Source organism: Macaca fascicularis, chromosome 9 (genome assembly GCF_037993035.2).
Source record: "Macaca fascicularis isolate 582-1 chromosome 9, T2T-MFA8v1.1".
NCBI classification, from domain to species: Eukaryota; Metazoa; Chordata; class Mammalia; order Primates; family Cercopithecidae; genus Macaca; species Macaca fascicularis.
This window is the reverse complement of record NC_088383.1, coordinates 97,868,233-97,940,321: the sequence shown is the minus strand read 5'-3', so window position 1 is coordinate 97,940,321 and position 72,089 is coordinate 97,868,233. Positions and strand designations below refer to the sequence as shown.

The window sequence follows — 72,089 nt, the reverse complement described above, 5'->3', positions numbered from 1 at the left end:
TAAGATGAACAATACTATCATAAAAGCAGTCAACAGGGGGAGCATTTATCAAGAACTGTGAAGGATTTGGAATTTTATTTTCTTAGCAGGCTAACAAATTAATCTAACACAATTTCATAGAAGCTGGCAAAAGACACAAGACTATAGCATCAAAGACGAATAATTCTATTACTCATGACACAAACCTAAGTATCCTCTTTGCTTCAGTTCGTTTTTCCCAACCATTCCCACAAGAGCACTTTAGATAGATGTTTGACAAGCAGTAGATGTATTTCACAGCGGAGGGTCCCTGAGCTTAGGGAGCCTGCATCTTTCATACCATACGGTAAGGAAATCTGCCATTTCCTTCAGAGAGAAACATTACATCTATCTTCCAAAGCTATTTGCCATGTAAACATTCTTAAAAAGAAAGGACCAACAGGACAGCCGGTGCCTCACTCACAAGGCAGGCAGAAACACAAGACTCATGGAGAATTAGCTCTGCCTGGAAATTATGGAGGGTTTCATGGATGAATTGTTTAATTTTAAAAATAAGTAGGAATTCACCAGGTACAGAAGCAGAAAGAAAGACATTTTAGAGAGTGAACACTCAGTCAGCAAAGACCTAGAGATAGAATGACGAAAGGACAAGGACAATTTGAAATTACTTAGAGAGTAAAATAGTATTCTCAACTTCAAAGAGTTGACCACATTTTGATCATTATTTAAATTTGTTTTGGCTATAAACTGATACCATAGTAGTCACAGCACTGTTTGTGAGACAAATCATTGAGCTGAACACAGTGAGACTTGGGTGTAGATCAGGATGCAATCTGCTGGGCTCATTGTGTTCCTGGCGCTGCACAGACAAATGCCCTGCCACCCACTCCAACTTCTCACAACATTGTGAGAACATTGGTTTAGCTATCTGAAGACAATGTTCTTCCCATGGTCCCCAGACCCTTCAGATCTGCCAGCCACTACACATATGTCTTGATTTTTTTTTTCCTGAACATATACCAGAAGTCATTGAGAGCTAGAAACTATTTTTAGGTAGTCATGAGTCTATCTTTTAAACTGTTGAAAATCCGAAAGGCTAAGTCTGTTGATTGCTTCTGGTTCTGCTAGAATTAATGTTGCCAAAGCAACCAATCAAATAGTAAAGATATCATATTGGCCAGGCGCGGTGGCTCACGCCTATAATCCCAGCACTTTGGGAGGCCAAGGCGGGCAGATCACCTGAGGTCGGGAGTTTGAGACCAGCCTGACCAACATGGAGAAACCCCGTCTCTACTAAAAATGCAAAATTAGCCAGGTGTGGTGGCACATACCTGTAATCCCAGCTACTCAGGAGGCTGAGGCAGGAGAATTGCTTGAACCCGGGAATCAGAGGTTGCCATGAACCAAGATCGCACCATTGCACTCCAACCTGGGCAACAAGAACAAAACTCCATCTCAAAAAAAAAAAAAAAAAAAAATCATCCTACCAGCACAATTAGTATTATATGTGGCTTTGGGACTGACGTGGCCCTGCCAAGGAAAGTGCTGGCCAATGTGGAGAAAAGAATTATTGGTAGCCTGACAACCCTTCCTGAACTGGGGCCACCTGCATCAACATAATGGGCAGGGGAAAGAGTTGGGATTGTTAAATGCAGATTCCCGGGTGATACTCCTCACAAATTAGCCCTCCTACAAGTGGGATCTGGGAAATCTGAATTTTTAAACAAATTCCTTTGGTGGTTTTTTTATGTATTCAAATATTAGAACACTCCTGCTAAAGATGGTCCTTGAGGAATGAGTCTGTTTGTTCTGAAGGAGTTAATAGACCTCTCTTGGGAGCAAATGCACTTCTAGGCCTTGGTAGGGAAATTTCCACAAACTCCTGCCAGGGACCCTCCAACACAGCCTCCCAGGGAAGGATAATTCATTCTCGGTGTCTCACCATAGGGTTGGGCTAGCAGCAGAGGTTGTTTCCTGTTATCCTGAGGGTGACTCACACAAGTGACCCAGGAGTACAGCCTATATTTAATCAGCCTGAAAGTGATAAGCCTCAGAAGAAGTTCCAAGTGGGTTGGCAGGCTCTGGCCAAGATACACATGGGTCATAGAGGTGAATGACACCGTGTGGTTGGATGTTTAGAGAAGCACACTGACAATAAAGTCCTAAGAACACCAAGAAATATGCATCAGGGTAAATGTCATGAAGGCAATAAATGGGGTACAATGAGGGAAGGAATAAAAGATGAATTGAGTTTATTTTCTTTCAAAGGCAAAAAGAAAGGTGTCTTGGGAATCCTAACAAAGAAAACACACTAAGTCTATGGAAGACGTAAAGGCAGGCAAATGCCTGTAGTATGTCCTGAAATAAACATATTATATGATAGATTATTGTATTTAACACAGTATGTCTCTTAGTCTTCACAACATTCCTCTAAGTTATGTACAATTACACCTGCTTAATAAATGAAGAAATTGAGACTCAGATGGTTTAAATTATGTATTCATGTATCCCACAAACATTCAGGGAGCACCTACCAGGCATCATATCGAGGTCCCATAACCAGTCAGTGACTGAACCATGGTTCCAAGCCAGGCCTCTGACTTTAGAATGTGGTATTTCTGCTGTCAAACTGCTCACAATACGGTTACAAAATGTGAAAATATAAGTTTTAATGCACTAAGTAAACTAAAATATAAGATTTATCCTCCAAAAGTACATGATAAACTTCCAAATGAACTGTACAGATTAAAAATGTCAATGTCTGTGGTTTTGGAGGGCTTTAGAAGGCTTCATACAGAAGTATGGGCTTGAGATGGACCTTTAGGATTTAGAGATGGTCTCAGGAATAGAAAGCATTTGCTCTGAGTTAATACAGGAAGTTTAGAAAGAACTCATTGATCATGTAGATTAAAAATCCCAGTTCATTTAAGCAATATTTATTGATTCAATAAATACGATGTGCACAGTTTCTTAAATCAGTAAACTCTGAGACTCCAAAATCATAATAATACTCAGGCTCTTATTAAATAATTTATAACCCAGTTGAAGAGATAAGATAGGAAATTATAAAATGATTAGTGATGATACCTAATAGCATTATAAAGTTATGTAATAAACCATTTAACTGTCTAAATCAAGGAATATCGTAATAAATGATAAGGTGATGGTTGTTTAAACAGTAAGAGCCAAAGGAATTAGAAACAAAGTAAATTTGACCTCTTGATGATTTTGGAAGTTCCAGGAAGAAAAAAACACTGGAGCAAATTAGAGAAAGAGAGAGAGTGTGAGCGGGTGTGCGGGTGTGTCTGTGTATGTGTGTTTGCACCTCTATTGTTTTTCCAGGAAAGGTAGATCCAATATTGTGTTTTAGTGTTTCTGTATTTTTTTCAAGTAAATGACTTCCTAATACTCTAAGAGGAAACACATGCAATATTTTTCTTTTCTCTTAAGTATACAATTTTTAATAAGTTCCTATTTCTTAGAATTTTGTATTGTAATTGTCATTTTAATTTTTTTTTTTTTTTTTTTTTTTTAAATTTATTTATTATTATTATACTTTAAGTTGTAGGGTACATGTGCATAACGTGCAGGTTTGTTACATATGTATACTTGTGCCATGTTGCTGTACTGCACCCATCAACTCGTCATTTACATCAGGTATAACTCCCAACGCAATCCCTCCCCCCTCCCCCCTCCCCATGATAGGCCCCGGTGTGTTATGTTCCCCTTCCTGAGTCCGAGTGATCTCATTGTTCAGTTCCCACCTATGAGTGAGAACATGCGGTGTTTGGTTTTCTGTTCTTGCGATAGTTTGCTAAGAATGATGGATTCCAGCTGCATCCAAGTCCCTACAAAGGACTCAAACTCATCCTTTTTTATGGCTGCATAGTATTCCATGGTGTATATGTGCCACATTTTCTTAATCCAATCTGTCACTGATGGACATTTGGGTTGATTCCAAGTCTTTGCTATTGTGAATAGTGCTGCAATAAACATACGTGTGCATGTGTCTTTATAGCAGCATAATTTATAATCCTTTGGGTATATACCCAGTAATGGGATGGCTGGGTCATATGGTACATCTAGTTCTAGATCCTTGAGGAATCGCCATACTGTTTTCCATAATGGTTGAACTAGTTTACAATCCCACCAACAGTGTAAAAGTGTTCCTATTTCTCCACATCCTCTCCAGCACCTGTTGTTTCCTGACTTTTTAATGATTGCCATTCTAACTGGTGTGAGATGGTATCTCATTGTGGTTTTGATTTGCATTTCTCTGATGGCCAGTGATGATGAGCATTTTTTCATGTGTCTGTTGGCTGTATGAATGTCTTCTTTTGAGAAATGTCTGTTCATGTCCTTTGCCCACTTTTTGATGGGGTTGTTTGTTTTTTTCTTGTAAATTTGTTTGAGTTCTTTGTAGGTTCTGGATATTAGCCCTTTGTCAGATGAGTAGATTGCAAAAATTTTTTCCCATTCTGTAGGTTGCCTGTTCACTCTGATGGTAGTGTCTTTTGCTGTGCAGAAGCTCTTTAGTTTAATGAGATCCCATTTGTCAATTTTGGCTTTTGCTGCTGTTGCTTTTGGTGTTTTAGACATGAAATCTTTGCCCATGCCTATGTCCTGAATGGTACTACCTAGGTTTTCCTCTAGGATTTTTATGGTATTAGGTCTAACATTTAAGTCTCTAATCCATCTTGAATTAATTTTCGTATAAGGAGTAAGGAAAGGATCCAGTTTCAGCTTTCTACTTATGGCTAGCCAATTTTCCCAGCACCATTTATTAAATAGGGAATCCTTTCCCCATTTCTTGTTTCTCTCAGGTTTGTCAAAGATCAAATGGCTGTAGATGTGTGGTATTATTTCTGAGGACTCTGTTCTGTTCCATTGGTCTATATCTCTGTTTTGGTACCAGTACCATGCTGTTTTGATTACTGTAGCCTTGTAGTATAGTTTGAAGTCAGGTAGCGTGATGCCTCCAGCTTTGTTCTTTTGACTTAGGATTGTCTTGGAGATGCGGGCTCTTTTTTGGTTCCATATGAACTTTAAAGCAGTTTTTTCCAATTCTGTGAAGAAAGTCATTGGTACCTTGATGGGGATGGCATTGAATCTATAAATAACCTTGGGCAGTATGGCCATTTTCACGATATTGATTCTTCCTATCCATGAGCATGGTATGTTCTTCCATTTGTTTGTGTCCTCTTTTATTTCACTGAGCAGTGGTTTGTAGTTCTCCTTGAAGAGGTCCTTTACATCCCTTGTAAGTTGGATTCCTAGGTATTTGATTCTCTTTGAAGCAATTGTGAATGGAAGTTCATTCCTGATTTGGCTCTCTGTTTGTCTGTTACTGGTGTATAAGAATGCTTGTGATTTTTGCACATTAATTTTGTATCCTGAGACTTTGCTGAAGTTGCTTATCAGCTTAAGGAGATTTTGGGCTGAGACAATGGGGTTTTCTAAATATACAATCATGTCATCTGCAAACAGGGACAATTTGACTTCTTCTTTTCCTAACTGAATACCCTTGATTTCTTTCTCTTGCCTGATTGCCCTAGCCAGAACTTCCAACACTATGTTGAATAGGAGTGGTGAGAGAGGGCATCCCTGTCTTGTGCCAGTTTTCAAAGGGAATTTTTCCAGTTTTTGCCCATTCAGTATGATATTGGCTGTGGGTTTGTCATAAATAGCTCTTATTATTTTGAGGTACGTTCCATCAATACCGAATTTATTGAGCGTTTTTAGCATGAAAGGCTGTTGAATTTTGTCAAAAGCCTTTTCTGCATCAATTGAGATAATCATGTGGTTCTTGTCTTTGGTTCTGTTTATATGCTGGATTATGTTTATTGATTTGCGAATGTTGAACCAGCCTTGCATCCCAGGGATGAAGCCCACTTGATCATGGTGGATAAGCTTTTTGATGTGTTGCTGAATCCGGTTTGCCAGTATTTTATTGAGGATTTTTGCATCGATGTTCATCACGGATATTGGTCTAAAATTCTCTTTTTTTGTTGTGTCTCTGCCAGGCTTTGGTATCAGGATGATGTTGGCCTCATAAAATGAGTTAGGGAGGATTCCCTCTTTTTCTATTGATTGGAATAGTTTCAGAAGGAATGGTACCAACTCCTCCTTGTACCTCTGGTAGAATTCAGCTGTGAATCCATCTGGTCCTGGACTTTTTTTGGTTGGTAGGCTATTAATTGTTGCCTCAATTTCAGAGCCTGCTATTGGTCTATTCAGGGATTCAACTTCTTCCTGGTTTAGTCTTGGAAGAGTGTAAGTGTCCAGGAAATTATCCATTTCTTCTAGATTTTCCAGTTTATTTGCGTAGAGGTGTTTATAGTATTCTCTGATGGTAGTTTGTATTTCTGTGGGGTCGGTGGTGATATCCCCTTGATCATTTTTAATTGCGTCGATTTGATTCTTCTCTCTTTTCTTCTTTATTAGTCTGGCTAGTGGTCTGTCAATTTTGTTGATCTTTTCAAAAAACCAACTCCTGGATTCATTGATTTTTTGGAGGGTTTTTTGTGTCTCTATCTCCTTCAGTTCTGCTCTGATCTTAGTTATTTCTTGCCTTCTGCTAGCTTTCGAATGTGTTTGCTCTTGCTTCTCTAGTTCTTTTAATTGCGATGTTAGAGTGTCAATTTTACATCTTTCCTGCTTTCTCTTGTGGGCATTTAGTGCTATAAATTTCCCTCTACACACTGCTTTAAATGTGTCCCAGAGATTCTGGTATGTTGTATCTTTGTTCTCATTGGTTTCAAAGAACATCTTTATTTCTGCCTTCATTTCGTTATGTACCCAGTAGTCATTCAGGAGCAGGTTGTTCAGTTTCCATGTAGTTGAGCGGTTTTGAATGAGTTTCTTAGTCCTGAGTTCTAGTTTGATTGCACTGTGGTCTGAGAGACAGTTTGTTATAATTTCTGTTCTTGTACATTTGCTGAGGAGTGCTTTACTTCCAATTACGTGGTCAATTTTGGAGTAGGTATGATGTGGTGCTGAGAAGAATGTATATTCTGTTGATTTGGGGTGGAGAGTTCTATAGATGTCTATTAGGTCTGCTTGCTGCAGAGATGAGTTCAATTCCTGGATATCCTTGTTAACTTTCTGTCTCGTTGATCTGTCTAATGTTGACAGTGGAGTGTTGAAGTCTCCCATTATTATTGTATGGGAGTCTAAGTCTCTTTGTAAGTCTCTAAGGACTTGCTTGATGAATCTGGGTGCTCCTGTATTGGGTGCATATATATTTAGGATAGTTAGCTCTTCCTGTTGAATTGATCCCTTTACCATTATGTAATGGCCTTCTTTGTCTCTTTTGATCTTTGATGGTTTAAAGTCTGTTTTATCAGAGACTAGTATTGCAACCCCTGCTTTTTTTTGTTCTCCATTTGCTTGGTAAATCTTCCTCCATCCCTTTATTTTGAGCCTATGTATGTCTCTGCGTGTGAGATGGGTCTCCTGAATACAGCAGACTGATGGGTCTTGACTCTTTATCCAGTTTGCCAGTCTGTGTCTTTTAATTGGAGCATTTAGTCCATTTACATTTAAGGTTAAGATTGTTATGTGTGAACTTGATCCTGCCATTATGATATTAACTGGTTATTTTGCTCATTAGTTGATGCAGTTTCTTCCTAGCCTCAATGGTCTTTACATTTTGGCATGTTTTTGCAATGGCTGGTACCGGTTGTTCCTTTCCATGTTGAGTGCTTCCTTCAGGGTCTCTTGTAAGGCAGGCCTAGTGGTGACAAAATCTCTAAGCATTTGCTTATCTGTAAAGTATTTTATTTCTCCTTCACTTATGAAACTTAGTTTGGCTGGATATGAAATTCTGGGTTTAAAATTCTTTTCTTTAAGAATGTTGAATATTGGCCCCCACTCTCTTCTGGCTTGTAGAGTTTCTGCTGAGAGATCTGCTGTTAGTCTGATGGGCTTCCCTTTGTGGGTAACCCGACCTTTCTCTCTGGCTGCCCTTAAGATTTTTTCCTTCATTTCAACTTTGGTGAATCTGGCAATTATGTGTCTTGGAGTTGCTCTTCTCGAGGAGTATCTTTGTGGCGTTCTCTGTATTTCCTGGATTTGAATGTTGGCCTGCCCTACTAGGTTGGGGAAGTTCTCCTGGATGATATCCTGAAGAGTGTTTTCCAACTTGGTTCCATTTTCCCCCTCACTTTCAGGCACCCCAATCAGACGTAGATTTGGTCTTTTTACATAATCCCATACTTCTTGCAGGCTTTGTTCATTTCTTTTTCTTCTTTTTTCTTTTGGTTTCTCTTCTCGCTTCATTTCATTCATTTGGTCCTCAATCGCTGATACTCTTTCTTCCAGTTGATCGAGTCGGTTACTGAAGCTTGTGCATTTGTCACGTATTTCTCGTGTCATGGTTTTCATCTCTTTCATTTCGTTTAGAACCTTCTCTGCATTAATTACTCTAGCCATCAATTCTTCCACTTTTTTTTCAAGATTTTTAGTTTCTTTGCGCTGGGTACGTAATTCCTCCTTTAGCTCTGAGAAATTTGATGGACTGAAGCCTTCTTCTCTCATCTTGTCAAAGTCATTCTCCGTCCAGCTTTGATCCGTTGCTGGCGATGAGCTGCGCTCCTTTGCCGGGGGAGATGCGCTCTTATTTTTTGAATTTCCAGTTTTTCTGCCCTGCTTTTTCCCCATCTTTGTGGTTTTATCTGCCTCTGGTCTTTGATGATGGTGATGTACTGATGGGGTTTTGGTGTAGGTGTCCTTCCTGTTTGATAGTTTTCCTTCTAACAGTCAGGACCCTCAGCTGTAGGTCTGTTGGAAATTGCTTGAGGTCCACTCCAGACCCTGTTTGCCTGGGTATCAGCAGCAGAGGCTGCAGAAGATAGAATATTTCTGAACAGCGAGTGTAGCTGTCTGATTCTTGCTTTGGGAGCTTCCTCTCAGGGGTGTACTCCTCCCTGTGAGGTGTGGGGTGTCAGACTGCCCCTAGTGGGGGATGTCTCCCAGTTAGGCTACTCAGGGGTCAGGGACCCGCTTGAGCAGGGGGTCTGTCCCTTCTCAGATCTCAACCTCCGTGTTGGGAGATCCAGTGCTCTCTTCAAAGCTGTCAGACAGAGTCGTTTGCGTCTGTGCAGAGGTGTCTGTGTGTCTTAGTTTACTGTGCCCTGTCCCCAGAGGTGGAGTCTACAGAGACAGGCAGGTTTCCTTGAGCTGCTGTGAGCTCCACCCAGTTCGAGCTTCCCAGCAGCTTTGTTTACCTACTTAAGCCTCAGCAATGGCGGGCGCCCCTCCCCCAGCCTCGCTGCTGCCTTGCCGGTAGATCACAGACGGCTGCGCTAGCAACCAGGGAGGCTCCGTGGGTGTGGGAACCTCCCGGCCAGGTGTGGGATATGATCTCCTGGTGTGCCTGTTTCCTAAAGCGCAGTATTGGGGTGGGAGTTACCCGATTTTCCAGGTGTTGTGTGTCTCAGTTCCCCTGGCTAGGAAAAGGGACTCCCTTCCCCCTTGCGCTTCCCAGGTGAGGCAATGCCTCGCCCTGCTTCAGCTCTCGCTGGTCGGGCTGCAGCAGCTGATCAGCTCCGATCGTCCGGCACTCCCCAGTGAGATGAACCCAGTACCTCAGTTGAAAATGCAGAAATCACCGGTCTTCTGTGTCGCTCGCGCTGGGAGTTGGAGACTGGAGCTGCTCCTATTCGGCCATCTTGCTCCGCCCTCCGTCATTTTAATTTTTATGAGGCTGTAAATCTTAACTTCCTACTTGATTCAAGGCACAAGGATAAACTCTTAGAACGGAAGTTTTTGTGTGTTTTGTAAGTGTTTTTTGTAAGATGTGATCAATGATTCACATCACTTAGTATAATATCTTTATTTTAAAAAGTTTTGCAAATTACTTGGCAATTAAAATGGTTATTGTATATCTCTTCTTTGTCATTCATACAGACCAATACCTAAAAGTATAAAGAGCTAAGCCATTGTTGATGTAAAGCTACTTAATAGAATATTACCAGTAGGATGATTATGACTTTTACTCAAAAAAAGAGATTCCAACCAATTGATGGAATGAAGAATGTGGCTCCAGAAAACATATTTCTCAGTACTGAGAATAAAGCAGAAGAGGAAAACTAAGTAAGACACTACACAGCCAAGCACTGGCCCCCAAACTCTAGAATCTTCCTAGCAGGGTCTGGAAATTTTAGTTTTAAATTGATGGTAAAGATGAAGACCTGTAAGGAATATGTATGTTTGCATTTTTATTCCTGATATTTTAATTTTAATAAATCTCTTTGCCATTAAAAGTTTACGTTTGAACCATTTTTCTTCCTAAAAAGTATATATGTCTATCATATTTTTTGAGTCTTTGCAAAATCTCGCAGACTATTCTTTTGTTGTCACCATAAATAAAATAACTTTAATTCTAATTGTAGTGGTTTTTCACTTGAAATTTCTATACTTTTAAAATTAGAAATTGAGTTTCTGATCTCCAGTTTTTGTCTTCGGAGGAAAGCTTTCAAGTTTAAATAAACTATTTGAAGCTACCTGAGTTTTAAATTAATATTCATTTATTATAGTAGAAATTTTAAGACCTAGTTTTTTTCAAGGTTTTATGTCTTTTGTCAATCTTATAAACTTATGTATTGAGTCAATGTTTTGCAAATAAGAACTATTACTTCTGGGAGAGGCTTTGATAAGTGTTCAATCACCTCAAGTTTTAAAAATTAGTATTTACAAATTTAGTAAATTATTTAAATATTTTAAATGCATTCCTAATAATTTTCTTTTTGAACACTTTAAAATTTGGAGCCCTATCATGTTTTTCCTAAATACTTAATCATATACTTAATAAATTAACTTACAAATATAGTTAATCTCAAATACCTTAAGCACACAATACAGTTTATTTATTTTGGCAAATTATTTTATAACATTCAATTTAAATCCAAAACTCTAAAATTAATTACATAGTTTATTAGGAATTGCAAGCCTTATACGTCACAATCTCTTAAATGCTACAAACACTTTAAATTCAAATATTCGGAGACTATCCCACTGATTACAAAACTTATTCTTTTTTTTTTTTTTTTTTTGACAGAGTCTCACTCTGTTGCCAAGGCTGGACTGCAGTGGCACGATCTTGGCTCACTGCAACCTCTGCCTCCTGGGTTCAAGTGATTCTCCTGCCTCCTTCAAGCTACAGGTGTGCGCCACCATGCCTGATTAATTTTTGTAGTTTTAGTAGAGAGAGGGTTTAACTATATTGGCCAGGCTGGTCACTTGTTCTTAAACCTAGCACATACAAGTTTGGCTTACCTTTTATTATTAATTTCCCAGGAATGAAAAACTATTTCCATAAAGAAAACCAGAGTAATACTATTAACATGACATTACCTGATAAGATGAATTGACACTACTTTCAGGTGGAATTGAAGTTACTGTCTTTGTTCTGGCTGCTATAACAAAGTAACATAAGTTAGATGGCTTTCAAACAATAGAAATTTATATCTTACAGTTCTAGAGGCTGGGAAGTTCAAGATCAAGGGGCCAGCAGATTCAGTATTTGGTGAAGACCAGTTTCCTGGTACATAGATGGCCATCTTCTCCTTGCACCCTCACATGGTAGAAGGGGGTGAGAGAGCTCTCTGTAGTCTCTTTTATTAAGGGCACTAATCCTGTTCATGAGTGCATACTGTTATGACAAATACAGAGAATAGCACTTAGCATTTCTCTCTGCAATATTTATTACATTGTTTCAGAATTATTCTGTAATAGCAGGGGGTCAGGGGTTGGGGAATGGTCATAGAATGAGTTTAACCTGAGGCTTTCTGCAAAAGGCAGTGAGGGATTATTAGGGATTTGTTAGTAGAGGCATAAAGGAATCTGCCTTATATTTTAGAAAGACTGACCTGACAGCAGTTCGGAGAAAAGGGTCAAGTAGGGTGAGATGGGAGGCTAGCAGATCAGAAGGTCTGAGCATTTTGTCCAGAAAAGTGATGAGTCTGGACTATAACGAGACAAAGAACAGGGAAAGTATTAATAAGTTACATTGACCAGCATAGGTAATAAATAGGATGTGGAAGGTGAGAGAGAAAAAGGTGAGGATGCTTGAGTTTTCTAGCTTAAATAATTCCTCATTAAGATGAAACACACAGCTGGGATGTTTCTTTTCTATGTTACTATTTCCAGCTTTCCAGAGAGGCTAATCTACAAAAGAGGTTTCCAGGAACATTATGAATAAGAAATGAGCTTTCTGTTAGTTTATCAGTTTGTGTCATGGGCCTTAGCAATTTCTTGCCCAGAATCTGCATGAAAGCATCTTAGCCCAAGATGGGAAGTGATGGCAATATCATATAGACCTGAACTCTTCTGTAATGCATGTCTAAGTATTCCTGACCAGGCAGGATGTGCTCTGAAATGATACTGCCTACTGCTCCAAGGCAAGTGATGAAAATACATAAGTATTGCTCAGAAGGCATGTCTAATTGGATATTCTCCTTTTGGGTGGCAAGGAGAAACTATCCTGTAAGAAAATAGGATGTAGAGAGTATTTGTCTGCCAAGATTCTTCCCAACTGCTGTTTCCCAATGGTCAAATTTTTGTCCCACAAGGAGATAATGCCCCTGCACTTCTGGGTTGTGTCATCCAGTTTCTTCAGTGACATCTTGAGATACTAGGTCCCAAACTTTGCTGTGTAGTGTTTATTTAAAACCAGAACTGATGGTAAGAGCCGGAAACTCATGTGGTCAGCCAAGGCAAAAGATCCAACACACTCAGGGAAAGTTACTGAGTGTTCTCAGCAGCAGAACAATGAGGACTAAGGAGAAATTAGGGTCGTGACAGGTGGGGTAGTAGTTGTGAAAATAGGTGGAGTTGGAGGAAAATGAAGGGGTCAAAAGATTCTTGCCTCATACATAATTTATCCTTCTTTTTCACTGCCTGAGGTATCACACTAAGTGTTTGATACATATCACCTGACCTTCACATCAACCCTATACACATTTTACACATAAGGACATTAAGGTCCAGAGGCATAATATGTGTTGACAAAGGCCACATGGCTAGTAAGTGTTGAGGCTAGAATTCGAACCAAGTTTGCTTGGTTCTAACACCTGAGATTTTTCTATAGGTCACACTGATCTAGTAGATAACTAAAAGTTGTTTATGAGGCTTAAATTTCTATGCTTTTGTCCTCTTATAGGCTACATTATAACATACTTCCTATGTTAAAATTTAATGTCTCAGAAAACTAAACTAAAATCTCCTGCTCATTTTCATATATTTTCTACAAATGAAGTAGGTAGGAATCTACATAGTATGAATAAAAGAGTTACTTTACATATGCAATGATTCTTGGCTTCTGTAGTTATTAAAGAATTATGAAGCTAATGGTATCCCAAAAACTACACACAATGTTGAATCAGGAATAAATTGAAATCCCAAACAGAACAATAATGAGTCCTGAAATTGAATTGTTAATACAAAATCTACCAACCAAAAAAACCCTGAAACAAATCGAATTACAGCTGAATTCTACCAGACATACAAAGAAGGGCTAGTATCAATCTGACTGATGCTATTTCAAAATATCTAGAAGCGACTCCTCCCTAACCGATTCAATGAGGCCAGCATCATTCTGATAGCAAAACCTGACAGAGACACAACAACAACAGAATAATAATAAAACTTCAGGCCAATATCTCTGATGAACATAGACACAAAAATCCTAAAAAAAAAAAATACTAGCAGTCCAAATCCAGCAGCATATCAAAAAGCTAATTCACCATGATAAGTAGGCTTTGTTTCTGAAATGCAGTGTTAGTTCAACACGCATAAATCAATAAATGTGATTCATTACACAAACAGACCTAAAAACCAAAACCACATGATCATCTCAATAGACACCAAAAGGGCTTACAATAAAATTCAACATTCCTCTGTGTTAAAAATCCTCAACAAACTAAGCATCAAAGGAACATACCTCAAAATAATAAGAGCCATCTATGACAAACTCACAGCCAATATCATGTTCGTACTGAATGGACAAAAGTTGGTCACATTCCCCTTGAAAACCAGAGCAAGACAAGGATTTCCAATCTCATCACTCCTATTCAAAATAGTGCTGGAAGTCCTAGCCAAAGCAATCAGGTAAGAGAAAGAAATAAAAGACATGCAAATAGGAAGAGGAGAAGTCAAACTATCTCCCTTCACAGATGATATGATTTATATTTAGAAAACCCCATAGTCTCTGCCCAAAGGGTCCTAGAACTGATAAACAACTTCAGTAAACTTTCAGGATATAAAATCAATGTACAAAAATCAGTAGCATTTCTAAACACCAATAACATTCAAGTTAAAAGCTAAATTAAGAACAAAATTCCACTTACTATAGCCTTAAAAAGAACAAAATACCCAGGAATACAGCTAACCAAGGAGGTGAAAGACCTCAACAACAAGAATTAAAAAATACTACTGAAGTAAATAAGAGATCACACAAATTAAAAAACATTCCATATTCATCCATAGGAAGAACCAATATTGTTAAAATGGCCATGCTGCCCAAAGCAATGTACAGATTCAATGCTATTTCTATCAAATAATCAACATAATTTTTCACAGAATTAGAGAAAAAGACTCTAAAATTTATATGGAACAAAAAACAGTTCAAATAGCCAAAGCAATCCTAAGCAAAAAGAACAAAGCCAGAGGCATCATACTACCCAACTTCAAACTATGTAAGACTACAGTAACCAAAACAGCATGGTACTAGTACAAAAACAGACACATAGACCAAGGGGAAAGAATAGAAAATCCAGAAATAAAGTGATACACCTACAATCATCTGATCTTTGGCAAAGATGACAAAAACAAACAATGGGGAAAGAACTCCCTATTCAATAAATGATGCTGAGATAACTGGCTAGCCATATGCAGAAGATTAAAACTGGATCCCTTCCTTTCATCATATACAAAAATCATGCCAAGATGGATTAAAAAATTAAATGTAAAACCCAACTCTATAAAAATGCTAGAAGAATATCTAGGAAGTACTATTCTGTACATAGGCCTTGACAAAGATTTCATGAAAAAGACTCCAAAAGCAACTGCAACAAAACCAAAAATTCATAAGCAGGACCTCATTAAACTAAAGAGCTTCTGCACAACAAAAGAAACTGTCAACAGAGTAAACAGGCAACCTACAGAATAGGAGAAAATACTTGCAAACCATGTGACAGAATAGGAGAAAATACTTGCAAACCATGTATCCAACCTACAGAATAGGAGAAAATACTTGCAAACTATGTATCCAACAAAGGTCTAATATCCAGAATCTATAAGGAACTTAAATTTACAAGCAAGAAAAAAAAAAAAACTACAACAACAAATAACACCATTACTAATGGGCAAAGAAAATAAACAGACACTTCTCAAAAGAAGACTTACAAGAGGCCAACCAGCATGAAAAACGCTCACGATCACTAATCATCAGAGAAATGCAAATCAAAACCACAATAAGATACCATCTCACACCAGCCAGAATGGATATTATTAAAAAGTCAGGCCGGGCACGGTGGCTCATGCCTGTAATCCCAGCACTTTGGGAGGCTGAGGCGGGTGGATCATGAGCTCAGGAATTTGAGACCAGTCTGGCCAACATGGTGAAACCCTGTCTCTACTAAAAATACAAAAATTAGCTAGGCGAGGTGGTGGGCGCCTGTAATCGGGAGGCTGAGGCAGGTGAATCGCTTGAACCTGGGAGGTGGAGTTTGCATTGAGCCGGGATCGTGCCACTGTACTCTAGCATGGATGACAGAGTGAGACTCAAAAAAAAAAAAAAAAAAAAGGTCAAAAAATAGCAGATGTTGGTGAGGTTGTGAACACTTATAAATTGCTGGTAGGACTGTAAATTAATTCAGGCACTGTTGAAAGCAGATTGGAAATTTCTCTAAGAACTTAAAACAAAACTACCATTTGACCCAGCAATCCTGTTACTGAGTATATACCCAAAGGAACACAAATCATTCTACCAAAAAGATACATGCATTCATATCTTCATTGCAGCACTATTCACAATAGCAAATACACTGACTCAATCTAGACACCTATCAGTGGTGGGCTGGAAAAAGGAAAATGTGGTACATATACAGCATATAATACTACGCAGCCACAGATAAAGCAAAATCATGTTCTTACCAGCAACATGCATGCAGCTGGAGGCCATTACCCTAAGTGAATTAACACAGGAACAGAAAACCGAATACCACATGTTATCACTTATAAGTGGAAGCTAAACATTGAGTACACATGGGCACAAAGGTGAGAACAATAGACACTGAGGCCTACTTACAGGGAGAGGGTAGGTGGAGGGTGAGGTTCAAAAAACTACCTTTCGGGTACTATGCTCACTACCCAGGTGATGAAATCATTTGTACACCAAACTATGGTGATACAAAATTTACCCGTCTAACAAACCACACAAAGACCCCCTGCATCTAAAATACAAGTTGAAAAAAAATAAAATTTGCTTGTTTTTAAAAAGTTATGCAGAAAAGGCAGAGCAAGATGGTCAAATAAAAGTCTCCAGCAATTAGTTCCTTCACAGGAGCACCAAATTTAACAACTACCTACAAATAAGAGCACCTTTATAAGAAGCAAAAATCAGGTTAGCAATCATAATACCTGGTTTTGACGTCAAATTAAGGAAAGAGGCACTGAAGAGGAGTGCAAAGGTAGTCTTGAATTGCCTATACCACCCTTCCCTGATTCCCCTACAGTGGCTGCATGGCACAGAGCCAAGTTCAATCTGCGAACTTAGGGGAGGAAGAGTATATGATTGGAGGACTTTGCATTGGAGCCCAGTGTGGACCTGTCACAGTGGAAAGCAATACCAGGCAGAACTTAGCCATCATATGCAGAGGAAGAATTTAGACCAGCTCTAACCAGAGGCAAATCATCCATCCCTGCTTTTGGAACCTGAGTTCTGTCAAGCCCTGCTACTATGACCTAAAATTCCCCAGGGTCTTAATAAACTTAAAAAATAGTCTAGTCCACAAAGACTGCAATTCCTGGGCAAGTCCTGGTGTTGGGCTGGCTGAGAGACAGTGGACTTTGGGAGCACACGACCTAGTGAGATACCAGCTGAGGCGGCCAAGGGAGTGCTTGTGTTTCCCTTCCCCAACCCCAAAAAGTGTAGCTCACAGCTACGGGAGAGATTCCTGCCCTCTGCTTGAGAAGAGAAATCAGAGAAAAGAGGACTTCGTCTTATAACTTGGATACTAACTAAGCTACAGTAGGATAGGGCACCAGGCACAGTCCAGGCCCTAGCTCCTAAGACAACATTTACAGATGTGCTTTGTGCCAGAAGGGAAGCCACTGCCTTGAAAAGACTGAAGCAATCCCGGCAGAATTCATTACCTGCTGACTAAAGAGTCCTTGGGCCTTCCATAATCAGCAATGGTAGCCAGGTAGTACTCGCTGCAGGCTTTGGGTGAGACTCAGAGCTGTGCTGGCTTTAGGTGTGACCCAGCACATTTCCAGCTGTGGTGGCTACAGGGAGAGACTCCTTCTGCCTGAGGAAAGGAGAAGGTAAAGGGGACTTTGCCTTGCAGCTTGGGTACCAGTTCAGCCACAGTGGGGTAGAGCACCAAGTGGATTCCTGAGGTCCCCAACTTTTGGCTTTGGTTCTTATATGGCATTTCTGGAACTGCCCTGGGTTAGAGGGGAGCCCATTTCCCTAAAGAGAGTCCCAGGCCTGGCAGCATTCACCAAATAATGACCGAAGAGTTCTTGGGCCTTGAGTGAACATTGGCAGTGTCGGGCAATACTCGCCATGGTCCTGAGTGGTGGTGGCCATGGGGAATTCTGCTTGAGGAAAGGGTAGGGAAGAGTGGGGAGGGCATTGCCTTGCAGCTTAGGTGCCAGCTCAACCAGAGTAGAATAGAGTGCCAGGTAGGTTCCTAAGGTTCCTGTCTCCAGGCCTTGGCTCCAGAGAGTATCTCCAGATCCATTCAGGGCTGGGAGAAACTCACTGCCCTGAAGGGAAAGACACAAGCCCGGCTGGTCTTGCCACCTGCTGATTGTAGAGTCCTTGGGCCTAAAGTAAACATAGGCAATAGGCAGGCATTTGTCACTGCAGGTCTTGGATGCATCCCAGTGCTGTGCTAGCTTTGGGTCTGACCCAGTGTAGTCCCAGGGATGGAGGCCACAGAGGTGCTGTGTCACACACTCCCACAGGTCCAGGCAGCTCAGCACACACACAGAGAGAGAGAGAGACTGTTTATCAATAGGAAAGTAAGAGAAGAGAAGAAGAATAATTGTTGGCAAACCAGGCAATTATCCTGAATTTTACCCCAGACCACCAAGACAGTAAATTTATGAGTCTGCAAGAGCCACAGTGTTACAGATACAGCTGCAGTGGCCAAAACAGATACAGCTGCAGTGACCAAAGATTTCGATCACAACACCCAAGTCCCTTTAAATACTTGGAAAGCCTTTCCAAGAAGGATGGGTACAAACAAGCCCAGACTAAGACTACAATAAATAACTAAGTCCTCAATGCCCAGACACCAACAAACATCCACAAGCATCAAGACCACCCAGGAAAACATAATTTCACCAAATGCACTAAATAAGACCTCAAGAGCAATCCTGGAGAGACACACATCTATGACATCTCAGGGAGAGAATTTAAAATTTTGAAGAAGCTCAATGAACTCCGAGATAATACAGAGAAGGAATTCAGAATCCTGTCAGATAAATTTAACAAAGAGACTGAAATAATTACAAAGAATCTTCATCAACACCAGACCTTTCCTACAAGAAGTGCTAGCTAAAGAGAGTTCTTCAATCTGAAAGAAAAAGACCTTAATGGGCAATAAGAACTCATCTGAAGGTACAAAACTCACTGATAATAGTGAGTACACAAAAGACATAATATTGTAAACTGTAATTGTAGTGTGTAAGTTACTTGTATCTTAAGTAGAATACTAAAAGATGAATCTACCAAAAATAACTACTGAAACCTTTCAAGAAATAGACAATATAATAAGATATAGAAAGAAACAACAAAAAAGTTTAAAAGTAGGGGGATGAAGTTAATGTGTGGAGGTTTTTATTCATTTTCTCTGTGTTTGTTTATGCAATCAGTGTTAAGTTCTTACCAGTTTAAAGATAGTATAAATTATAAGTAATCAGTTTAAAGATAGTATAAATAATAAGATAGCATAAGTTATAAGGTATTATTTACAAGCCTCGTGGTAACCTAAAATCAAAAAGCATACAACAGGTACATAGAAAATAAAAAGCAAGAAATTAAAACATACCAGCTGAGAAAACTGTCTTCACAAAAAAAGAAGACAGGAAGGAAGGAAAGAAGGAGGAGGAGAAGACCACAAAACAACCATAAAACGCATAACAAAATGCCACGAGTAAGTCCTTGCCCATCAATAATAACATTGAATGTAAATGTACTCAACCCTCTAATCAAAAGACATAGAGTGGGTGAATGAATAAATAAGCAAGATCTCATGATGTGTTGCCTACCAGAAACACACTTTACCTATAAATGCACACATATCTTTTGATATGACTATAAAATAGTTTTTGGTTTTTGGAAAAGATAAACAAAACCATAGAATAGTCATGCAAAAAGATATTCCACACAAATGATATTCAAAAAAGAGCAGGAGTAGCTGCAGTGATATCAGACAAAATGGATGTCAAGACTAACAGTATAAAAAGAAACAAAAAAGGTCATCATATAATGATAAAGGGGTCAATTCAGCAAGAGGATATAACAATTTTGAATATATATTCACTCAACAGATATATAAAGCAAATATTATTAGAGCTAAAGAGAATAATAGACTTCAATACAACATTGAGCTGGAGACTTCAACACCCCACTTTTAGCATTGGACAGATCATCCAGACAGAAAATCAACTCATTTACTCTGATGTGATGATTTTCATGCATTGCATGCCTGTATCAAAATGTCTCATGCATCCCATAACTATATATACCTATTATGTACCCACAAATTCTTTTTAAAAAAATTAACCATGTGCACATACACATGCACACATACAAAATAAAGCGACAGAAGAAAAAAAGACTGAAGTTCAAATTCTGTCTTTACCTTATGAGCTATGTAACTAGAGGGGTGGGGGTTTCGGGAGAAGAGGAAATATTTAACTTCTCTAAACCTTAGTTGCATAACTTGTAAAATGGAGACATAAATACTTAGTTTACAGGTTTTTGTTGGAATAAGACAATGTATCTAAAATGTCCAGCTGTGGGCCAGGCACTTGGTAATTGTGCAGCAATATTTATTCTTCTTGGTGGTGATTTTTAACTTATTTTCAACGTGGATTTTAAAAAGCTGATGAACAAAATGCACTGCTTCCTAGACAAATTTATTTGCAAGCCAAATTTAATATATAATTTTAGAGGGTTCCAAGCTCCTTGAAGACCATCTACAGGTTCCTTATTTCTCAAGGGGTTATCAGTGGGAACACATTAGGGATTTAGATCTCTGTGCTGCACCTCTGCATTAAAATCTCAGGCATGAGTACAGTCCTCCATATTTTAAACATCCCTCCCACCAAGTAATTCATGCACACTCACTACCTCATGTTAAATGACCACAGTTAAGATGCCCAACCTGCCAGCCTGGGTTGCTGCAGAAGAATGCTACCAACGTGCACTTGGAATGTGTTTGTATGTGCTTGGCTTGGCTTTTCAACCAGACAGCAAGCTCCCAAGTAGTGGAAACTCTCTTCAACATCTTCCTTTGCATGCACACATGGTATAGGTGCTCTGACTTGAGTGGCTTCTTCATTAAGGAGGTTCAGTTCTTGGTGTTGCAGGAAAATTAGCCACGTGTGATGGCTTCTATTAGAGTCCAGCAGACGCTGTCTGTATTTGAGTTTGTAATGAATGAATAGTTTGCAATCTGTTCCTTGGAAAAAATGCAGTATCTGAGATTTCCCAAGTCCCTCTGTGAGTATCAAATAGTTCCTGGTTAAGTCAGTGCTACAAAGTCAGAGACACAAAATCAGCAAAGTTTAAATCCCCTATAGATTTGATCCAACTGTGCCTTCAACAAATGCCTATGTACTTTATCTGCATAATAAATGCCTTTGAGGCACTATTCACAATAGCAAAGACTTGGAATCAACCCAAATGTCCATCAGTGACAGACGGGATTAAGAAAATGTGGCACACATACACCATGGAATACTCTGCAACCATAAAAAAGGATGAGTTTGTGTCCTTTGTAGGGACATGGATGCAGCTGGAAACCATCATTCTCAGCAAACTATCGCAAGAACAGAAAACCAAACACCACATGTTCTCACTCATAGGTGGGAACTGAACAATGAGATCATTTGGACTCGGGAAGGGGAACATCATACACTGGGGCCTATCATGGGGAGGGGGGAGTGGGGAGGGGGGAGGGATTGCATTGGGAGTTATACCTGATGTAAATGACGAGTTGATGGGTGCTGACGAGTTGATGGGTGCAGCACGCCAACATGGCACAAGTATACATATGTAACAAACCTGCACGTTATGCACGTGTACCCCAGAACTTAAAGTATAATAATAATAAAAATAAAAAATTTTAAAAAAATGCCTTTGAAATATAATTCTTGTGGATATTGTTGGGATTCAGAATATACTGCCCCAAGATATGGCACCTTGGAACTTGAAAAAATAGCAGAAGCAGGAAGGTCACTCTCACCTTACACTGCCCTTCTCCCCTGAAGTAGGTCATAAGACCCTCATTCAAGAGGTACCTTCCCTATACCCAGAGGAAAGAAGCTTTCTTACCTTCAAAGACACAGAAATGTCAAGAGGAATCTGGACAAACAGGCTTTGCTAAGTTCTCCTCAATTACTACCGTTAGATCATACCACCATTGTCCAATCCTGCTTGCTCATGTCCATCCACCTCATCAAGCCCAGCATTAAAAATAAACAGGTTTACCTGTGTCTTTGGATTTTTTTTTCTTTAGGACAGAGTCTAGCTCTGTCTCTCAGACTGGAATGCAGAGCTGCAATCAAAGCTCACTTGCAGCCTCAAACCCTTGGCCTCCCCAGTGGCTGGGACAACAGGTCTTTGGATCTTCATTTCTGAAGGCTTCTGTGTCACATCAAACTTACATTAAATAAATTTGTAGTGTTTTTCTCCTGCTAATCTGTCTGTGTCAGCTCTGTCAGGGACCCTAAGAGGGTTGAGGAAAAACTTCCTCCCATATTATATAAATATATATGGAAAAAATAATCACACGTCGTTCCACTGCCTGGAGATAGTCACCTTTAAGTTTTCATGATTATCCGTTCGCGTCTATATAGAGATACATTTAGATATGGAAAGAAACATAGGTCATTTCCTCGGGAAGCCTCTCCCTGATCTTCCACCCACACCCCAGTCTAAATGAGGTTTTCCTGCTAGATCAGTTCATAGCATCTGTACTTTTTCTTGATATTCCTTATTAGAGTAGAAAATATTTGATTAATTATTATATTTATTTTCTGCTGCATCTATTCTTCGTGAGATAAACTGATTGTGGTAATGACATTGAGTATTGAGTACATGGCTATACGCCCAGCATTTAGATGAGTGCTAGGATACAGTTAGACAAATATTCAATACATATTTTTTCAGTTAACAAAATGTGACATTACGAGTGTGTACATATGTTTCTAAAGTCAGTGAGCTGCCATCTTAATCTTATTACCAAATGCCATAAAGAAAGAATCACCTGGAAACAAACGAGGCCAGTGTAGCTCTTGCTAGAAACCACTGGATCTTGCAAGCTTGAAACAGAATACTCAATAGGTACTTCACAACACACATGCACACACACACACACGCACACCACACATTTGTGAAAGACAGTATGAGGCACAGAAGGTACCTGGTTGACCTGACCCTGGTCTGTTCACTATTAAAAAAAGCATCAGTTGAGAACTGACTCAGGGTGGGGGACAGGCACCCACTCAGCTAACTCTAGATCTCAGGCCAGATGCCTGTTGGTGTTCAGTGAAAGTTCATTAGGCTTCCAGTGAAGGCATGACCATGATATCCTAGAAATGACACTACTCATGATATTAGGAATCTCTCTGGAGTACAAGAATTCAGTTTGAATTGTCAGCAGAAAGACATGTGAATATGTGCAAGTCATCTTCTTGGAGCCTCAGTTTCTTTATCTTTAAAATGAGGGTAATAAGACCCACTGCAAAACGGAATATATATATGGTACATGTAAAACACAATATTCGTCCTTGAGGATGCAAAGATGCCTTCAGCAAAGTCCTTGTCCTCCACTATATACATATATGTGTATATTTATGTGTGTGTGTGTGTGTGTGTATGAAGTGATTTTATTATCTTGAATAATAGTATTATATTTATACTGCAGTTCAAAAAGGTAGATTAGTTTAGAAAGAAACTATTTTGTGGGCATGAAAAGCAAAACTTGATCCTTCTGTTGATACTAATTTATTTAACACCAGGTTTGTGCAAGGTGCTGTGATATATATGACGTATATTATGTCATATGATGTATGATATATGATGCATATTTAGATATATGTGTATGCATGTATGTGATATACAAGATACATACAAATATATGAATTATATATACAGATTAATATAAAAAGTTTATTGACTTATTTATATACACATAGATGGATTGATCTTCAAAACATCATATTGAGTGGAAATATCATGAGATATATTAACATACAATCAACCTGGGAGGCGGAGGTTGCAGTGAGCTGAGATCACACCATTGCACTCCAGCCTGGGCAACAAGAGCAAAACTCTGTCTCAGAAAAATAAAATTAGGTGCATAAGACAGCAATAAATAGTTCACATCACTACATACAAAGAGAAAGGTGCATTTAAAATACATTAGAATGGCTACCTATTAGGAATGCCAGTGGAAGTGGAGTCTGGGAATAAACTACATAAATGAAAAAATGTTTTCAAGTGTTCTTGCATGGACTGATGATAACACAGCACAAACTGAAGAAGAAGACAACCTCAAACCTCTCTTCACTCCCACCTCCCACAGGAAACCAGCACAGTAAACTTACCTCTTCTAACACTTGCTGTTATTAACAGTTAAGGACAGAACATGAAGGCTGTGAGGTGATCTATCAGGGCTGTTACTGATGTCGTCCATATTCTGCATCTCTATCCAAAACACACTGGCTCTAGGAAATAGAAGTCTGACAAGCATTATGTACATTTCATTTTCCTCATGTCATCTTCTTTGGAAGCTGAAGAAATCTTGAAAGCCTTGGACTGCTGCCATCAGACATAACTAGCTGCCATTGTATTACCTTTCTGACTATGCGGTAATTAAAATTTGCGTCTTTACTGGATTGTTTTTAGAGTTAAGAAACGCATGTCTATGAATGAAACTGGACGCACAAGGCTACACAGAATAGGATTCTATTTACATAAAATATCTGGAAGAGTTTATCTCATTAAGACAGAAATCAGATTAGTGGTTTCCAGGGACTGAGGAGAGGGAGGGGTGAGGAGTGACCACTTAATGGATTTTTTTTTTTTTTTTGAGGTGATGAAAATGTTTTGGCACTGGATGGAAGTGGTGATTGCACAACATTGTGAATGTGCTAAATACCACTAAATTGTATACATTAAAATGGTTAATTGTTATTTTATGTGATTTTCACCTCAATTGAAAACAAAAAGGGGAAAAGGAGAAAGGGACTTTCCACATTCTGAGTTCTTAAGAAAGTCCTTTCTCAGTGAAAGGATGACTAAGGTGTTATGCATAGGTCAGTTGAATGCTGAGTGGGCAGGGGGCGGGGTGGAAAAAGGCCACAGGCACAAGTAGAATATGGGAGGATGGGGTGTAGAAAGTGCTGCAGTGGGGACCGTCCCTCATACTGATTCAGGGTCTCACTAATGAGCAAATGCTCTTCTGCAGCTCTCCGCACTGCAATTGAGTTCGGCATTCATGCCATACCCACTTCTCGTGAATTATCTCTTTTCCCAAAGGGGTGTCTATTTCCTGAAGGCTAGCCCTTCAGCTTTTTCCTGTGGCACGACCTCCCCCAAGGCTTTGTCCTATCCTGAGGCCAATCCATTTGAGCATCTGGTGCATGCGAAACACAACATTCGTCCTTGAGGATTCAAAGATGCCTTCAGCAAAGTCCTTGATCTCCAGTAGGACCAAGTCTATGTGGTCTGGATTCCCGTGATCTCCGTGAGCTCATCCACTGCAGCTGTGCTGGCGTCTTTGCTATGCCTCCTGAGTGCCTGGCATGCTCTGGCCCTAGACCCTTACTCTAGTGATTTTCTCTGTTTGGACAACTCTTCTTCAAGTCTCTGTTCCAATCTCACAGAGGCCTCTCCTCACCATCCTATTTAATAATACACCTTGCTTCTTCCCCTCACTGACTTCTCCCCAATCTCCTATACGCTGCATTACTTACCAGATCATATATCCCTTCCAAACATAAAGTATTTTATGCAATCATTATGTTTATTATTTATCCATCTCCTGCTGCTAGAATCTCAGCCTCACAATAGCAGTCTTTGGATATTTTACTCACATTTTAATTACAGGTCTAGCATGGTTCCTGCTAAAAAACAATTGCTGCTCAATAAATATTTGCTGAAAGATTTAAAAGCCCATGGTTCAATTTAAGCACTTTCTTTTCTCTATCAATGTGAAATTTGAATACAGCAAGTTTCTGTAGCTGCCTCTGACAACTTTGCTAACAGTCCTCTTTGCTGTTATCTAAGAGGAGATTTGAAAATCCACATCCAGGTGCTGGGGATATCACATTTGAGCTATTGCACCCTGGCCACAGGCCCAATGTGCCAGACTGCACATCTCTCCTGCTATATTCACCTTTAAACTATATCCTCTCTTAGGGCAACAGCTCAGCAGGTAGCACCCTCTAAGGAGTAAGGGGGCTAAGTCTCTCTTAAAGACCCTGAAAATGCTGCCAGTGCTGGTTGAAAAACCCTGGTGATCTGTGACATCTGTAGTGACAGAAAACTCTGGGAGGTTTATGGAACCTCATTGCTAAATTTCCTGCACAACTGTTTCAGCAGAGTGGAGCCCATGATTCAGCCATTACTAAATGGCACTGGCCACTTATTAGGTGACAAAAATGAGCCCATGGGGGTACAAAGGTAAAGCTCAAGTCAATTCTATTGAGTCTACTGGGTCCTATCACTAAATATCCCTATAAATGGAGTGACATTTCTAGGGATGCTCTACAGATTACCTCCATCAAAGATTCACATAACTATTGTTATCTGACTATTATCCAATTAACACCCCAACAATTGCTGTGAACATAAGGAGGTGAACAAAATATAGACTTCTGCCCTCAGTTAATCTAAGAGTAGTAGAGTGTTTGTAAAACTTTTATTCAAAATAGAGAAAAATAAATACCATTACATGAAAAGGTAAGAGAAACTGCTGTGCCTTAACCTCTCACCTTCTACTGGTAAGTATTCGCATAGTGTAGTTTCTCAGATTGTGGTCCCTGGGCCTTCATCATCTTGACACCTACAGATGAATATGTAGTAGTATACAAACTCTCAGGCATAGGCCTGGACTCCTTGAAACTTCTTTAGAAGATAGGCCTGAGGGTGTGTATTTTTAAAATTTCCTCATGTGATTCTTATATTAAAAGTTAAGAACCAGTGTTATAGCACATTATAATTGATTACAATATAGTTTATTCTTGTGCCTGACAATTATAAGAAGAGCAGGCGAGATGCATCTTCATTTTGTGGATGAGCAAATTGAAACTCAGATATGTTAAATCCAGAGTTACACAGTTATTTCACGGCAGAGCTAGAATTAGAACCTGGACTACCTGATTTCACATTTAATCCTTGCCTTACCCCATGCTGGCCTGTTTCTCTGTTGGGGGGGGGGGGGGGGCGGGGAAGAAACCAACATGTGAAACGACAGACATTATTTCCATAGGGAACAAGTCTTTTTTATACAAGCCGGGCAAATTTAGTACTAGGAGAAATACTGCCACCTTGTGGCCATCTGGAAGTGAAGCACAGCCCTTTCTGTCATTGGAGAAGTTGATTCCTCCCTGCCCCCACCCCCCTCGCCCCTGTCTTGGTTGCACTGCTTTCAGTGACGGATTTGTGTTGAGCTAACCTCACTCGCTCTCTACTGATGCAGCTGATGCATCCTTTGGACTTTGGACTTTGGTCTTTGGTTTTGTAGCTAAGATTTTTTCTCCTAGCTGAAGCTAATGTACTCATTTAGGGCGCGGAACACAAGGTCATCATGCCATGTAACGGCCAGCAGAGCCAAGACCATTCATCTTGGTGGATACTTTCTGCAGCTGACATATGTTTAGATTTCTAGAACTTTGACCTTAAAATGAAAATTTTAAATATATATATATATATATATTTCTATATTTTGTTACAAAATCTTCCTGAAGAAGCCAAGGCTGATTTCAATGTTGGAAAGAGGGACCGCCCTCCCTTTCAATTCCGGGGAATATACAGAGATAAGAGGAACTCTTCTCCATTCAATTTCAACACACTAACCTCTGCAAATTCACAAGAAAATCTTCATGGGGGTTGCACTTGGCAGACACATGATACAGACCACAGAACTACATGGAGAGCCCTAAACACAGCTAGTGCTGTATGGCTAGGTGGATGTGAAACATGAAACATTCAGCCTTCAAGATAACAAAAAAGTTTGCTCAAGCCATGCCAGGAATCTGTGGAAGTTGTCAGCTACTAATAAGTCCTCAGTTTGGGCAATCTTTACAAGTACTTCTCCTGCCTTGAATGGCAAAGCTCCCAAGCTGCTGTATAAGTGAAGCCACAGTCAGTGACCACCCCCACATGCCCAGGCTTCAGGCTGTTCTTGATCGCCTTTCCTCCAGTCTCTGCTCCTCTTGCTTGCTCCTGCCAGGGAATCTTTAGCAACCTCTTCCTTTCTTGAGATCTCAGATCCTTGGTCACTTTCCTGACTTCACACACTAAGTCAAATCCTCCTGTTATGCTCCCGCATTACGGTTTCATCTAATGACATCTGTCAAAGTTGTGTTTAGCATTTAACTGTGTCACTATCCCATTAGTGTCTGCCTCTTGACTCATGGTTCCAGGAGGTAACCATGTATATAAGCCAGACCTAGCACAGCGCCTGGCATAGAGTAGAAATACAATAATCATTTACTGAATGAATGGAAAAAACCCATAAATAGAGCTAATTTTGATTCAATAACTTCATTTTTATTCCCCTCGAATCACATCTTCCAAACCATATCTTTGATAAACTTTCCGCTGCAGCCTCCAGAGTGAATCTGATATCATTTGTTGTTTAGCATCTCCCAAGTTGCCACTGAAGCTGTATCTATCAAACTCAAATCTCAAAGTGGGGAGAGGATACACACAATTTTATGTCCTAGAAAGACTTTAAAGATTGCAAATGTTCTTAACAATAGCCTCCTGATTTCTCAGAATTTTCTTTGTATAACTTTATACAAGTTAATTGATATTTTCAGCCCTTGCCTCCTCTATAGAGTGGGGATAACAGAACCATTGGATGGAGTAGTCAGATAACATACATTTAATTCTTTTCCATTAAGTCTGATGTTAGTCAATGGTTTTTCCTGGATGCTGTTCACCAAATTGAGAATGTTCCCTTCTATTTCCAGTTTCATAAAAATTTTTGTCATATGTAGATAATGAATTTTGCCAAATACTTTTTTGTGTAAGCATATACCATGGTACATAGTAGGCACTCAATAAAGTTAATTTCCTCCCTCCTTAAGTACTTTCTTTTTTTTTTTTTTTTTCCTCCTCCCCATAACTTCCTGGCTAGCTGTTTGGCCAGTATTGAGTCATATGGAAACGACCTCATTCTGCCGAGAGCAGCTCCAGAACCTACACCTTTGAACTTGGCTTAGGCTTATACTGGAAGTCGAGAGTTGGAGAGACCCAAAGCCCCAGACAGGGCCAACCCAAGTATATCTACCTAGAGAAGTCCATTTCAACATCAACCTGTTCTCTTTCATCCTTTGAAGAGCTCTCCCTTTCCTCAGCCATCTGGAGATACTCTGTTCGCCTGAGCCTGCTAACATAGCAGACCTATGCCCAATTCCTGGGGCATTGCCTCCTTGTCCTCCCCCACCAAGTCTTTAGTTTAAGATTAAACAAGTCAAGTAAGAACTAAAGTGTTCATGACCTATAGTGGTTAAATGTCTTCACATTCTTTAATAACATTTATATTTCAGCAAAATAAATTACGATAAGATTTGTATTTTACCAACATATGGTACCCTAAAGCAGTGAAATACTATGTACCAAAAAATAATATGATTGTATTACTCTGTTTTCACACTGCTAATAAAGACATACCCGAGACTGGGTAATTTATAAAGGAAAGAGGTTCAATGGACTCACAGTTCCACATGGCTGGGGAGGCCTCACAATCATGGATGAAGGCAAATGAGGAGCAAAGTCATGTCTTACGTGATAGGAGGCAAGAGGGTATGTGCAGGGGAGCTCCCCTTTATAAAACCTTCAGATCTCATGAGACATATTCACTATCCTAAGAACAACATGGTAAAGACCCACCCCCATGATTCAATTACCTCCCACCACGTCCTTCCCATGACACATGGGAATTATGGGAGCCAAAATTCAAGATGAGATTTGGGTGGGGACACAGCCAAACCATAATAATTATATTTAAAAGGAATATTAAAAAGAAATTATTTTTATTTACTAACATGGAATAGCAACCATAACCCATCGTTGAGTAAAAAGCATGTTTTAAGCACGTATGATGTGATCACCTTTCTTTAACTTTGTGTGTATGTAGATATCTAAAAATTCACAAGAGTTACCTTTGAACAGTGAGATTGGGATTAATTTGCACTTTAAAAAAAATAGATCTCGCTCTGTTGTCCAGGTTGGAGTACAATAGCATGATCTTGGCTCACTGCAACCACCGCCTCCGAAGTTCAAGCGATTCTCCTGCCTTGGCCTCCTGAGTAGCTGGGATTACAGGCACATGCCACCACACCCAGATAATTTTTGTATTTTTAGTAGAGACGGGGTTTCACCATGTTGGCCAGGCTGGTCTTGAACTCCTGACTTCAGGTGATCCACCCACCTTGGCCTCACAAAGTGCTGGGATTACAGGCATGAGCCACCTTGCCCAGCCTTTTGCACTTTCTTTTTAAAACTGTTTTGTATTGCTTGAATTTTCTAGATGACTGTGTACTGGCTTCATAATCAGGAGGAAAAACAATGATATACTTGCTGGGTTGTACTGCAGATTTAGAAACACACAGCACCAGAAGTCATTTGCACCTTATGTTGTCTCAGGGATGAGTTAGTTATCGTTTCGCTCATTAATTTATATGATCATTTGTACAGCGAACTTTTCTTGGATGCCTGGACCTATAAAATTAGTCACACGTAATTCTTACTCCCTTCCACTGCCTTTAGGATAATAAGCTCCATATATAATTAATTAGGATGAGAGTGATAATGACAATAATGTCTACCACTTTTGTGTAAGCCAGACACTGTTCTAGGTGCTTTTCAGAATTGTCTTTAATCCATACCACAAAAAATGAGGGAGGCATTGTTGGCCCTAATAAACAGATGGGGCCTGCAGTGTCTTTAGCCGGAGACACCGGAGAAGGTTTCATAAAGAGGTGGCCTCCAACTAAGACTTGAAAGAGGGGTGGCATTTGACCTTCACGGATGGGTAGAAGGGAATTCCAGGTCAAAAGAAAACGTATAGCGGAGAGGCATTCATGATGTCAAGTTACGAATCGTTTAGTTTGTTAGAATTGTAGGGAAGGCTTTCAAAAGAGACAAGGTTGTCGGGGGCAGATTGAGGAGGAGAAAGTTCCAGATTTCGGAAACAAATCTGAAATCCCTGCAATCCAGAGGTTAAGCCGTGCACTTTATTTATTTTTATTTTTTTTATTTTTTTGAGACGGAGTCTCGCTCTGTCGCCCAAGCTGGAGTGCAGTGGCCAGATCTCAGCTCACTGCAGCTCCGCTTCCGGGTTCCCGCCATTCTCCTGCCTCAGCCTCCCGAGTAGCTGGGACTACAGGCGCCCGCCACCTCGCCCGGCTAGTTTTTTTTTTTTTTGTATTTTTTAGTAGAGACGGGGTTTCACCGTGTTAGCCAGGATGGTCTCAATCTCCTGACCTCGTGATCCACCCATCTCGGCCTCCCAAAGTGCTGGGATTACAGGCTTGAGCCACCGCGCCCGGCCTAAGCCGTGCACTTTAGACAGAGGGGTTTGGATGGTTGGTGGGAGGGTGTCACACTGGAAAAGAAAGTCCATTTTGTTGTACTCACTTCAGTGTGCACTCACTTCAGCATCTTTTGTTTAGGTGACTAGGACACATTGCTCCCACTGATGGCCCTTTCCCGAATTGCTTGCTGCGGCAACATCCAGAAGAATGGAAGGAGAGCACACAATGAAGGGAGACTTTGCCTGTGGCCATTTCATTTGTCATGACCTTTGAATGAGCCTTCTTGGTCACTTCCCTGCATTTTACTGCAGACTTGTGCTTTTTATTTATAAAGCAGATAGCTAGAAGAATTCTGCAGCTGGGGAAGTCAAGCCCAAAGCTCTGTATGAAATCTGATGTGTATTTGAACATCATTAGCTCTTTGTGTGTTCTCCTTAATCTACCAACTCTAGCGTCAATGTCATACCATTCATGTACTGGTGCTGGGCTGGGTCTGTGGAGCCCTGGGCGTTACTATAATTATAGGAAAGCTATATTTAGCACTTACCACGTGCCAAATACCATTCCATGTGCTCTAAGTGGAGTATCTCATTTAATCCTCAGAACAGCACTACATGGCAGATACTATCATTTTCCCTCTTCTAGAAGCGAGAAAACTAAGGTCCAGAGAAGGTAAATAAGTTGCCCAAGGTGACAAGGTCCCAAATCTAGGAATGGCAAGGATCCAAATGCACAGTCTTCAGAGCCTACACTCCTACCCACTTCTTTATGCCTCCTTTTCTGCCTTCAAGGACCTTACAATGTATATGGGGTGCAAGATCTTTACATACAGATCACAGGTCAAATAACATACGAGTGCCTGATGGAACGAGGACAAGCACAGGTGACCTCAGAGAGGACTCAGAGCTTTCAGAGAGTTGGTTACAGCCTACAGCCTCCTGTGGGAACTAGTGATTTTCCTCGGCCTGTGAAGATGGGTGGAATTTGGGTAGATTTTTTTGAGAGAGGAGAGCACAAGGTGCAGATGATGAAGAGCAGGATTTGGACTGGGAGTAACAGAGTCAGAAACAAGAATGGGGGAAGCATGGAAGAAGAAGCTGGATATGACTGGAATTAAACACAGGGATGGGGGCAGGGAAACTCAAAGGAGCTTGGATACATGTGATAAATTAATGATACGATCTTTAAAAAAAAAAAAAAGTTCAACTTCCCTAACACTATGACTTTTCCATCAAATGCCAGTCATACAAGAACACAAATGACTACTGCACACACATGTTCCTTCATTAACTGATTCATCCAAGAAATGTTGACTGAACACCTATTCTGTGCTAATCATGATTTCTGCCCTCAGGTGGCTTATGGCCTAGCAAACGGGAGATAATTAAACACCTACAGAAGAGAATTATATGTGAGCGCTTATCAGAGGTGCATGGTTTAGATGGCATAAGGGTAGGAATTCCACAGGAAGTGGCCTTTGGACACCCATCAGAGTGGAATTCCCATTATTCCAAAGCAAGATGGTGGTTTGGACAATACGCATGTGTTATGGAGATAAATCTGCACTATATTTTGTCACAGGGATGAGAGACCAGTGTTTTTCCAAGCTTTGTAGAATAGCTCTTTCAACTTTCTTTATTGATTTCTCTTTGCCTGGAACCCAGGCCTTCATCCACGGGCCAGAGATTTAAGCAATAGATGCCAATCTATACTGAAAACTAACGTCACCAACTAAAGTGTTCTTACTAAACAAAATTCACCATGCCCATTACCTTTTTCACGCAGAATGAGTTATCCCATGAGACAGCCCAGTCCTTCTATACTTAGACATCTCAACAGCCTGCTCTTTGCCATAGACACTATTGGACACTTGGTCATTGAGAGATCACCTGCTAACAAATGTGACACATGGCCTCCTGCATCTCTCTGCCTAAAGACGCCTGTCCTCAGGCTACCAAAACTGGAGGGAAGAAGATAGGCCAGAAGTATTAGGGAGTTAATGCCCTAGAAAGGCCCCTCAACCAATGAAAGACTGGGGTTGGTGTCAAGACTCAGCTTCCCTGTGCCTTGTTGGTGCAATGTGGAGGTTTGTCCTACGTAGCCTTTCAGAGGGACCCCAGTAGAATTGGGCCCCACTTGTCTATAGCAATAGCATGGTTATCAGGGCCTGCACTATGGGCTTTTCTTTATTCCCTGTCTTACTTTACAACATCATCATCATGTTTCCTGGAATCACCTCTTAAATGAACCACGTGTACCCAAACTTTGCCTCAAGGCCTCCTTCAAAGATATCCAATCAAAAACATTTTCCAGCAGCCATGACTTGACCTAGACTCAGTTGAGAGTCATTTAAGAAGTGTAAAGATTCTTGAAGATCTCTTTACTTCATAAAAAAGTCCATGTGTCTATTTTGGGGGTTCTGAAACATAGTAAGGTCAATAACAATGAACTTCCTTTTGTCCTAGGATCCAGATTTTCTCTATAAGTGCTTACTCAACTTGTGAGGGACGTGGAGAATATGTGTAGTTGATATTGTTCATTCTTTTCTACAGAGGAAACTATCCAGCATCCATTTCACCCTTTTGTTTTCCTAGTAGAATTTCCATTTTGACCTACTTTTCCTATAACTCATAAAGCTTAGGAGAAACTGATCCAGTCCACAGCTCCAGAGGTGGCTCCTGAGTTGCCTAAGTCAATCAGTATATGGCAGACCACACAGGTAGGCAGATGACTAAATTTGGCTCAATCATACTAAAAGGCCAGGTATATATCTGAGGGAAGAATTTTTTTTTCCTGTTTTTCCCTCTTTTTCTTTGCTGTTTGATATGGAAAAGGAATCACACTGTTGATTCACTGATAAAGCCTTTGGATGACCGTGCAAAAACAAACAACTCTAGTCTAATGCCAATGTTGAAGCTACAGATTGGAAAACTAGAAAATAATCCTGGGTCCCTGATAATATCATTGAGGCACTGAATCAGCCACCAACCCTGACTTCTGCCCAGTAACCAGTAACTGTCTTTGTGGGGGTCGGGGGAGATTCCTGATCTGTAGCCTTTGACAATTTCTGTTGTGTAAATACTCCCAGTATGACAATATCAAGCTATCAACGATTTAACAACTGGCTTTCAAAATTCCTAAGAATGTAATAATTGGCTCTTGTGAGCTGGTACAAGCAGGCTTCAGTGAGCCACACCTTTGAACTGCCTGTCATATGAGGTAATACATTTTTTCTATAGTTTAAGCCAGCTTGAGTACCTAAATACATCCTGACACTCCTACCCAGAACCCTCTATCATCCTCTTAACAGAAGTCCTCCTGCCTCCCCACTCTTAATCTTTTGACACTCAGGGGAAATTGATTCTACCCCAGCCTCCAAGAATGAGGCCTGTGGATTAAGCCAATCGACTTATCCAATTCCCCAATCATAAGTCATTAATTCAGAGGCTGTTTGTGATCTAAACAGTTCAATAATAATGGCTCTCAGAAGCAAGGACCAGCAGGAGCAAGGGTCAGGGGAGGTGCTTGGAGGACTAGGGGCATAAGTGTCATTTCTTCTGGACTGTGATATGTCGATAGGTCGAGAATGGTTGCAGGCACCTTGTCACTATCAGTTTGGCAAGCAAATATATGAAGAGATGGACAAGAAGTAGATAAATGAAGAGGTTAGATTCAAGAAAATAACAAGGAATCTTGACTGGAGGCACTGGTTTAGGTTAGTCAAAGCCACCCCATATCTGAACACCTAGTAAGATATGTCGATAAATTTCCATTTTGCTTAAGCATCTGAGATTTTTTATTGTTGTTGTTACCATCTATCAAGGTCCAGAGCTAAATACTATGGTAGATACTTTATATATGCTTCAATCTTCACAAAAACTGAAAAATGTTGAAACATTTTTTTCCATTTTATATATAAGGAAATTAAGACTCAAAGAGATTAAGTCATTTGTTTCTACCTTTATGAAGAAAGTAAATATTTGATCCCAGATCTGTATGACTCTCAATTCACCACTATCATAAGATGCACATCTATGTGGGAAACCCCACAGTCTCTGTTCTTGTCTCGTGAGTCCTGTATTAGTCTGTTCTTGCATTGGTATAAAGAAATAACTGAGACTGGGTAATTTTTTGTTTATTAATTTATTTAAATTTTGAAATGGAGTCTCACTCTGTTGCCCAGGTTGGAGTGCAATGGCACGATCTTGGATCACTTCAACCTCTGCCTCCTGGGTTCAAGCAGTTCACCTGCCTCAGCCTCCCGAATAGCTGGGATTACAGGTGCCCACGACCACACCCGGCTAATTTTTTGTATTTTTAGTAGAGATGGGGTTTCACTATGTTGGCCAGGCTGGTCTCAAACACCTGACCTTGTGATCTGCCTGCCTTGGCCTCCCATAATGCTAGAATTACAAGCATGAGCCACCTCACCCAGCTGAGACTGGGTAATTTATAAATAAAAGATGTTTAATTGGCTCATGGTTCTGGAAGCTGTACAGGAAGTATAGCTTCTTCTGCTTCTGGGGAGGCCTCAGGAAACTTACAAACATGGCGGGAGGTGAAAGGAAAGCATGCATGTCTCACATGACGAGAGCAGGAGCAAGGGTCAGGGGAGGTGCTACACACTTCTCTTTTTCTTTCTGAGATGGAGTCTCACGCTGTTACCCAGGCTGGAGTGCAATGGTGCGATCTCAACTCACTGCAACCTCCGCCTCCTGGTTTCAAGTGATTCTCCCTGCCTCACCCTCCAGAGTAGTTGGGACTACAGGAGTATGCCACCATGTCCAGATAGTTTTTTGTATCTTTAGTAGAGATGGGGTTTCACCATGTTGGCCAGGCTGGTCTCGAGCTCCTGACCTCAGATGATCTGCCTGCCTCAGCCTCCTAAAGTGCTGGCATTACAGGTGTGAGCCACTGTGCCTGGCCGGTGCTACACACTTCTAAAACAACCAGATCTCACACTCACTCACTCGCTATCACAAGAACAGCACCAAGGGATTGGTGCTAAACCATTAATGAGAACTCCGTCCCCATGATCCAATCACCTCCCATCAGGCCCTACCTTCAACATTAGGGATTACAATTCAACATGGGATTTGGGTGCGGACACAGATCCAAACCACATCAAGTCCTGTCGAAGGGCCCTATATAACTGAAAAACAACTTGATCCTTAGTTTTAATTTTAAAATGTAAAACAAAACAAAACAGTTTCTAGTTATCTAATGGAGCCTGCGGTTAATACAGAATTGTAAGTTCATTTCTTGAGGGCCACCTCCTACCAATCTGAGCAAATAGCAATGATACATAAAACATCTTTAAAGGAAAATAAAAAGGCATAGCCAAGCTCAAAAATAAGATCAATCCTTTCATGCTATAAGAATAGAAACAACTGCAAGATGATGACTTGGGCACAAGCCAAAGCTTAGTTGGATCAATGCTTGGAAGCAAAGCAAAGACTGTTTTTAGGTTTGGTAAAGAATAAATGTGCCCCACCTGAGGCAGAACAGGAACCAGGCTCCCTTCCTAAAACCATGGGCTGATGTAGAAGTGTGCAGTCTTGCCAGTGCAGCACAATGTTTCAGTCTTGTCTGAGATAGTACCCAGAGTTCTTTGTCTCATGACCAAGAAATTAAGGAGCCTGGACACAAGGGTGAGGTTGGAGTAAAAGTTTAATAATTGAAAGAAGAAAGCTCTCCACAGCAAAGAGGGGGCCCGGAAGAGGGTTGCCACTTTTACCGTTGAATCCAAAAGCTTTTATAAGAAAAAACTCCTTTCATCTCTGTAGCTGTTTGTGTAACTTCCCTTAACTGTGTAGTAGCTGCCTGTGTAACTCTCCTTACCTGTGCAGCTGCATGTATGTCTTAGGTAAGCACAAAGTATAACTTCTCTTGTTTGTGAAACTGTAGGTATGTTTTAGGTAAGCCCCTCTCCCTGTGCAAATTCCCATGGAGCCCATCATGTACATGTCTGAAAAGGGGAGGAAACTTTTTCCTGAGAGCCTGCTGATTATCCAAAGAACAAAGATTTCTTTGTCAGGCCTTGCTCCCTTATCTCTGCAGCTAAATCTTAATTTTTCCCCAGGCTGCTCTATATGTGCCTGTAGCTTTGATATTTTTTTTTTCAGGCTATTTCTCTGTTTGAAGGAATTTTACCAAGGACCCATCCTAACTGTCTGCCTAACCAGTTTCTTTTCCTTCTTCTCTCTTAGAACTTTCTGTCTTGTGGAAGATGGCTAAGAGCTACTGCCAAACACTCCCTGGGACTGTGGCTTCTAGAAAGCTACAGGCCTAAGGATCTGGGAAGATTTGGCACAGCCTATGACCAGTGGCTGAGCCAAGCTGCCCCCAAATGCATGACTGAATCTGTGATAGTCCTGATATCACCAAAATGTATGAGCCTCAAGATTATCTCAGTAAATCCTGGCTCAGAACTGGTGACTCTGGAAGAACTGGCAAAAGAACACACAAAACTATTAGATAAGGAGAAGTGAGTGCAGACAGAAAAAAAAAGGACTATTCAAGATGAGCCTACAAATTTCAAAAATTCATGAGGAAAATCACATGAGGAAAGCCAGGTTACAAAGTCAGCATGAAATCACTGCAGTTAAAATTAAAATAATAGAGCAACTCTAAAAAATACTTTAAAATAACTCAGTAGGATCTTCAAGAAGATAAATAATGGAATAAAATATATTAAACTATGATAAACTGTCAATAAAATAAAGAAAGTGTGTTGAGTCCCAGAGAACTAAATGGTGTGGGGTGGGGTAGGAGGTGTCTAAAGGATATGCCTAAGCCCAGGCCTCACAAAGTTGTCTCTCCCAAGTGGCTAGGGTTCCCTGCCTAGGGACTGGGGAAGGAGCAGTATAAACCCTTCAATGAAGTGATAACATTAGAGTTATGACAAGAGGAGCCAGAAGCAAGGCCAGCCCTGAGCTCTCCATTCTCATGTGTTTCAGGTGGAACAAGAGAAACTGGTCCAAGTCAGGCCCCATCCTCCTAGGGCCCAGTGAGGGCAGAAAGAGGAAGGGACAGATCCAGGCACTGATCCCTTCTGCCTGCTCTGTGGGCACCTCTGCTGTACTAATAAAGTCTGTCTGCATTGCAAAAAAAAAAAAATAAAAGAGAGAGAGAGAGAGAAAGAAAAAGAAAGAAGAAAAAAATTTAAAAAGCAGGAATGAAACATATGCAAGTAAAAATATAAAAGGGGCAATAAGAAATATTAAGAATGAAAAATACAGAAAATAAAATACATACCTCAGTGGATACACTATTCTAGCCTGGTTTAGTAAAAACTAAGAGTTAATTTAAAGAGAGTAATGAGAAATTCTCTAAAATGCAACATACAGAGACAATTATAGTTTAAAAAGAATTAAGAGGCCTAGAAAATAACTCAAGAAATTTCAACAGATAATAATAACAGTTTCAGAAGAAGAGAATGAGAATGGTAAAGATGCTCTATTCAAAGAGAAAATAGCTGGAATTTTTACAGAAATGATGAAAGCCTCTGCCTTTCTAATTAAATTAAATCTGATTAAATAGATTAAGTAAAACTAAATCCACATTGAAAGTCGTTGCTGTGAAGCTGCAGAACACATAGGAAAGTGGTAGGGGAAGCTTTAAAAATTACCAGGGGAAAAAAGTTAAAGATTACCTACAAAGGAATGATATTTACACCAACAGCAAACATCATCAACAGCAACAGATGTTAAGAAAACATAGTTTAACATTTTTAAAGTGCTGAGGAAAATTACAAATGGCCTGGTATAGAATTCTAAACCAAAACAAATTACCATTCAGGAGTGAGCATAGAAAAAATTCTAAATTTCATTAATTATGTGCCTTATTCAGATAGCTGTACAGAAACTGATGATTCAATATCTAAAAAGCATCTGATCTAATCAGAGGTCAGAAGACCCTGTGAGCATGCCAATAAGGAAGACCAAGATGTTTGAATATGCAATGCTTTCAATGTGATCTGTGAACTCCTTCTGCAAATAGCCTTTTTTCTGAAGCTCATGGGTGACCTTTGAGTGATTCTCCTACCCAATATGCCCACCACAAAGAGAACCAGGTTCACCAGAATGAGGATGATTCTGGACCATGAGGTCACCTCAACTCGGGAACATGGCTGTGATCACTGACATGTGAGAAGTCATTCTTGGGGCCACTAGGTGAAGCCATGAGGAAAAAAGCCACACCACCAAGTACAAAGACTTCTCCATTGCCCTTCTCCCAAAGGAACTAAAAGTTCTTGCTTTGAGTTCACCAAAGTGGAATAGAGTGTTCTCTAACTTAATTTTGACTTGCAAAGTAGAACTTGCACTTCTGGCCATGAAGAATAACTAGTACCTGACGTGCCCTCCTTCTGTCTAGAGATACAAAACTGGAGAGCAGGCAGCACAGACTGTGATCGCTCAGAGAAGAGAAATTAATGAGCAAACCCTGTGATCGCTCAGACTTTCTGCCTAAAGACATTTTCCAGACCATAACACAGGAGGGAACCGTAAGCAAAGCACAACTATCTCACTGACATGCCTACATGTTGAAATGATAATACTTTGGGACTCATGGGTTAAATAGAATATATTATTAAAATTAAATTTTGGAAAAGAAAGTTGCTCTACTGGCCAGCATGTAGTTAGAATGGATAATATGCAGGAAAGAATATTTCAAAATCCACGTTTGGCTTTCTTAACAATAAAACTGAGGGGCAGTTCCAAGATGGCCGAATAGGAACAGCTCCAGCCTCCAGCTCCCATCGTGAGCGACACAGAAGATGGTGATTTCTGCATTTCCAACTGAGGTACCGGGTTTATCTCACTGGGGCGTGTTGGAAAGTGGGTGCAGGACAGTGGGTGCAGCCCACCAAGCGAGAGCCGAAGCAGGGCGAGGCGTCGCCTCACCTGGGAAGTGCAAGGGGGAAGGGAATTTCCTTTCCTAGCCAAGGGAAATTGTGGCACACAACACCCAGAATATCAGGTCACTCCCACCCTAATACTGAGCTTTACCAAGGGTCTTAGCAAACAGCACACCAGCAGATTATATCCCATGCCTGGCCCAGAGGGTCCCACGCCCACGAAGTCCTCCCTCATTGCTAGCATAGCAGTCTGAGATCCAACTGCAAGGTGGCAGTGAGGCTGGGGGAGGAGCGCCCTCCATTGCTGAGGCTTGAGTAGGTAAACAAAGCAGCAGGGAAGCTCGAACTGGGTGGAGCCCACCACAGCTCAAGGAGGCCTGCCTGCCTCTGTAGACTCCACCTCTGGGGACAGGGCACAGTCAAACAAAAGGTAGCAAAAACCTCTGCAGATTTAAATGTCCCTGTCTGACAGCTTTGAAGAGAGTAGTGGTTCTCCCAGGATGGAGTTTGAGATCTGAGAACGGACAGACTGCCTGCTCAAGTGAGTCCCTGACCCCTGAGTAGCCTAACTGGGAGACAGCCCCCACTAGGGGCAGACTGACACCTCATATCTCACAGGGCCAGGTACCCCTCTGAGATGAAGCTTCCAGAGGAACAATTAGGCAGCAACACTTGCTGTTCAGCATTATTCACTCTTCTGCAGCCTCTGCTGCTGATACCCAGGCAAACAGGGTCTGGAGTGGACCTCGAGCAAACTCCAACAGACCTGCAGCTGAAGGTCTTAACTGTTAGAAGGAAAACTAACAAACAGAAAGGACATCCACACCAAAACCCCATCTGTATGTCACCATCATCAAAGACCAAAACAGTGCAGAAAAGCTGAAAATTCTAAAAATCAGAGCGCCTCTGCCCCTCCAAAGGAACGCAGCTCATCGCGAGCAATGGAACAAAGCTGGATGGAGAATGACTTTGACGAGTTGAGAGAAGAAGGCTTCAGACGATCAAACTTCTCTGAGCTAAAGGAGGAAGTTTGAACCCACAGCAAAGAAGCTAAAAACCTTGAAAAAGATTTGATGAATGGCTAACTAGAATAACCAACGTAGAGAAGTCCTTAAATGACCTGATAGAGCTGAAAATCATGACATGAGAACTATAGTAACTGACTTGATCAACCGGAAGAAAGGGTATCTGTGCTAGAGGATCAAATGAATGAAATGAAGCGAGAAGTTTAGAGAAAAAAGAGTAAAAAGAAATGAAGAAAGCCTCCAAGAAATATGGGACTATGTGAAAAGACCAAATCTACATCTGACTGGTGTACCTGAAAGTGACTGGGAGAATGGAACCAAGTTGGAAAACACTCTGCAGGATATTATCCAGGAGAACTTCCCCAACCTAGCAAGGCAGGCCAACATTCAAATTCAGGAAATACAGAGAATGCCACAAAGATACTCCTTGAGAAGAGCAACTCGAAGACACATAATTGTCAGATTCACCAAAGTGGGAATGAAGGAAAAAATGTTAAGGGCAGCCAGAGAGAAAGGTCAGGTTACCCACAAAGGGAAGCCCATCAGACTAACAGTGGATCTCTCGGCAGAAACTCTCCAAGCCAGAAGAGAGTGAGGACCAATATTCAACATTCTTAAAGAAAAGAATTTTCAACCCAGAATTTCATATCCAGCCAAACTAAGTTTCATCAGTGAAGGAGAAATAAAATCCTTTACAGACAAGCAAATGCAGAGAGATTTTGTCACCACCAGACCTGCCCTACAAGAGCTCCTGAAGGAAGCACTAAACATGGAAAGGAACAACCGGTAACAGCCACTGCAAAAATATGCCAAAATGTAAAGACCATTGATGCTAGGAAGAAACTGCATCAACTAACGAGCAAAATAACCAGCTAACATCATCAGGACAGGATCAAGTTCACACACAACAATATTAACCTTAAATGTAAATGGGCTAAATGCTACAATTAAAAGACAGACTGGCAAACTGGATAGAGTCAAGACCCATCAGTTTGCCGTAATCAGGAGACCCATCTCACACGCAGAGACACACATAGGCTCAAATTAAAGGGATGGAGGAAGATCTACCAAGCAAATGCAAAACAAAAAAAGGCAGGGGTTGCTATCCTAGTCTCTGATAAAACAGACTTTAAACCAACAAAGATCAAAAGAGGCAAAGAAGGCCATTACGTAATGGTAAAGGGATCAATTCAGCAAGAAAAGCTAACTATCCTAAATACATATGCAACCAATACAGGAGCACCCAGATTCAAAAAGCAAATCCTTAGAGACTTACAAAGAGACTTAGACTCCCACACAATAATAATGGGAGACTTTAACACCCCACTGTCAATATTAGACAGATCAACAAGACAGAAAGTTAACAAGGATATCCAGGAATTGAACTCAACTCTGCATCAAGCGGACATAATAGACATCTACAGAACTCTCCACTCCAAATCAACAGAATATACATTCTTCTCAGCACCACATTGCACTTATTCCAAACCTGACCACATAGTTGGAAGTAAAGCACTCCTCAGTAAATGTACAAGAACAGAAATTATAACAAATTGTCTCTCAGACCACAGTGCAATCAAACTAGAACTCAGGATTAAGAAACTCACTCAAAACCACTCAACTACATGGAAACTGAACAACCTGCTCCTGAATGACTACTGGGTACATAACGAAATGAAGGCAAAAATAAAGACGTTCTTTGAAATCAATGAGAACAAAGATACAACACCAGAAGCTCTGGGACACATTTAAAGCAGTGTGTGGAGGAAAATTTATAGTACTAAATGCCCACAAGAGAAAGCAGGAAAGATCTAAAATTGATACCCTAACATCACAATTAAAAGAACTAGAGAAGCAAGAGCAAAAACATTCAAAAGCTAGCAGAAGGGAAGAAATAACTAAGATCAGAGCAGAACTGAAAGAGATAGAGACACAAAAATCCCTTCAAAAAAACAATGAATCCAGGAACTGGTTGTTTGAAAAGATCGACAAAATTGATAGACCACTATCAAGACTAATAAAGAAGAAAAGAGAGAAGAATCAAATAGACACAATAAAAAATGATAAAGGGGATATTACCACTGATCCCACAGAAACACAAACTACCATCAGAGAATACTATAAACACCTCAACACAAATAAACTAGAAAACCTAGAAGAAATGGATAAACTCCTGGACACATTCACTCTTTCAAGACTAAACCAGGAAGAAGTTGAATCCCTGAATAGACCAATAACAGGCTCTGAAATTGAGTCAATAATTAATAGCCTACCAACCAAAAAAAGTCCAGGACCAGACGGATTCACAGCCGAATTCTACCAGAGGTACAAGGAGGAGTTGGTACCATTCCTTCTGAAACTATTCCAACCAACAGAAAAAGAGGGAATCCTCCCTAACTCATTTTATGAGGTCAACGTCATCCTAATACCAAAGCCTCACAGAGACACAACATAAAAGAATTTTACACCAATATCCCTGATGAACATCGATGCAAAAATCCTCAATAAAATACTGGCAAACCGAATCCAGCAGCACATCAAAAAGCTTATCCACCATGATCAAGTGGGCTTCGTCCCTGGGATGCAAGGCTGTTTCAGTATATGCAAATCAATACATGTAATCCAGCATATAAACAGAACCAAAGACAAAAAACGCATGATTATCTCAATAGATGCAGAAAAGGCCTTTGACAAAATTCAACAGCCCTTCATGCTAAAAACTCTCAATAAATTCGGTATTGATGGAACATATCTCAAAATAATAAGAGCTATTTGTGACAAACCCACAGCCAATATCATACTGAATGGGCAAAAGCTGGAAGCATTCCCTTTGAAAACTGGCACAAGACAGGGATGCCCTCTTTCACCACTCCTATTCAACATAGTGTTGGAAATTCTGGCTAGGGCAATCAGGCAAGAGAAAGAAATAAAGGATATTCAATTAGGAAAAGAAGAAGTCAAATTGTCCCTGTTTGCAGATGAAATTATTGTATATTTAGAAAACCCCATTGTCTCAGCCCCAAATCTCCTTAAGCTGATAAGAAACTTCAGCAAAGTCTCAGGATATAAAATCAATGTGCAAAAATCACAAGCATTCTTATACAATAATAACAGACTAACAGAGAGCCAAATGGTGAGTGAACTCCCATTCACAATTGCTTCAAAGAGGAAAAAATACCTAGGAATCCAACTTACAAGGGATGTGAAGGACCTCTTCAAGGAGAACTACAAACCACTGCTGAATGAAATAAAAGAGGACACAAACAAATGGAAGAACATTCCATGCTCATGGATAGGAAGAATCAGTATCGTGAAAATGGCCATATTGCCCAAGGTAATTTATAGATTCAATGTCATCCCCATTAAGCTACCAATGACTTTCTTCACAGAATTGGAAAAAACTACTTTAAAGTTCATATGGAATCAAAAAAGAGCCCGCATTGCCAAGACAATCCTGAGCCAAAAAGAACAAAGCTGGAGGCATCACGCTACCTGACTTCAAACTATACTACAAGGATATAGTAACCAAAGCAGCATGGTACTGGTACCAAAACAGAGATATAGACAAATGGTACAGAACAGAGCCCTCAGAAATAATACCACACATCTACAACTATGTGATCTTTGACAAACCTGACAAAAACAAGAAATGGGGAAAGGATTCCCTATTTAATAAATGGTGCTGGGAAAACTGGCTATCCATATATAGAAAGCTGAAACTGGATCCCTTCCTTACACCTTACACAAAAATTAATTCAAGACGGATTAGAGACTTAAATGTTAGACCTAATACCATAAAAACCCTAGAAGAAAACCTAGGCAATACCATTCAGGACGTAGGCATGGGCAAGGACTTCATGTCTAAAACACCAAAAGCAATGGCCACAAAAGCCAAAATTGACAAATGGGATCTAATTAAACTAAAGAGCTTCTGCACAGCAAAAACAAAAACAAAAACAAAAACAAAACACACAAAAAACTACCATCAGAGTGAACTGGCAACCTACAGAATGGGAGAACATTTTTGCAATCTACTCATCTGACAAAGGGCTAACATCCAGAACCTACAGAGAACTCAAATAAATTTATAAGAGAAAAACAAACACCCCATCAAAAAGTGGGTGAGGATATGAACAGACACTTCTCAAAAGAAGACATTTATGCAGCAAACAGACACATGAAAAAATGCTCAGTATCACTGGCCATCAGAGAAATGCAAATCAAAACCACAAGGAGATACCATCTCACACCAGCTAGAATGGCGATCATTAAAAAGTCAGGGAACAATAGAGGATATGGAGAAACAGGAACACTTTTACACTGTTGGTGGGATTTTTGTGGAAGACAGTGTGGCGATTCCTCAAGGATCTAGAACTAGAAATACCATTTGACCCAGCCATCCCATTACTGGGTATATACCCAAAGGATTATAAATCATGCTGCTATAAAGACACATGCACACGTATGTTTATTGTGGCACTATTCATAATAGCAAAGACTTGGAACCAACCCAAATGTCCATCAGTGACAGACTGGATTAAGAAAATGTGGCAAATATACACCATGGAATACTATGCAGCCATATAAAAGGATGAGTTCATGTCCTTTGTAGGGACATAGATGCCGCTGGAAACCATCATTCTCAGGAAACTATTGCAAGAACAGAAAACCAAACACCACATGTTCTCACTCATAGGTGGGAACTGAACAATGAGAACACTTGGACACAGGAAGGGGAACATTACACACCAGGGCCTGTTGTGGGGTTGGGGTGGGGGTAGGGATAGCATTAAGAGATATACCTAATGTAAATGACGAGTTAATGGGTGCAGCACACCAATATGGCACATGTATATGTATGTAACAAACCTATACATTGTGCACATGTACCCTAGAACATAAAGTATAATAAAATAATAATAATAATAATAATGATAATAATAATAAAACTTACCCCTTGAAATTTATACTTTCTTATCCACATTCCAGTATCTGGAATATGACGCTGTTTGACAAATAATCATGTGCTGTTTGGAAGAGGTCTTCTTGGCAGTTGCAACTTATGGAAATAATTATTTACCTGCTAAAAGTGTTCAGGTTAAAAAGGAAGTATCTTCTAAGAAACCCAAGAAGCATTAAAGATTCATAAACAAGTTATATTGAGCAGCATTTAGAGAAAAGGAACACAAAACCAAAAAGCAAGCCCCTACCAAAAAAGAGAAAACCAGAAAATTTTACCTATATTTTATAATTCCAAACACAAGGGGCAAAAAATCCTCTATAAATGGAAGTTCTTTAGGTGGTTCTAGGTATCTGCTTCAGTTTTTAACTCTCTTCACAGTTTACATTTATAGAAATATAAATATTATTTCTTAAAATTCACATTTAATACAAACTTTCAAAGGTATTTAAATGTAGGATAGCAGCAATGAGAAGGCTTTTAAATCTAAGAACCTACAGGGCATGACAAGAGCAATTCCTAAATCCAGATAATGATTTTACCATTGCTATGTATAAGCTGCCATTTGCAGCAAGTTTTACATGGGACATTATTGAACATTTTGGGGAGTAGGGGAAAAATAAGAATCTGCTTTATCATCTTTGATTGCAGACATGGGTTCATGACATGTCACAAAGCTACTTTCTCTGAGAGCAGTTAGTATCTCCAAACCAGGCTAGAATTTCTAAGGGTAGTCTTGCCTTTTGGTGGATTAAGTAATTTTTTGATGATACTTCCATGTTTGGGGGTACATTGGGCCATTAAGATGAGCACCAAGGAGAAAATGGAGAGGTGGCAAAGCTCTAGCAATACTCTCCTGCTCAAAATGCTTTTGACATCTGAGAAAGAAGTAGGTGGTTTTGAGCCGGTAAAATGCATACACATACATAATAGTAAAACATTATAATTTAATGTTTTCTATGTGAATTCATAATTGAAATATTGTATTCTATGATACGATTAATCTATGCAAAATTCTTTGAGGTAGAGCCTTATTTAAATTCTTCATTCGAATACATATACTTTACATAAATATGATCCTCTCAGAGTTGTAAACAAAGTTTAGAAATATGGTAAAATCTCTAGAATGATCAGAGGTAATTTAGAGGCAAAGTGGCCTGTTCAGTAACTGACATTCCAACAGAAGGTCATAGCTTCTTCTGTTGATTCATGGAATGGGGTTAGCCTGTGGATAGACATTTGTACTAATATACACTGATTACATTCATACTACAGAATCATATGTTAGATACCAGAAGATAATCTTAATCTTTCGTCCTCTGCATATACTCCTATTTGGGTAGTTAGCATGCCACTGCATTTACTCTTGATGACACTTGTCTTCCCAACTAGATTTTAAATATCCTTGGAGGCAGAATCATGAGATATTAAAAATCTATAAATATGTTGGCTCTTCAGAGCTAATAAATGATAAAATGTACCCAGTAAGAAACCAAGCAGTATTTACAGCCAGCTATTAAGAATCTTTTCAAACACTAATTGCATATACTCAGAACTGAATTTGTTGTTTTTTGCTCTAGACCAAGTTTTGGACTTCATTTCCGAAGTTCGAATTTTCTGTGTCACTAGTAATGTCCTTGAGGATGACAGCGTGAATTTTCTCTGCAAGAGTACAAAGATCGGCTGTTTTTAGACCTTTAATCAATGTGTCACATGCATCTTTCTTTCCATGAAGTTGATACCAATTACGAAGCAGTTGAACTTTTTGTTCTGCTGTGTCTTGGACATTGTCATTCTTGATCTCATCTATTTTGGCTTCACTGACACCATTCTTTCGAACAAAGTCTTTAACTTGACTTAGTGTCATGGCTCCAGCGATAGTGGTGATATATTTACTCAAGTCAACATCTGAAAAATAGAAAATAGTCTAAAAATTTGTTTTTCTAAATGAAATTCCCATTACTGAAAACCATGTTTATTTCTCTTTTTATAGTACTTCAGAATATAGCTAAGTCCTAAAGATCTGTGAAGAGCTGACTGCGGGAATACAGAAACAAGGCAATCTTGAGTTCTAACTCCAAATCCTGCCATGTACCCGGTAATTTGTTAAATAACCTGGGCACAATATATAACATTTCTGTGTCTTCTTTTCTCATTTATAAAATAAGAGGATTGGAAAAGATCATCTATAACATCTCTCATGGATCCAATGATCAATGATCCACAAATCTAAAAGTATAAGCAAAGAGTTTATGATCATCTTATCCCTAAATCACAGATCAAAGAACAACTGAATGGAATCATGTATGTTGTTACAGAGTTGGGTACACCGATAATACCTGAGTCTACAGTGCACTTTAACCTCTAGATCCATTTAGGCAGGAGTTCTGTAATACATCTAGCTGATTATGTAGGAGAAGTTTCTTAAGCCTCAGACTATTGTGTCCTATTGTTACTTGATTATTTTATCTATGAGTATTCATTATAAATTTAAACAAATTGCCTGATAAATGCTTTATGCTGAGCAGGTAAAATTGTATGAGAAATAACAAGATCCCACAATACGTCACTGAAAGTAGCAACATTATTTTACTCTGAAATTGGCCTATTACTCTAAAGGAAGCCATCTCTATGAAATAAAACAATAAAAGCCTTACCAGATAAATTTATTGCTGTTTCCTAGAAAGCAAAAAATGGAAGCAGAGAAAGACAAATAAAAATATATCTTTAGCATATTCTAAATGTAAACTTCTAATTTTTCCTTAATTCAGAAAGAAGTACAATCAGTTGCTTGATGTGTAAAATTAGGAAGCTAGATTAAGTGATTAAGAAGCATACTTTTACCATTCAATTTTTATTCTGAAAGGTTCCAGCCTTGCCAGAAACTGAGCAATATTGTCTCAGTTTTTAAAGGCAAGAAACCTAAAGAATTCATAAAATAGGTTGAGGTTATTTTTCATGTAGACTTATTAAACGATAAATATAACCACTCTAAAATTTTCTTCCCTGTAACTATTCTTATTTTTAATACCAGAAAATGGCTCAAATTGAAATTTTTTTTACCATATTAATTTAAAGAATCCTAACTCCCACTGAGCCCTGGTCCCAAATAAAATAATTCCATCAAGCGCACCTGGTTTCTTTTCTCGGCGTATTTCTTGCTATCTGAAATGTATTGATACCATGTTGGGAAAAGATACGGTGAGACATAAGGTCAACTGGCAGCCAGAGAAAGTTAAGCCTTTATGACAAACTTTAAGAGCAATCTCTTTGCTTAGGCTTGGATACTGAACCCATGCCTGGTAAAGGCTGTTTCTCTGCAGGGATAACAACAACACGGAACATGGAGGTTGGCCATGTTTTTTTTTCAGCTCATTTTCAGCACACTCTCAATTCCCTCCTTTGTTGATTCTTACGGTTTTTGTGTAGAAGCTTACTTTTAAATTGGGTACCATATCATAATTCATCTGTGAGGCCCCTTTAACTTATGGCACACACAAACACAAGCAATGTTTAAATAAAGAAAGTAACAGGCCAGATGTGATGGCTCACACCTATAATCCCAGCACTTTGGGAGGCTGAGGCAGAAGGATTGCTTGAGGCCAAAAGTTTGAGACCAGCCTGGGCAACAAAGTGAACCCTGTCTCTATAAAAAATTAAAAAAAAAAAAATTAACCTGGCATGGTGGTACATGCCTGTAGTCCCAGGGTCCCAGCTGAGGCAGGAGGTTCACTTGAGCCCAGGAGTTTGAGGCTGCAGTGAGCCATGATTGCACCACTGCACTCCAGCCTGGGCTATGGAGCAAGACTCCATCTCAAACAAAATGAAGCAAACAAACAAGAAACAAAAAAGTAAAAGGAAGTAACAAAAAGCCAAATCACTAATTTCTCTATTTTTTTTTTTTTAAGGAAAGCTGATACCTATTTCAATACCTACAGGATTTAAGGTTGTAGATTCATGAGGACCTTGGTTTTCCTTTCTGTGCTTTCTGCATGGTTTCTTTATCACCACTGAAAGAACAAAGACATTTTATCAAACTCAGGTCTCAGCCTTGTAGAATGCATGTGAGAACATACTTTCATACTAAGAGAAGTATAAGAAGGGAAAAGGAGAAATTCATTGAAACTTAAAAGTGGCCAAACACCACAGAAGGCAGCTGATTTTGAAACTTTCATACCACTAAGTCAAGTGTTCTAGTGAAAGGACATATCTTAATTAGTCATCTAATTACCACGAGCTGGCCTAGCATGAAGATGGTTTTTGACTTATATGGCAAGCACCACTCCCTGTCCAGCAAAGATGTGGACGGCAAGACTATGGCAGGACACAGAAGCTGCAGAACAAGCAAGTCAACATCAACTTGCTATGGATGCCCAGAAATTGAAATACACACACAAATAACTCAAGTATACATACTCAGTAGGTGTATGCATTAACGTCAACGTGAGATAGAAGAATCTGTATGTCTCTGAGCACAATTAGAGTGTTTAAATATCCCAAATGTATTTTCAGCTAAACAACTGCTAATGGCAAGGCAAACTTTCTTCTTCAACTGAACTGAAGAAACAGAGAATTGTTCTGACAGAGAAGGGAAAATTGGATATTTCTAAGTTACCGAAAGTTGGTATGACCCTGTAGTTGATGAATGACTTAAAGGGATTTTTCTAGACTAATTATGATTATACCTAATTTTGGCTTTTCTACTGACTCTACTGAGTCACCTTTGTATAACATGTGTTCCCATAGTATTTTAAGTTAATGAGGAGAAATAATTAAAAACAAGCCATTAGGCCAAGGAAGAGGAGGCAGAGAAGTACAAGTTTTTTAACCGTTCCCTGCAATGTGTTTCTTGGGAATGCCTTTGCTTCTTGTGTTCTCTTTTTGCATAGGGAGATCTCAATGAATAGTGAAGAATTACTTCTGATTTTTGGCCAACTCCACTGCTGCAGAGAACCCTTATTCATAGGAAGGATTAGAATACCACTCAATGCCCCAAAACCGTTGCTCAGAAACTAGCTGAGGGATAATTTCATTTGTTCTTATCTATCAGCTCTCAAGGCTGCATTCAGAGGCAAGAAGTTAACAATACATAAATCTACCAAACTGGTAGCTTTTTATAGGTAAGAATAAGGCAAATCTTTGTGAACTACTTCCTAAGTTATTTCAATCTGCAGTTTGAACAAAGCAAGAACTTACCATAAACAATTGGTGGAATTAGGAGAAGAAGAAGAAGAAGACATAACCACAGCAAATCAGATCTGGAATCTGAAGGTTGGAACATTGGACATTTATATGAAAATAAGCAATCTTTAAGATTAAACAAAGGACTCTCAAATAATCAAGAGTGATTGGTTTTTCTTCACATCTTTCCATGGGGATGAGGGAAAGGAGAATATAACCGTCAAAAAATAATTACCTTCCTCTTTGCACTTGGTGTTGCTGGTGAGTGTGCATTCCTCGATGATTCCATGTTTACACCTAGAAAACAAAATACAGGGGAAATTCAAAAGCCTGGAGGAATGATTCCTTGATCATTTTTCAATGGCACGTTATAAATTAGGGGCCATTTTATTTGTCTTTGCATCTCTGGCAAACATATTCCCTCAAATATTTCTAGAGTAGTATCTAAAGCAGGCACAAGTTGATATAATTTGGATGGCTGGATGAAAAATATCATAAGGAATGACTCTGTTTTAAGATTTCAAGAGTTAAAGGAAGATAGGAAAATAGTGACATACAAGAGAGATGAAGTAGACACAAAAATAAACTTAAACCTGGTAATAAACTGAACACATAAATCCTACAGCTTAAACTAGCTCTTAAACTGCCAAGAGTAATTCCAAAAAATTCCCATAGCTGAGAAAATGGCCAGGTGATAGCCATGCCCATGATGCGGCTCAGGGAGGGTACTCAGCTGGCCCTTAGAGGCTGCTACTTTTAGCATACGGTGGTGATCAGGAGACTCAAGAGGTTCATATGTGATTTCTTTCAGACAGACAGACATTCACAGTCAGGTTGTCTTGAGTTCACAGCCTCTGCCCGTTACCTGACTAGGTGAGCTTGGGAAGTCAGACTGTCATGAGCCTATTATCTCATCAATAACATGGAAGTAATATTATCTATTTCAAAAGGTTATGATGAGAAGAAAATTAAATCAAGATTATGAAATATTTGGAACTACTATTATTGTTATTATTTTACTAAGTCAGTTGCTTCCCAAGTGCCTACCTAGCCTGTCATCATAGGGGCATTCTCAGACACTTGGGGCCAGGGGAGAGCCTGGAACAACTGTACATAAAATTTTCCTAGCAAATAAAACATAAAGCATCATGCCCTTAATTCTTAAGCCTATTAGCTTCCCAAGATGAATTACAAGTCAGGTTCTCTAATTTTGGGTCAAAACCAACTTCTTTAACCTGAAAGACCAGGCCCTTCATGATTCAGCCCTGACCCCTTCTTAGTCTTTCCTACACTCCAGCCATGTACTCTGTTTTCCTGCGCTTCCTTTGTCTCTTTGCAGCTGCTGTTCCCCTGCCTATAATGTGCATTCCTTCCGTGTGCACCTGTTAATGTTCTTTCTTTTCTTTCTTCAAGACTCAAGCCATGGGACACATTTATGTCTTCACCTCCATCTCCTCAGGCAGAGCTGAAAAGTTTTCCTGCATAATTTGTAACACCTGGAACATAAGTCTCTTCTGATGCTATTCTCATGCTGCCGAAATACAATAGCCATTGCTTTTCTTGACTACAATAATAGTAGTTCCAAATATTTCATAATCTTCTGGACTGACAGCTTGATACCAGGCATGTGTCTGGCTCACATCTTTAGCTTAAGTGGCCAGCAAAGTGTCACCTACACAGGAAGTGTTGACTAATGTTTAAATAAGCAAACGGTCATCTAGTTGCTTGGTGGCAAAGCAAGACTAGAACCCTAATTCTTAACTCTCAGTCAGTGTTACTTCCCTAGGAAAATGATAACTCTCATGTTATAGCTAGTGGTTTAATCAGAAAAAGACTACAACTTACTTGGTGCAAGGGTCACAGTGTTCACATACAGCAGAGTTACAAAAAAAGTTTGGTTTACATCTGCACTTGGTATTCTGGGTCCGGGTGCAGTTTATTTCCACTTCTAAGCCTAGAAAATCAGTTTGGAAACTATTAGTTATAGTGGCTAATTAAAAGTGGACTATGAAAATGGTGGGCAGGAGCTGCATGCATTTTTGAGATCCACTGCTTATATCAACAGTCACAGCATGACACCAGTAATACAGCTGGTGTTTAAACACAGAACAGGAAACCCCAGGTTGAAATGGCCAGCAATCATTTAGCAGACAAACCAAGACAAACCTCGCCATTGCTTAGATGTCTCCCCTGTTCCTCTAGTCTCCAGCCTTAACACTCAATGGGTGACTTGGGGACTGGCAGCATCAGCATCACCTGGGAGCTTGTTAAAAATGTAGAATGTTAGGCTCTACCCTAGATTTACTCAATCAAGCCAATACCAAGGCCCTCACTCAGAGACTCTGATGTAATTGCCTTGAGGTGGGACCTAAACATGAAACATTTTTAGTAGCTCCCAAAGCAATTCTAATGCACTGCCAGGGACAAGAAACACTGCTTTATAGGCTGAATAGGGAGGGGAAAAGCTTTATGTCCAGGGGTTTCTCCATGTCAAACAAAACTAGAAATACTTGTGTTATATTTTAATATGGGCCCTTAGAATACATTGGGATATCCATGAAAATTCAGGTCCCCAGCTGGAATTATCAGAACAACTAAATCTCCAAAGAAATGGGGAGCATTCCTACCCAACTGTTGGATTTCTGTGTCCTTGTATCTGTAGGCTTCTGAGCTTTTTCTGGTCGTGAACAAGCACTATTATACAAGCATAAGTCAAGGCCAGAAACAAAATAATTTCTGAGATTTTGATTTGAGCTGATGAACCCTGTTCCTAGGGTTCATATTTAGTCATTCTCCTATATCTGGAAGAATTGCCTAGACTTACTCATAAAGGTCTAGACCAGTAATTAGCTCGGTACCTGGTCCTGCGGTACCCTAGTTACCTGTCCTTCCCTTTCCTGTGTGTCAACACAGCACCACAGTAGGCCCCAATTTCAAATTGTCTTATAAATGGTTCTACATGGAATTCCAAGATTGATCTCTTTCAATTGCTTTTTAAGACTCTTACCATGTCCTTCATCACACAATCTACATCTTCTGCATTTGGAAGAAAAATGGCCTTTGTCTGTGTACTCCTTCCCTTCTTGGCAGGGCACGCAGTCTGGTTCATCCTCATTGACTGTGCAGTCCCTAGCTTTCCTTTCACCTGCCCAAGGGAAAAAGGAGCAAGTGTATGAACAGGACATAGGCAGTTAACAGGGTGGGAAGTATGCAGGGATGATAGACAATAAAACTCTTCTAAAACACAAGGGGAGCGGAGTAGGCTAATGATATATAAATACAATGGGGGAGAAGATTATTGTAAAAGTCATGTCAAGAGCCAGGAAGTCTCCCAAGACAAAAGCTAAAAGAGTGATGAAAGCCCATAGAAATAGGATGATTAGCAACAGGAGCATACAAAACCAAGGAAGGTTAGAATGACAAAGTGCACTGCACGAAATGCCTTTGCCAACAACCAACTTCCTTGGAGAAAGGGGAGAGGTTGGTGGGTATATATTCAGAGTGGGGATAGCTGTTACTGGACACTGAGATTATCAAACTGACTCACATTGCTCTGACTTTTCGTTTTACTTTCCAAAGTCCACAAACCCTGATAAGAAATAGTGTAATAAGGAAAAGAACATTTGAAGTTTTAAAGGCCTTGGTCAAATCTTGAAGAGCTATAAAATCTTTAACAGTGTGGTTTTCGCCAAGCCTAAATTTCATCCTGCATATGACGGAAATAGTAATATTTCTCTTGCATTGCTGTCAGAACTGCACTCGGCCTGCCTAGTGAGCATGACAGTTCTCTTTGTTCTCCCCTTTCTATTACTTTTTCATCAAAAGACAGGGTATGGGCCGGGCGCGGTGGCTCAAGCCTGTAATCCCAGCACTTTGGGAGGCCGAGACGGGCGGATCACGAGGTCAGGAGATCGAGACCATCCTGGCTAACACGGTGAAACCCCGTCTCTACTAAAAAAAATACAAAAAAAAACTAGCCGGGTGAGGTGGCGGGCACCTGTAGTCCCAGCTACTCGGGAGGCTGAGGCAGGAGAATGGCGTAAACCCAGGAGGCGGAGCTTGCAGTGAGCTGAGATCCGGCCACTGCACTCCAGCCTGGGCGACAGAGCGAGACTCCGTCTCAAAAAAAAAAAAAAAAAAAAAAAAAAAAGACAGGGTATGTACTGATGAGTTTTGACAATCATTAACATATTTATACCAAAATTTATTATCTATCAGGCTTGCTATCTTAAAACAAACAATTTTAAATAATATACACATTTGCATTAATTTACTTTAAAAATAAAGTGAGTCACTGTATTGCTATTAGTAAGTATCATGTAATGTGTTCTCTTAAAAAATTCATTTATCTGATAGGTGTTTATTAAATGCCTATTGAGTGCTAGGAACTTTTTAGAAGTTTAATATTATGCAGGAAATAAGATAAAGCCTTCATCACCAAAGACTTCACCTTCTCAGGATGGAGGTAGACAATACACAAATAAATATATTGATATCAAGTGCTAAAAAATGCTAGAAAAAGAAAGCTAGATGAAGGTAAGGTAATAGAGAATGAAGAAGAAAGTGACAGAAAATACCAAGAGAAGTGTCTGAGAAAAACATTACTAGTGACTCTAATTGTTAATGGTATAACTAGTTTAAAAAAAATAAGCAGTTTAATCTACTCTGCTCACCCATACAGCAAAATTAATTTCTGCTGTGTTTCCTAGGAACATGAATTCCTTAATAACTTCATATATTCTTTTTTATTCTTTTTGATAAAATAAAATATTTACTACATGAGCAAATTATGACATGTAAATATATATGCTATTTTAGTAAATAAAGACAATAGTCTGTCAATAGAAAAAAGACAAACTGGAGATTCCCAGAACAAAATTCAAAAATAGTGCATGGGGCTATATAACATTGTAGCAATATTTAAAGAAAACACAGCCCAAGTCCAAGTATAATTTTATTTTTTGCTAATGGTATTATACTGGTCTCTGAATGAATTGGTCTCTTTAATAAATTATCTTGCAGAATGTGCCTAGCACAACATCCTTGGTATAATGGAGAGACAATAAACCATAAGTTCTTTGGTTCTGCCAAAGTATGAAAACAAAATTTATTAAAATAAGAAAATAAGTTGTTGTTTTATTGAAATCAGATTTTAAAATACTTTTTTAAGTATAATGGTACATATGCTTATTATAGAAATGTTGGATAAGGCAGGAAAGTATAATAACAACTTATGTATCAGGCCGGGCACAGTGGCTCATGCCTGTAATCCCAGCAGGTTGGGAGGCCAAGGCAGGCAGATCAAATGAGGTCAGGAGTTTGAGACCAGACTGACCAACATGGCAAAAACCCGTCTCTATTAAAAATACAAAAAATTAGCCTGGCGTCGTGGTGTGCTCCTGTAGTCCCAGTTACTTGGGAGGCTGAGGCTGCAGAATTGCTTGAACCCAGAAGGCAGAGGTTGTAGTGAGCCGAGATCATGCCACTGCACTTCAGCCTGGACTACAAAGTGAGACTCCATCTCAAACAAACAAACAAACAAAAGACTATATATCAACAACTTTGAGATACTGCCTGTTATTTTGTTGCATTCCTATGCATATACATACATACATACATGTATATGCATGAGCATACACATAACAGGTGTGTGTGTATATATATGTATAACGTGTATATATGAAATATGTAGGCAGTATACCACAGAATCCTTCTATTGAATATGATGATGTGGGGAAGACTTCTTTGATCATTTAATCAAAAATGTCAATTTACATAGGAAACAATTTAAAAATACTGTAAATATTTTATTTTAATTTATAAAATATAACTTTATAATCATTTGACAATTTTGTGATATAGAAGTTATTAGAATCCCAGTTTCTTTCTTACTTAAGTCACATCCATAACGCATCACTTATAATTTCCTGTTTGTCTGTTTTTCTCTTCCTTTCTTTGTTTCTTTTATTCTCCTCCCTCCCTCCCTCCCTCCCTGCCTTCCTTTTTGATGAAATGAAAACATAGACATACCAATAATCTGTATGAATGGCTTTAGAGATTTTTGTGATTTTTCTTACCACTTAACTTTTATTTTTCTCTCACAAAATTCATCAACAACATTTTAGCATCTCATCTTTACTAAATTCTCCAAAGCACTGAACCTAATTTTCATAGAGATAAAATCTGTCTTTTCTCTGTATTTGTATTTCATTAATTTATATAATATTCAATCAAATTACATATGAATATCACAACACCAATGAGCGTAAACAGATTTGGAAGCAACTTAAATATTGATAAGCCTAAAATTCAAAAAAAGGGAATTGAAGTGGGAAGAGTATTTAACATGGTTGGATGCCATCCAGGATATTTTATAGAGGAATCAGGGAGAATCAGTGAATCCAGCCAGATCAGTTGGAAATCACTTAAGAAGATTTATATAATTGAGGATTATGTTAGAAATGTATCAGAAAATATGACTTTGTTTGATACATACTATTTCAGTCTTTAAATATTCCAAAATTTACCTAAGGAATCCCACATCATATTGATAATGAAATACCATGTGTACAATATTTTCCTTTATTTTTGATTACTTTCTCAAGGTATTTTCTTAAAATTTAATTGCTATCTTAGCGAGTCTAAACATTTTTAAATTTTTGACTCATATATTCAAATGTCTTTCTTAAAAGTTTATAACAATTTACTTCACTTCTTAAATGAAAATAGAACAAAGCAAAACCAAAAAAGCAATAGACAAAAATCCTTGACAGTTTGATGTGCAAAGCATATTTTGTTCATTTTAATTTGCATTTTAGGTTTTAAAATTATGAACAAAGATTTCGATTCATAGGGCAAATTGATTGTGCTTAGCAGGTCATAATAAAGCCAGGAAGCCATTTTTTATTTGTGTCGGAGAAGATTTAAGTGTAAATGGATTTAAGTAAAACGGGTTGGGTTACAAAGGAGATATTTCCATAAGGGTTATTAAAATCTGGACAGGAAGCATAGGGAGACTGGTAGAATCTTTTCACAAACAGGACCCATCATGTTTTGCAGCTTGAGTGCTGGAAGCCTGGGAGGCCAACCATGAAACATACTACAGTCCTTTTTTTGTTCTACTAATCTATCACATGAACCCATGTGCTATTTTCCTTTTTTCGACTCTACTCAAAGTTGAAGAAATGTTTGCACAATTGTATTTTGCTTAGCTTTTAATTTACCAGTGTTTGAAGGATTTCTCATCTGAAATTAGTTTGCCATTCAAAGTATTGATTTAAAAAAAAAAAGCTGTTGGTTTCTGCCTGTTGCTTTTCTTATTCATCTAGTTATTCAGCTGCAAAATGCAAATATATTTTGCAGGCTTCAGTGCCAGGACAGCTTTCTTAGAGACCTTCTGATTGAAGGGAAGTGCTGAGACATATCCCTTAAGAGTAGAAGTCTCGCCGGGCGCGGTGGCTCAAGCCTGTAATCCCAGCACTTTGGGAGGCCGAGGCGGGCGGATCACAAGGTCAGGAGATCGAGACCACAGTGAAACCCCGTCTCTACTAAAAATACAAAAAAAATTAGCCGGGCGCGGTGGCGGGCGCCTGTAGTCCCAGCTACTCAGGAGGCTGAGGCAGGAGAATGGCGGGAACCCGGGAGGCGGAGCTTGCACTGAGCCGAGATCGCGCCACTGCACTCCAGCCTGGGCAACAGCGTGAGACTCCGTCTCAAAAAAAAAAAAAAAAAAAAAAAAAAAAGAAGAGTAGAAGTCTCTTGCTTTCAGAGTTCCACTATTGTTATGATACATGCATCAGTTTTGACATGATAAGCTTTCATATTCACAAATGAGTCATTTTCTCTTAGGAAAAAAATGGAGCCAAATAGACCACTTGTAAATTAAATTTATCCATAACCACATCAAATAAGCATGCTAAATATAAATAAAACTCATCTTTGGAAAATAATTTCATAGTTGTTTTTCTCTCAGTTATGCTATATAATACAGGAGAACCAAAATCTGTAAAATTATTATAGCCATGACTATGTGCTATTCCTAACTGTGACTTTCACTGTAATCTCTGGATGTTTTGTGTAATATACCTGGAGGACAGGGGTTACGGCAGAATTGGCCCTCGTGATGCAGGCCTTCCAAGTTCTGAGTCTCAATTGTAGTAACGATCTTCCTCAATTCAAATCCCTTGGAGCTGATATCAGTCACTTGGGCATTAACACATTTGGACAATAATCTAACAACAGAGGTAAGAACCTGTAAAATAAAAGCATGAAGAGAATTTTATTGATTTTTGAAGTAAGCAACATGGTAAACAAGTTTTATTGATTTCTGAAGTAAGTAACATGGTAAACAAGTGTAACCCGCCCAAAATTGGCGGTATCTGCTGTGCACAGGCAAAGCCAATGTGAGGGCTCTGTTGTCTTTCAGATTTCTTTCCGAGAAGGCAGCAGGTCACCTGTATAGCAGTTCAGACCTCAGGTTCTGAGGGCGAGAAAAGATTTGTCCAAAAACTCACGGTTAAGAGTGGCTAACAAGAGACTCAGAGCCAGGACTTCTGGCCCAAATCTGGGCTGTTTCATATTTATAGAATAGTTTCCTAAATATTTTACTCCACCTAGGCATGCAAACAACTCCATTTGTTTATAGACAATTATTGGCAAGAAGACTGCAAAGAACCTTCAAAACAAATGGATACTGGGGAAAGGGGAGGTGTTTGGCAGGAATTCGCTAAGAACCAGAAGTCAGCCGGAAGACCTCCAGTCTGGGAAAACTGTAGCAAGACTCCTAAAGCCAGGGCTCTTGCTGGCAGGGAATGCAAAACTTGCCAGCCGCGCCCAGAAGCTTGGGAAGAAGCTGAGTTTGCATTTCCCTCCCTCCAGTTTTGGCACTGAATTTCTCAGAACAGCCGTGACCATGATTGTAACCTCTGGCAGGGGTGAGGAAATGGAATGCATAGACAAATAGTTAGAAGCTGGAAGTCATCCTATGCCAGAATCTGTGCATTCCCTTTGAACCTCTCAGAAACAGGGACACATGAGATTTGTTCTTTGTATCCCATGACAAGAAACTCAGAGAACAACTGGATATTCACCCATTGCCTGCAGCATCAGTGAGGAAGAATTACTTTTCATAGCCAACCAGGTTACACAGTAGAAGAAATGATGCAAGAATTAGCAGACACAGAAGATAATGACTGACGCCCTGCCCCAGCACCATGCCAGTCTAAAACGATCTCCACACTTTCTCAGGAATGGTCAGCCCCGGATCTAGCATGGCAGTTACAAATACAGCAACAGCTCAGTGACTGAATTTAACTACTGGAAGAAATACAGACCCCCATTCAGGGCTTATTCCAGTGTCAGTGTGGCAAATGGATTTAAAAAGGAACCAAAAGAAGAAGAAGAAAAAAAAACAAAAAATAAATAAATAAAAGTATATTACCTTCTTAAGATACTTTTTTTTAAAACTGTTCTTACTGAAGTTCAAAGCAAACAGGAAAAGATTTTTAAAAAGCAGAAAAAAAAAGGCATTCAGCGGTGAGAAATGACAGCCCTCAGCATGGCAAGAATGAGTAGACAGATGCCTGGAACAGTCAGTGAGAATTCTCAATTTTGAGCACAGCATCAGACTGCAAACAGTTTGTTGTGACAGAGAGAGGCAAAAGCAAGCTTTATAGTCATCACCGTGAAGAGGGTTTTACTTTGGTGTTTTTTGTTTGTTTGTTTTTGTTTTGTTTTTGTGGGTTTGTTTTTTTTTGTTTTTTTTGTTTTTTTTTTTTAAGACAGAGTCTTGTTCTGTCACCCAGGCTGAAGTGCAGTGGCACAATCTAGATCTCGGGTCACTGCAACCTCTGCCTCCAGCATTCAAGTGATTCTCCTGCCTCAGCCTCCGGAGTAGGTGGGATTACAGGAATGCGCCACTATAATGGCTAATTTTTTGTATTTTTAGTATAGATGGCATTTCACCATGTTGGCTAGGCTGCTCTCAAACTGCTGACCTCAGAAGATCCTCCCGCCTCGGCTTCCCAAAGTGCTGGGATTACAGACATGAGCCATCACACCCGGCCAAGAGGATTTTACCTCTAGGCAAAGCCCCACAAGAGAATTTCTTCAATATGACCATTGTGCTCAGCTACTGCAGGAAAAAATGCCCTCTTGATGAGGGGGTATAACAGTGGTCCAGAAAATTCAACACTAGAAGGTTAGGGATTAAGAAAACGAAAAGCAAAAGAAAAGAGGGACATTTCAAGAAAAAAAAATTCAGCAGTATATTATCTTTTAATACACAGAAATTTTAATGGTGCTTATTTCTAGTTGCTAAGACTATTTTTTTTTCATTTTGCTTAACTCATCTTTTCTTGATAACGCATTATGTGTTTGTTGTATAATAAAAAGATTTAAAAGTTAGCAAGGTTGTGTTGAGCCTAAAGATCTTTACTGATTTATCATAATCACCTGTGTTATTATTTTTTAGTAAAATGGAAAATAGGGGTAATAACGGTAGTAAATCTATAACAGCAACTTAGTATTCGAAAGGTGGAAAAAATTCTAAACCTTTGAATTATTAACATTTAATTCTTTATATAAATTTTGGGTTCTTTTGCTCTTCTAGCTTTCTTTGGTAGTCTTATAATTTTACTAAATCAAACATCATAAATATTAACCTTTGTTTAATCGGATATATTTTCTTAAACCAGCATAATCAAAGCCGTTTTATTTCTCTTTGGTCCACTAGGACTAAATATATCACCACTCATTATAGCAACATTGTTTGATGGTAAAGAAAATTCTCTTTTGTTTTTGAAGTAAAATTATTGGACACAAAAATATGTTACACTAAAGAGAACTTTTTAATTTTTGAAATCAAAAGCTCAGTTATACAAATCACCAGAAACTGGTAACTACAGTTTGCAGTAATTTTTGTCTCTGATGAAATCTTGGTTTATTTTTTCTTAGAGAATACTTACCATGGAAATGTACTTTATTAACCACACCCTGATAGATTCCCATGTCAAAAATGCAACAGGAGTTGCTGGTTGCCAATGAGACAATAAGATAAACAAAAAGTGCTTCATAAATTAGCATCTCATTGTGCTGTTACTGAACTAGGAATAAACAGATATATCTCTCAGAACACTGCCTATTTTTATACTTCTAGAGATGACATGGGCTAACTTTCTTGTGTGGCTTATAAACTGAAAAAAATCTAATAATGCAGTATTGTTTAGGCAACCATAGAGACTACTCTGGGGAGAAAGACATATATAAGTTCTAGGAGGTTTGTCATAAAATATTATGAATATTATTTTATATTTGAACTATTTTTGAAAGTGCACTTTATTATATAAGTATAATGGTTACCCTTCTATACAAGCTTAATAAAATAAAATGCTTAGCTTAAAAGTCACTTAGAAATGCATGTTAATAGATTTATCTGAAAGTTAGACATCTCAAATTGAAAATGGACATTTTAACCCCTGGCTTTGAATTTCAAATAGATTGATGAAAATAGATGGGTTATGGGGTTCTACAGGAAAGAGTGCTCCCCACCCCAATCCTCTCAGAATGCAGCAAAGAAGTAACAGAAGGCAGAGGGGTACTTGAGAGGACAATAGAAACAAAAAGTGAGAATTTTTTTTTTTTTTTTGAGATGGAGTCTCCCTCTGTTGCCAGGCTAGAGTGCAGGGCGTGATCTTAGCTCACTGCAACCTCCGCCTCCTGGGTTCAAGTGATTCTCCCGCCTCAGACTCCCGAGCAGCTGGAACTACAGATGCTCACCACCACACCCAGTTAATTTTTGTATTTTTAGTAGAGGCGGGGTTTCACCATGTTGGCCAGATGGTCTCGATCTCTTGACCTCGTGATCTGCCTGCCTCAGCATCCCAAAGTGCTAGAATTACAGGCATGAGCCACCATGCCCGGCCGAATTTTTTTTTTTTAAAGGGGGGTGTTGACACCAGCAAAACATCCAGTTAGCTTCTAAAATTTTAAACAATTAAACTAAAAGTTGGTATCTCATTATATTTACAATTTAGAGCAGAAAGGACTTTATAGATGACCTAGCCCAAACCCCTTTTCTGATAGAGATGGCAATGTCCCAACTGGTGAAGTGACTGGCCCGCAGTCATGCATCCAGCAAAGGAGATTCAGGACTGTCATGGGCTAAATCGTGTCCTCCCCCCACTCCCAAATTCATACATTGATACTGATACCCTAACTTCCTGAGCCTCCGAATGTGACAGTATCGGGAGATAGGGCCTTTACAGAGGTGATTAAGTTAAAATGGTGTTAATAGGGTGAGCCTTAATCCAATGTGACTGGTGACCTTTTAAGAAGAGGAAATTTGGTATATACAACTTCCAGAGCTCTTGTATTTGGAAGGCTGGAAGGGTCCAGACTTTGGAAGAGTGTCTTGGCTTTATTGTTTTTGTTTTGCTTTTTTTTCTATTTTTAGCTAAAGCTATATAAACCTTGTAGATTAAACAGTATACACTTCTAAATTTAAAAAAGAAGATGACGACGAGGAAATTTGGACACACATACAAACAGAGGAAGATAATGTGAAGACACATGGAAAAGAAGCCCATTTACAAGCCTGGAACAGATCCTGCCCTCGTGGTCCTCAGAAGGAACCAGTCCAGCTGGCACCTTGATATCAGGCTTCTAGCCCCCAAAACTGCCGACCCAGTCAGCAGTCCTAAGAATTTAATATAAGGAATGAACTACAGTCTCTTGATTCTCTTGGATTCTTGATTCTCTTGGATTCTTGATTTGTGAGACATTAGTGGTACATATAAACTTGGGATCCCTCACAGCTGAGCCCAAGAATTTTCCATCTTGGATGATCACTGAGCTAAATAGGCAAGAGATTTCCCATGGTCTTCGGAACTAGAATTAGCAGGTGCCAATATGAACTGGAGCTACTTCTTTCCAGACTTATTGGTCCTGCTAGGCTGGGTTGAAATCTTACCACCCTCTACTGCTGAGGACAAAAACGGAGCAAGAAATGAAGTTCCACTGACTAATTCTTCTTGTCTGCTTGTAGACTTTCAGGTACTTATCAACACTTGAGGAAAAAGAAATTCTAAAAGACGAATAGTTTATTATTGAATAGTTTAACATTTCCAATAGGATCTCTAATATATCTGTGTAAAAAACAGGGATATAGTGATGCCATCTTGTCCTACTACATTACCAAAAACCTGAAATAGAAGCGAAATAAATTTTTCTACATGAAAGAGATAAGCAAAGATCCCATTTGTTTATATGTTTTTTAACATGTGTACATAAAAATATACATGGTAGTCTTATCCCAGGGATGTCCTCTTTCTTTCTTAAAGCGAATCTCTGGAAAGTCCAGGACAGAGGTAGTTGAAGCAACAGTTGCAAGTTACTGATTAGATCCATGACTGGCCAAGCCATACATAAAACAAAACGAATGAGCCTAGGAAATTCCATCTGAAATTACATTTTGATTTTAGTGCTAGAGTTAGAAAAATAGTTCTCAAGACCCCGACAGACATCAGAATCCTGTAGTGATGCATTATTTATTAAGGCCCCCACACAGACCTAAGGAATCAGGATCTCTGAGAATGGGGAAGTACCCTTGGTGATTCTGATGCTCATCACAGTTGCAGGGCAACTAAGTTAGAGGAAGCAAAATCTGAGGTTAGCAGGTTACTACATTTACATGTGAGAATATGAGTTTTACAGACTAAAGGCATCTGTGTTCAGCACTTGCAAATCAGAATTTGACTTCTCATGAAGAAATAATGACCCTTCCAAAAATAAGCCTGTAAGAGAAAAGAAATGATCTTTGGTAGAGGAAATGGGTAATGTGAGGGCTATAGAGCCCTAAAATACAGCCCCAGAGTCCTTACAAGCCTAGAGGGGCCACCTGGGTCATACAAGAATAAAGCAACCTGGGATAAGAGACTACCGAGAGAGGAGGGGCAAAGGAGCAACCATTGCTGAGCCCCAGGGGAACAGGGGCCATGTGGTATGGGAGCCCAGATCTTCCATTTTTCAAGTGAAAGCAAAATCCCCCAACACTTAGACGGTGGTGACTAATACTAAAAATAAATAAATGCACGTGTACATATACACATACACGCTTTATCTGCAGGCTAACAAGACTGCCTGTAGGCAGTATAGGTCCAGGGTTTTTTTGTATTGTTTTTTATTTGACAAATAAAAAATTGTATATATTTATGGTATGTAACATGATGTCTTGAATTGTGTACATATTTTGGAAGATAATTAGCTAAACTGAGCTAATTAACATTGGGCATTCCTTCACATACTTATTCATTTTCTTTTTTTGTGTGTGAGGAGAACACTTAAAATCTACTCTTAGTAATTTTCAAGTATACAATACATTGTTATTAGCTATAGACATCAAGTTGTACACTAGATCTCTTGAACTTATTCCTCCTAACTGAAATTTTGTATCTTTTTGTATCCTTTGACCAATATCTCCCTAACTCTCCCAACTTTGCCCCCTACCAGCCTCTGGTAACCACTATTCTACTCTTTACTTTTATGGATTCGAATCTTTTAGATTCCACATATAAGTGAGATCATGCAGTATTTGTCTTTCTGTGAGTATAGGCCCAATTTTTAAAATCAAGCCTAAATCCTTACAGACATTCATGTGAAAAACAACAACAACCAGTTAATTAGGACCAATGATCTCTTTGTGAGAATGGCTAAAAACCAAAGCTAAATCCTCAGCAGAAAACAAGAGCCTTCACCCTCATACTCTGACTTCCTCTCACTCTCTTCTTCAAGATCTCTGACCTCACAAATAAAAAGTATTCACATTTCTCACATCTTATATTTTTATAGCCTCACAAAACACAGAGGTGAATAGAAACACAATGCTGCCTGACTTCATCGAAGGACAGGCTGTCATTAATGAATCCAATGTCAAATTGTCAAATTTACTCTAATTTTGCTTGTTTATCCCAGTCCATGCCTTAACACAACCTACAGTAAGCTTGCTCACTTTGCTGGGCTGAGTATATCTGCTGATTGAATTTGTAGTCAGATTTGCTAATTTACAAGGCTGGCCTTGCTCTAAAGATACAATTTTTTGTTTGTTTGTTTTCTTTTTAGATGGAGTCTTACTCTGTCGCCCAGCCTGGAGTGCAGTGGCATGATCTTGGCTCACTGCAACTTCCGCCTCACGGGTTCCAGCAATTCTCCTGCCCCAACCTCCCGAGTAGCTGAGATGACAGGCATGCTACCACACCCAGCTAACTTCTGTATTTTCAATAGAGTCTAGTTTTCACCATGTTGGCCAGGCTGGTCTCAAACTCCTAATCTCAACTGATCCATGATCCAACCACCTTGGCCTTCCAAAGTGCTGAGTGACAGGTGTGAGTCAACCGCCCAGCCTAAAGGTATAATCTTATACTAAATTCACTATCATTTCTACTTAGTGGGACTCAGGCAAGTTGTCCTATATAACTATGATTGCTACTTCTAAATGCCTAAAGATGGGGTGACTGGGCTGTACAACAGTTTATTTCAAATCAAGAAAGCAGTTCTGATCAAAGGGAAGAACCACCTCATTTCCTTCCGGGGAAGGTGAAGTTACCAATCTTACAAAAGTCAACTTCTCTCTGATTTGGGCTTTACTACTCACACTGTCGTTTCAAAGACAATAAAGGTAGGCAAGTGGACTGAAGATTTGTTCCTGCTTGAGACTGAATTGAAGATATTTAATTGGTGTTAGAAGTCTAACTATATAAAAAGCTAAAGACTTTTTTTAAAGCAAGGATTTTCCAGAAAATAAAGAGGATTTATTAGTTAAATGCTATTTTTCCACTTTTATGAATACATATATAGCAAAAAGAAAACTATACACTAAGGTTCTTACAGTGTTGTACCTTATAAGGAAGTACAAGGTACAACATATAATATTATGTTGCTTTTTATCAAGTTTTAAATTGTCTTATTTTATGATTTTTCATCATAAGTACTACAATTTTCATATGTAAGTTCTATGAGTAATTTTTGGGTAACAAGAAAAAGTCATATATATACACACACACACATATATATACACACACACATATATATACACACACACACATATATATATACACACACACATATATATATCAGTACATTCAAGAAATGCTTTTTTCTAATAGTAAATTATAAAAATAAGTAATAAATAAATTAAAAAGTAATAAAAATTATAGTAATCCCAGCTCATTTAATAAATGCTCTATAATGTATCCAATAAAAAACACAAGATAAAAATTATGCAGAAATAGAAAAAGGTTTGTGTAACATTCAAAGGAACAAAAAGCAGACTATATATAGCTCAAATTAAACATGCAATTATGTATATGTGTAGACAAGGCTAGGAATTTATAAGTCAAATCAAAATTCTTTACATTAGTTGGGTGAGATAAAGTATAAATGTAGTTTTTAAATATTTGCTTTTTGTTTTACATTGTCTGGTCATTTTTTCTACATTTACCTATTTAAAAAGAAGAAACGGATGGGTTCACTGTCCTAAATTTGGTTTCAAGTTGCTTTTTGTCAATTTCAAGTTTTAAGTGGTGTTATTTCATTTTTCACCATAAGTCATTAGTCTTTATTCCCTATTACAAAACATGTGCTCACCAAGGGACTTTTGGGGCCTAAGATAATTCGCCAAAAGCAATTAACTTCCTAGGGGCTTTCAAGTGGGGGGATTTCCTTACTTAGGTTTCAGACCATCTCTTAACAAACAGTTATTCTCTCAAACTGGCGGTTTACTCTGGTAATTTGGCACCCCTAAAGCATTCTAGTAGCCTTCAAAGAGGTTCCTTTGAAACATTGTCACTTCTTCTATGTGTTAATTTGAGAGTATTCAGAAGGAAATTACTTGTCCAGTGTCTCAAAGACCTTACTCAGAGACAACGTCTAAATTCCAGATCTTCTTTGCCTCTAATTATTTTATCTTTTCCCCTCTCTAAAGTCAGTGCAAGAAATTTTTTTTTTTTCTAAATTAAAGTCTAATTTGCCACTAAGGGTGGTAACTGTATTTCAGGCATGAACATTAGAGGATTTTTCATTAGCCTAACTGTAGCTGGTAGTGGGGGTGATGCCATTTATCAATTTAATTTTTGCTTGCAAACCTTGCCATCATTTATAAATTTGGGTTTTTCCATCCTGGTTGCTAATGTCTTAATTCACATTTATTATTTTATTGTATTTATAAGACTTCTCAAGTCCTTTGCGATGTAAGTACAGCCCATTAAAAATGAAAATAAATAGCCCAATTTATGTTCATCAGGTTGGCTTAAGAAAAATTATTAAATTACAAATTAAACTACAAAAATGATTAAATAGTCCGTTTTATGTTCATTGGGTTGGTTTAAGAAAAATGATTAAATTACAAATTAAATAACTTTCTTTATTTTCCCCACAAAACTATTCTGTATGACTACTTGTAAATATACAGCTTTATTTTCCAAAGGCCCTCTCCCTTCCTTTGACCATAAGATAACCATTCTAAAAAATGTAAAGGAGATAAAACTGGCTGTCCAGTGATTGCCTGGCCAATGTCCTAAATAATGCAAGACAAAACCTGTTGGGGCCCAATTAAATAAAAATCCATGGACTCTCAGAGGCTTCGGAATTCAAATGAGCCTCATGGATCCACATCCCTTCGATTAGGCATCTGCAAGCTGGCATTTCTGAGTGAGGGACTTTCCAAAACAGGCTGCTCAAGTTTCTTGGCCAATAACAGGGTCATGCACAATTAAAAAAAAAAAAAAAAGCAAACACAGCTATTTCTCAAACAAATTTGTAAAGTAAGTTTGACTCTTTTTCTGTCTCCTTTAGAAATTTGCCAATATTTTGGGATTTCGAACTTTGTTATTGTTAAGTGTCGAAGTGAAAACACTGAGAAATAGGAAAGAGAAAACTAACACCAGGAAGGTTGAGAGAAGGAAAGAGAAAGAGAAGCAAAAGGGGTTAAGGATGGGGATATTTGTTGACTGTAGTTATCATCAGAGTCAGAGGACTAGGGAAAGAGGGGAAAAGCAGAAAACAGCTCCCCACCCATCTACGTCCAGCCCATTAATAGAATTTAAAATTTGCTTCTGTATTCCAAGTAATTAGCATTTTGCATCCATTTTATTTATTGCTACTACTAAGAAAGCACTAACTGTGAAGGCATAAAAGCAAACATTTTCTGGAGACACATGAGGTGACACAAGAGTGTCGAAACTTCTTTAAGGATAAAGGCCTGATGTTAGGCATGTCCTGAGTGCAAAACCAATTTCTGTGTAACTAAATTTAAAAGAGTTCTATTAAAGGGGATAAATGGAAGATATACCGCAAAACGTGAAAAATGATTACTTAGGTGATAGGGTTATGTCTGATTTTTATATTTGACTCATCTGCATTTATAAATTTTATTTAATAAGCCTTAATTTCCTAGGCCATATATCATATACAAATATTATAAATTACACCTAACTTATAGGTATTATAATATGTATATATACATAAATGTATGTGTATTTATATATGCGTGTGTGTGTGTCTGTATTCTTTCAGAAAAGCAAAGTTTTCTTTGGGCTTTAAACACACGCAGCCTCTGGTAAAGGTGCTATTGGTACAATAGTTCAATAAGCATAGCTCCAAGCTTTGGCAATTTTCTTACACTTTGCTAATACTGCTATCCATGAACTAAGAGATTTTCAAAGCAGCCAACATTGCATTAGTGCAACGGTTAATAACAAGGGAGAGAAGAGTGTGGTCTGAGATTGTATAAATGGTTTCTCAATCTTGAATCATAAATTTTCTCCAAGGAAGTTTCTAAAGAAGCCCAAATAGTGCACATTATTTCTGAAAGGCACAGGAGGATTTTTTTTTTTTTTTTTCTAATCATAAAATGGACCCAGACATCTCAGCCTTTTGGTGTAATCTGGATATCAGTAATCTGGATATCAGATGCAACAGCCTGAGTTTTGGAGTTAGATCTGAGTTCAATCCCATATCTGCCATTTACTAGCTGTGTGATCTTGGTTGAATTACTGAAGCTCTCTGAACCTCATTTCGCCATCTGTAAAGTGGGGATGTGGTCATCTTCCCTACTACATGGCTCTCCTGAGAATCCACGGAGAGCACATTTGTAAACATTTCTCTTGCTATGCTTGGCACTTTGTTGGGGCCAAAAAAAAAAAAAAAATTCCATGGACTCTCAGAGGCTCCGGTACTCCAATGAGCCTCCTGGATCCACGTCTCTTCTTCAGCCATCCGCAAGCTGGCATTTCTGAGCGAGGGACTTTTCAAAACAGGCTACTCAAGTTTCTTGGCCAGTAATAGGCGCCAGGTTCTGTGTGGTGGGAACGGGTACCACCCCAGCAGGAGACCAGGCAGAAACTACCATGGGAGTGCAAGCTAAGAAAGGGCAAAAGAAGAAAGAGAAGGGCAGAAAAACAAAACAAAATGAAACCACTCAGGCAGCGACTTACAGTGTTAAGGAGAGAATTCCCGGAAGGGAGACGACAGTTTCTTTTTCTGTATGACAATAAAAAAAGGTAAACAAGCCTCCAGAAGCTCATTCAGCCCCCATATAACTTTTTCGAGAAAGAAACAGTGCCGTTCTTCCGAGCCCTCCGGTTTAACCACTGCTTCGGGGCTGACTTATTTCCTACGTCTGAGAACTGCCAGAAAATGAGCAATATCTGTTCTGAAGGCTACAGGCTCTCTCCCCGCCCCCGCGGGGCGGCGCGCGCTCACCCACCAGCGCCGCAGCGGACCTTTGGCTTGGCTTGTCAGGGCTTGTCCAGGAGTTCCGCTCCTGTCTCCAACCGGGGTCCTCCTTCAGGGACCCTAAAGCTTCCCAAACTTCCGCTTCAATTCCTGTCCGCCCCCCACACCCACCTCTACGTGGAGCACAGTGGTCTCCGAGGAGTGCCGGAACTGCCCCGCCTGCCCCGCGGGGTCAGCACTTTGCATCAAGTCCCTAGAAAAGCGAGTCCTCCAGCGTTCTGAGCACCCGGGCCCGAGAAAAGATCCCAACAGCCCCCGGGAGCCAGTCTCCAACGCCTCCCGCAGCAGCCCGCCGCTCCCAGGTGCCCTCGTGCGCCGCTGCCGCAGCAGTCCCGCACGCGTCCCGCGCCCACCCCACTTTGCCTATCCCCGGGACTAAGACCGAGTAAGCCTCCACCCGGGCAGGAGAGGGCTCACCAGAGGTAGGAGGGTCCAGGTGCCCAGCATGGTTGTTGAGCAATCCTCCGAAGTGAAAGAGCCTCCCCAATTCCGCGCTGAGCGGGTCCACCAACCGCGGGAGAAGCGGCAGCTCCGCCTGGGCAGCCAGGGCTGGCCTCAGGGTGTGTTCCGTGCCAGTGCCCGCCCCTGGCGCTCCAGCCAAGTCACTCGTAAACCGCTTCCCTCACTCCCCAGAAGCGTCTTTGAACACCTGTGTGTCACTCTTGCGCGAGATCAGAGACGAGCTCACGAAAAGCCCCCGTGGTCAGGAGGATGGGAAGGAAGCCTCGCTGGGGAACGCCCGGGTTGGGGAGGGCTCCATTGATTCAGCAACTTGGCCTGCGCGCGGATGGGGAGGGGGAGAAGTCAGGGTGAGGAAGGAGTCAGGGTTTGTTGCACAAATGGGCATTCCCCGTCCCGGGGCGTTCCTGCAGTGGCTGGCAAGCTCACTTCAGGTGAGGACCTCGAGAGCCTGCCTGCTGACCCTTCTAAAGACTTCCGCTGCAGTTCAACCTGGGAAGTTGAGGACGTCTTGAAGGAGAAAGCAGCTCAGAGTGCACAGGTCCTGCCTGGGTGCACAACCTTGGCTAATAGCTGGAGTCAGTCAGAGGAAGACTTGCGGGGC

General features: G+C 39.6%; 1 protein-coding gene across 5 annotated transcripts; it reads right to left on the bottom strand.

Moving 5' to 3' along the window:
- Window positions 1-46,441: 46,441 nt before the first annotated feature.
- On the bottom strand, window positions 46,442-71,712 carry FAS (Fas cell surface death receptor). Of its 5 annotated transcripts, none has more exons than XM_045361178.3 (9): window positions 71,444-71,712; window positions 59,327-59,492; window positions 54,249-54,386; window positions 53,087-53,195; window positions 51,477-51,538; window positions 51,257-51,325; window positions 49,997-50,070; window positions 48,718-48,739; window positions 46,442-47,968 (listed from the first exon to the last, which is right to left on the bottom strand). In XM_045361178.3, exons 1-9 carry the CDS (start codon window positions 71,471-71,473, stop codon window positions 47,637-47,639), a joined length of 1,002 nt encoding a protein of 333 aa, XP_045217113.2. In that variant the 5' UTR covers window positions 71,474-71,712; the 3' UTR covers window positions 46,442-47,636. The 5 variants fall into 5 exon arrangements, with proteins under 5 accessions (XP_045217113.2, XP_015311401.3, XP_005565956.3 ...); XM_015455915.4 differs by lacking the exon at window positions 71,444-71,712 and adding an exon at window positions 71,138-71,330; XM_005565899.5 differs by lacking the exon at window positions 71,444-71,712 and adding an exon at window positions 70,726-70,967.
- Window positions 71,713-72,089: the final 377 nt, after the last annotated feature.

Coding starts and splice junctions, on each gene's coding strand:
- FAS (XM_005565899.5), bottom strand. CDS start 70,815: ATGAGCTTCTGGAGGCTTGTTTACCTTTTTTTATTGTCATACAGAAAA. Junction 51,539..53,086: donor CACTGTGACCCTTGCACCAA/GTAAGTTGTAGT, acceptor TTTGTTTTCTAG/GTGTAAACATGGAATCATCG. Junction 50,071..51,256: donor AATTCCACCAATTGTTTATG/GTAAGTTCTTGC, acceptor TTGTTCTTTCAG/TGGTGATAAAGAAACCATGC.